Source organism: Amborella trichopoda, chromosome 9 (assembly GCF_054954075.1).
Source record: "Amborella trichopoda isolate Santa Cruz 75 chromosome 9, AtrichopodaSantaCruz75HAP2 v2.0, whole genome shotgun sequence".
NCBI classification, from domain to species: Eukaryota; Viridiplantae; Streptophyta; class Magnoliopsida; order Amborellales; family Amborellaceae; genus Amborella; species Amborella trichopoda.
In genome coordinates, this window is record NC_142344.1 from 49,924,917 (window position 1) to 49,997,005 (window position 72,089).

The 72,089-nt window shown below is 35.1% G+C and overlaps 4 protein-coding genes across 15 annotated transcripts in view; 2 read left to right on the forward strand and 2 right to left on the reverse strand.

Annotated features, from left to right (window-relative positions):
* The first annotated feature begins 5,652 nt into the window (after nucleotides 1–5,652).
* LOC18441677 (UDP-galactose transporter 1) lies at nucleotides 5,653–10,834 on the forward strand. The gene is made up of 5 exons (XM_006851903.4): nucleotides 5,653–6,036; nucleotides 6,770–7,019; nucleotides 7,162–7,369; nucleotides 9,346–9,577; nucleotides 10,506–10,834. Exons 1-5 carry the CDS (start codon nucleotides 5,917–5,919, stop codon nucleotides 10,728–10,730), a joined length of 1,035 nt encoding a protein of 344 aa, XP_006851965.1. The 5' UTR covers nucleotides 5,653–5,916; the 3' UTR covers nucleotides 10,731–10,834.
* A 1,547-nt stretch (nucleotides 10,835–12,381) lies between these two features.
* Nucleotides 12,382–24,467, reverse strand: LOC18441676 (transcription factor bHLH121). 6 transcript variants are annotated; one of them, XM_011627789.3, is made up of 5 exons: nucleotides 24,146–24,467; nucleotides 17,937–18,064; nucleotides 13,796–13,923; nucleotides 13,212–13,706; nucleotides 12,382–12,734 (listed from the first exon to the last, which is right to left on the reverse strand). In XM_011627789.3, exons 1-5 carry the CDS (start codon nucleotides 24,265–24,267, stop codon nucleotides 12,591–12,593), a joined length of 1,017 nt encoding a protein of 338 aa, XP_011626091.2. In that variant the 5' UTR covers nucleotides 24,268–24,467; the 3' UTR covers nucleotides 12,382–12,590. The 6 variants fall into 6 exon arrangements, with proteins under 6 accessions (XP_011626091.2, XP_020527498.2, XP_088702172.1 ...); XM_020671839.2 differs by having other exon boundaries at nucleotides 13,208–13,706; XM_088846046.1 differs by having other exon boundaries at nucleotides 17,937–18,074.
* Nucleotides 24,468–36,180: 11,713 nt separating this feature from the next.
* Nucleotides 36,181–48,773, reverse strand: LOC18441674 (E3 ubiquitin ligase BIG BROTHER-related). 4 transcript variants are annotated; one of them, XM_011627787.3, is made up of 8 exons: nucleotides 48,667–48,773; nucleotides 48,176–48,362; nucleotides 46,443–46,734; nucleotides 46,180–46,229; nucleotides 43,316–43,357; nucleotides 43,101–43,222; nucleotides 42,913–43,021; nucleotides 36,181–36,674 (listed from the first exon to the last, which is right to left on the reverse strand). In XM_011627787.3, exons 2-8 carry the CDS (start codon nucleotides 48,341–48,343, stop codon nucleotides 36,621–36,623), a joined length of 837 nt encoding a protein of 278 aa, XP_011626089.1. In that variant the 5' UTR covers nucleotides 48,344–48,362; nucleotides 48,667–48,773; the 3' UTR covers nucleotides 36,181–36,620. The 4 variants fall into 4 exon arrangements, with proteins under 4 accessions (XP_011626089.1, XP_006851962.1, XP_088702177.1 ...); XM_006851900.4 differs by having other exon boundaries at nucleotides 46,440–46,734; XM_088846051.1 differs by having other exon boundaries at nucleotides 48,176–48,472.
* An 18,908-nt stretch (nucleotides 48,774–67,681) lies between these two features.
* LOC18441673 (LisH/CRA/RING-U-box domains-containing protein) overlaps nucleotides 67,682–72,089 on the forward strand; it is a 9,343-nt gene continuing 4,935 nt past the window's right edge. For all 4 annotated transcript variants that reach the window (XM_011627786.3, XM_088846052.1, XM_006851899.4 and 1 more), the window contains exons 1-2: nucleotides 67,682–68,081; nucleotides 69,269–69,463. In XM_011627786.3, the coding sequence (XP_011626088.1) occupies nucleotides 67,791–68,081; nucleotides 69,269–69,463 (486 nt within the window). In that variant the 5' untranslated portion in view covers nucleotides 67,682–67,790. The remainder of the gene's footprint in view (nucleotides 68,082–69,268; nucleotides 69,464–72,089) is intronic.

The following is a 72,089-nucleotide window of genomic DNA, read 5'->3' on the forward strand; positions in this document are numbered from 1 at the left end:
GTTTTCTCATGGATTCAAATCTAGCCTAAATTTATGCAGATAAATTTAGATTTATGAATTTGCAGCTCTAAAAGACAAAGGGATAAAGAATGCCAAAGGATATTATGCTGCACTGGAGTATGCTGTTGATTTACTCCCTCAGGTAAAACCTAGTGTTGTCAAACGGGTTGGGTCGGGTCCGGACATGTAAAAATGTCATGGGACCCAGACCCGGAAATATTATGTGGGACTTGGACCCTACTCCCGGAAATAGACCTGACTCAAAACTTTATATATATATATATGTACTTCATAAATTGAGACTCAAAAGACCCAGACTCGGATCTGAACCCGAATAGTGCTCTCGGGCCCAGACCTAACCCATCAAATCCAATTTTTGGGCCCATAACGGACCCAAGTCGGGTCTACACGTCGGGTCCGGGTCCATTGCCAACCCTAGTAAAACCCCATCTAGGATAAGTTTCAGGAGCCCAAATTTTGGGGATGTAGCCTTTTCAACATATCGATTACTCTCAATAAAAAAATTTCTTAATTTCATATTCTGTTCATTTAAGAAATAATATTTCAAGATTGAATAGAGACTGTCTAATTTTAAAGGGTAATATCTAAGGGGCATAATTTTAGAGGGTAATATCTAAGGGGCAAGCTTTCTATGCTTCCCCTACGGCATAGAAGTTCTGTAACAATCCTCAAATTTCAAAAAAAAAAAAAAAAAAAAAAAAAAAAAAAAAAGAAGAAGAAAAGATGCTTTTAAATAGGTGATGGTCTGTTTGAGTATGATGGTCCTTGGGGACCATCAATATTTTCAAAAGTTTTTACTTGGTTTAAACTTTTGCTTGCTGCTGCTTTTGCCTTCTGCTGCTTGCTGCTTGCCACGTCCTTTAGTGGACGTGGTTTTCGTATGTTAAAAGCAGACTCTTAACGCGACACCTCAGGTATGAGGTAGAGCGTAATAAAATAATATAATAATACGTTATAAGAATTTAAATAGGGGAGGTGAGCACTCCCACCTTAGAAAATTTTGAGATCTCTCTCTCTCTCTGGTCGAAACACAGTGAACTCCTCTCTCGAACCGAATTTTTATCGGAAGCTCCCTCTTAAATATTTGTGAGTAAGTGACATCGTCTTCCTGAAAAATAGTCTGTTTTTAATAAATAGTGATATTTCCGTCCAGGATCTTTATTTTATAAGTTTTGTGCGTAATTGACCCCATTGTCTCGAAAAATAATCCATTCTTTTTAAAAATGAAATGAAATAATTATTTCTGCTTATTATCATGAATTTTAGGCGCGATAAATTTTATGCGCACGTGACCTCATTATCTTGAAAAATAATATTTTTAATAAAAATTGTGATATTTTATCTATGTTAGAAATTTTGAATGTTGTAAATTAGAAAAATAAATTTATTTATTTTTCTTGTTTATTGTTAGAAATAAATGTGATATTTCTGCTTTTAGTAAAATTGTGATATTTCTTTCTACTGTTCTGAATATTTAGACATTGTAAAATTCATGTGCAAATGACTGCCTTATTATTTAAAAAAAAATTGACATTTTTGCAATTGATTATAGTATTGTTGTGAAATGTTTATTTGTGGATTGATATCCCATAAATTGTGATAATTCTGTATTCTTGAATTTTTATAAGAGTTTTTCTATACATATTAAATTGGCAATTATGCTAGAATGCCTTTACAAACTGCTACCTTTCTAAATTTGAGCCCAAAATATTTGATTGGTTATTTTTGAAATGTTATAGAGAGTGGCTGTTATTAATGGTTTAAGTGAAATTCATATTAATGATTTCAGTGATATGTTGAGTACATGATATTGCTGCTTTAAAGAGATTTAGAAATAATTTAAGTATGCAAGTGGACTCATCTGGTTCGCCGGTGAGGTATAAGTGGACCTATCTGGGACGCCGGTAGGGATTAAGTGGACTCATCCGGTACGCCGGTGAGGTATAAGTGGACCTGCAGGGATTAAGTGGACCTATCTGGGACGCCGATAGGGATTAAGTGGACCCATCAGGACGCTGATGAGGTTTATAGGTGACCTACTTGGGACGCCAGTAAGGTATTTTGTGAAATCCTTTGAATTATGTACTGCCGTTAAAAGTGTTATAAGTATTTCAATTACTCGGATTATACTTAATTATGCATTTATTGAAAGTGAAACTGTTGATGCATTTCTGTTAATAGATCTCATTTTGGAAAATATTGATATCTTTCAATCATGATTATTTTTAGGATTATGATGATCACTTACTGAGTAGCCAAACTCATCAAACTATGGTAAACATTTTTTCAGGATAACTGCGGATTCATTTTGAGTGCTAGTCAAGATCAACCTTGGAAGATACTGTTGTTGTGCTAGCTTTCTTTATTTACTTTGTAAGACCTCGCCACTGTAAATTTGTCCTATCAATAGATGTATATATGTTTTGTCTGTCACATCTCAGGAATAACAGTACTGTAAATTCTTGGGGTGTGACAAGTTCTATCCTCCCCCTTATCCAACCGTCCATTCTGAATGGAGGGCTAAGATTGCCTCAATGACAATATCACATCTCTACACTATTTTATTTTTAATTTTTTTTCTATAAACTATTTTGACACCAAATTTTGGACGTCCACTCCTCTATTAAACTCGCACTAGCAAAAAATATAAAAAAAATTATTTCAATAAAATAAAATGACCAAAATCACTGAAAATTTTAAGGGGTTATATTTTATCGCAAAATTATTTTTAATATTTTTTATAGGTGCGTCCCAATGAGAAGATGGCACATACCAAATTTCATATCCATACAATTTGTATAAAAAAATTAAAAATAAAATACTTTGAGACGTCGAATCTACGATCAAACGTGAGTGGCTCGCTTGATCAAAATTGGACGGCTGGAAGGTAGGGGGAGGATAGAACTTCCATGCATTTGAAAACTCACTTTAAACTTTTTCTTTTGAAAAAAATCATCTAATGAATTTTAGGTAGTTTTCAAAATTTCCGATCAAAAAATCCTCCCAAGTAGGTCATTTGACTGGGGGAGTAGATATACACTATGCTCCTGCATAAGCAGTAGATGAAATAATTAAAATATTGTCCTATAAGAATTCAAAATGAATTATTGTATAAGAATTGAAAATAAATTATTTCTAGGTTGCAAATTATTTTGTTCTTTCCAGATTGGTTGAGATTATTGATCTAAGAAATATTCGATCCAAAATATTTTGGGAGGTGAAAATATTTTGTACAAGTATGCCAGCTGGTGCACCAAAACCCTGTCCTATAATGAAGTACTTATCGGATAGATTACCTTTGGACGCGGCTGATCATTCTGCAATGTTTGTAGAAACCCAAAAACCACTTTGACTTTTAAGAAATAGAATTTTGTAAATATTTTTTTATTCATTTTTGAATCACTTTCTAAAATTTTGATCTCTTAATATTTGTAGATCTTGTTATTCCACTTATTAACAATGTAGTCACTCAGAGCATGAGCCACCATCAAACAAGCTATTAGATTTTTTTCGAACTTTATAATACACCAAAACTATTAGATTTCACATGTGATAGTTATAATTAACTGTGACCCCCTTGTATCAAAAGTAAAATGGTTTCGTTGTATACAATCTCATAAACACTAAATAATTGTAAAGGAAATATTTAACAATTCATATCTCTATCCACCATCCAATCAAGTGATGGGCTATGAGAAGAGAGAATGGGACCCAGGCTCATTTCACACAACATGCACTTCTGTTTTACTAGGCACACCTGCACATAAAATGCACCTCCATAAAATGTGTCCAAGGTCCTAAGCATAAACGTTGAAGCATGCAGGTATTGAGCACAACCATCAGTTACACATTTGTGCAATTGAACCATTACATTGGAGGCCATATAAAGCACCTTCCAAATATCATAGCATGGGTTTCTTACCATAACAAAAAATTGATAGATCCCTGTGTGCAAAACTAGTAAAATGGTTAAACCAATGTTTTAAAACCCATGGGAAAAAGTTCATATAAGGCTTCAACTTTATAATGTAGAAACATGACCTAAAAAAGCTAGTAAAAAATTTGAAGTTGAAAAACCTCTTATTGATCATCTGGACCTTGATATATATGTCTAAAGAATTTTTAAGTTTTAAAAATAATACATCTTGTAACAAGTTATCTAGGACCTTTATTTTAAGATTTCCAAGTGTTTATAGATTTATTTGATATGTATCTTTTTTTAACTTCTAAATTTCATAATTAGGGTTGAACATAGATTTTCAAGCTTTTATAAAGATTTGACGCCGAACTACATCTTCCAACAAAGTTTAGAGGAGCTCCTTCTTTGCATAGATGTGGATACCTTATAAAAACCTCACCCAATCCTTATTGGTGGGGCTGTTCATCCACTGCATATATTTGTGTCAAATTGCTGGGTCGATTTAGATTGCCCAAGATTCATCTAAATTGGTAATCTAGGAAATATATAAAATTAAAAAAGTAAATTTAAACTAGAGACTTATGAGGTGGTGATTTAGGGGCGCCCAAAAAAAAACTACATAAGCTTAAAAAAGTAAAAGAAAAAAGAAAAAAAATATGAAATGGGGGATTTTGAGGAGGAGGGTTGGGTTGGGTTGGGGGTGAGGTGGGGGGTGGTGGGAATTGTTGGGTTGGGGTGAGGGGGGAGGAGGAGGGTTGGGTTGGGTTGGGGGTGAGGTGGGGGGTGGTGGGAATTGTTGGGTTGGGGTGAAGGGGGGGGGGGGGTGGGAATTGCCCATGACCAGCACCTTACTTGAACTTATTTGGTACGTGTCGATTCCAGATCTAGATAGGAGATTCCCGATTTAGAACATTGGCTAGAGTTGTTTGCTCCATTTGGGGGAGTGTTCATCCAAAATGACAAAGGACAAGGGGGAGGTTGTTCTAAATTCAATATACGGAGTTGAAATTCCGTAGTTCTCACCTTCCTAACTATACACCAACAAATATATACTATCTTATTGTTTGTGAGTATATAAAATAAGACGAACTTACTTGAAGGCCACGATTACTTTAGCCACTTAGGGTGCATCATTGACTATGCTCGAAGCTAAAAATAACGTTTTCGTCAAATGCTATGACACACCTGTAACTACCATTGTCACATCTGAAGGCAAAAACTGAGATTTCTTATACCAAAGCTTGAATGGCATCGTAAAGTATACAATCCGAAGTATAATCGCACTGTATAGGGGTGGCAACTAGTGAGGACCGCTGGACTTGGACTCAGACCTCGATGGTATTTGGGCCTATACCTGGACCTGTCGAGTCCTGGATCTACTTGTTGGGTCTTGAGTCTGGCCAGATCTACTTCTATCTTATAACTATAATTTTTTTTTTTTTTACCAATAATACTATAAATGTTAACAATATTGTAACAATATGAACACCTAACGTGCCTCTAAAGACACAATAACTACTATATACCTCATGATTACAGGTATGGGTCAAGTACGGGTCAGATCCGGCTGGACCCAAACCCGGACTCAAGTGGTAGCCGGGTCCAAAATTTGGACCTATATTCGGACCAGAGATCGGGTCTAGCTGTCGGGTCCAAAATAGCCAAGTTATTGAAGTTTATTGTTTGCAACTTAGTTTGGGCGGCCATATTCCAACCCAAAAGGGTAAGAAGGCTGGTACGTAGCAAAGCTCCACAGTCTACACTAGTGGGACTGGTGCACGCCAACGAGGAGGGGTTTTCCTAAAATCTCAGCAAAAAATGGTGTCAGTTTGCTTTTTGCTAAATCTCTGCTTAAATGGCGGCATTTGGGCACCTCTGTTTCGTGCCCATGTTGCATTCATGGAGTTTTAAGTAGCCATGGCTGTGCTGTAAAGTGGAAGAGTGAGAATTGGGTTTTATTTGCTGGTTAGAGAGAGATGGATATCGATGTTTTGGGTCTTTCAGAATATTGGGCGGCAGTCCGTGCCCTTCTTTCCATTGCTCAATGGTGGGCTTTTAATGTCACTGTTATTATCATGAACAAATGGATCTTTCAGGTTCTACTCTCTCTTTTGCATAATTGGAAGTATTATCAGTATGGTTTTGGTTGATGAAGTTGGGTTTGTTCGTTTTGCTATTTTGTTGGGAATGTACTGTATTGTTTGAGTTTTCTCTAGTTCTGAATGATTTGATTGTGGTTTTTCATCGCTTGGGTTGGATTTTTTGGGTAATTGTGATTTAAGAGTTGGGCTTTTCATAGTTCTATATGTTCTCTGATTTGAGGCTTTTCTCCTTTTAAGTGTTTGTGTTCCAAGGATTTGAGATCTGTTTTGTTAATGCTTATCTAGTTTAATGGTGTTCTGGTTCTTGTGGATCTTGATTGTGGTTATGTTGTCATATGTTTGCCTGTGATTCATAGGAAGAGAGTATAGCTTCTTAATCTTGTTAGCCTTTGGGTATAAAAGACGGTGGATTGGTACTAGTGTTCGAAATTTATAAATACATTGAAACCAAATGCAAATGATCCGAACTGCATTTTACATATTTTTAAAGCATTTCAATGTTGTCATGTTCTAATAACTTGACTGCCTTAATATACAAAACTTGCTCCAATTTCAGATTTGCTCGTTTCATATGATATCAATTTGCTCCTGTTGCGCCAATCTTTCTTTGTGGATATTCAACTTTATACTTATATTTTAAGTTTCAGGAACATCTGATAATATTGTTCCGAACTTATCAATAAAGACAGGAAAAAATTATCTTATGTTATCTTTACTGTTTTGGCAGAAATTGGACTTCAAGTTCCCTCTATCAGTGTCATGTGTACATTTTATATGCTCTGCCCTTGGAGCCTATTTAGTTGTGAAAGTTCTGAAGCTAAAGCCTTTAATCGAAGTAGATCCTGAGGACCTTTGGAGACGGATATTTCCTATGTCATTTGTATTCTGTATAAACATTGTACTGGGAAATGTTAGCTTGAGATACATTCCTGTTTCGTTTATGCAAACAATTAAGTCATTCACTCCAGCAACAACAGGTTCATTCTCGTCATTAGATGAAACATTCGCTATTTGGCATTGAAACTTCCATTCTTTGCATTAAATTGGTTAATAAACTTTGCTACAATTCAGAATAGTGCATCTTATGGCCCTTTCTGATAGAATTGCAATTGAACAAAGTTTGTCTGCAGTGGTTAGTATGGGGAAAGTCATTTGATTGGCGCATATGGAGTTCTTTAATTCCTATAGTTGGAGGTATTCTCCTTACTTCTGTCACAGAGCTCAGTTTCAATATTTTCGGATTCTGTGCTGCTTTATTTGGGTGTCTTGCTACATCTACAAAGACAATTCTCGCAGAATCATTGCTTCATGGATACAAGTTTGACAGGTAAAGTTTCTGCACCATTACACTTCACTAATTTTAGGCCCTTCTAAATGTTTAAGATATCATATAATATATGATGTAAGAACAGGCTCGACGCATGGGTGGTGGGGTGCCACAAATGATATCTTGGATTCCATTCCTACAAGTTCCCAAGTTAACGTTCAAAAAATATTATATAATATATGATTCAATGTTGTAATGACCTTAAGAATTTTAATGTGCACATTTGTTTTTTAAAACCATCATGTCTAGCTGGTTGGATGTTGCGGTGTTATGTGCATAGTGTGGGTGTTCATGCTGCTACCTATGTCTAAGGGGCAAGCCTGTCCGCATTGCAATCAAGAGCTGGACATAAAGGCTTCCATTATGCTTGTGGATGTGTGTTTAGATAGATAGATTAGTAGATATAAGGTGCATAAATATGCATACATCTATATTTATGTGAAGTAAAATTTCTTTAGTAGTGCATTATTTTTATTGGTTCAATGACAGCTTGGATTTGTGTAGGAAATAGCATATAGGTGACTTCATTCAACTTTTGACAACAAGAAGTCCCACAAATGCAAATTCTCCATATTTGTTAGATCTACACGGCTATCTTCAATAAGTTTTGTGTTTGTAAGAATATGATGCACATTTTAGCATGTCAATATCCTATTGACTCCCCTCAACTTTATGCATAAGAAAGTTTTCGTTTCCTTTTGTTTTTAGTAACATGTGCATGAAGTTTCTTTCCAAAGCCATCTTACAATATCACGTCATCTTCAATGATTATAGGCTTAGGAAAACCCATAGTAACGATCCAGCTTCTTATATAAAATCCCCTCAGAGGGCCAGTATACTTGCAATTTTTCCAATCTCATTTCACCTCAGAGGGCCAGTATACTTGGAATTTTCCAATGCGCAAGTTGTTACTTCCATTTTAGTTGGAGACTTTCTCCAGAAATTGGTAGTGCCCCCTATCTAGCTGTTTGTTCAAGTTTGTAGGAAGCCATGGAAAGAATTAAATTGTCACCCAAGAGTCCTAAAAGGGGTGAGAATAATCCCACAAATTCTCCCTGCAAATTGCAACACATGTAAATGTTATCCACTGATTCCACTTTTTACTAGCTACACATCTAAATTACAAGTATGGTGTTTAAGAAAAGCTCTTCCCTGTTGCTTGTTGCTATGAAGCCTGGTTCAGACTTAATTTTCGTCTTTGGCTTATGCTATGTTAAATCATAAAAACATGAATGATTCTCATTAAGTGAGACCATGAAGCCTTACAACTTATATGCGAGGTGGGGCCAGAGACAAATGTCCTAATACAATATCAAGTACAAAATAACCTAATATAAATAAGGCAATGTCTATGAGGACATGACTACCAATGGGTAATATACATTATAAATAATTTTTATAATGTGGCACATGGTGTGAAACTGATAGATGTTCAAAATTGATGGATGAGAGGTCATTCATAATTTCCACTAGAAAGATTGAGAACTATAAGAACCTATATGAAGGGTGCTAATTTTTGCTCTCTTTACTTATGGGACAATTACAATAATTCATGGAAGATTTGATGATCTTATGAAGTTCAAAAGAAAATTGTTAGATTTTCATGCCTCCTCACTTGGAGTTGTCATTTATGGAGTTTTGAATTCCAAATGCTCTTCAATATTAGCTTGTTTCTATTAATTTCTTTGATTTATAAATTTTGATATGTTGTTCTGTGTTGTTGGTTTGCTTTGAAAATATTTTAGTTTTTTCTGAGTAGTTCACTTAAAAGCAGTCATATCTGGAACATCATTTGGTCTTTACCCTCAGAATTTACCATGATACACATAAAGGAAATATACTTTGAATCTTGTTGTTTGATTGGAAATGGCTCTCATGTGAATATTTGGAACAAAATCAGAACTGAAATGGCTATCAATTGAAGCGATGGATGATTCTGACAGATGATGAGGCCCTCTTTTTGTTTGTGCTTGCAGCATAAACACGGTATACTATATGGCCCCATTTGCAACCATGATATTGGCAGTGCCAGCATTGTTACTCGAAGGTGCCCCCATTATTACTTGGCTACAAACACAAGAATCTCTTGTTTTCTCACTCCTGATAATATTTAGTTCGGGCATCTTCGCCTTTTGTTTAAACTTCTCGATTTTCTACGTCATCCACTCCACCACTGCAGTGACCTTCAATGTTGCTGGCAACTTGAAGGTAATAAACTTGACCTTTTCAACATTCATGTTGTATTTGCTTTATATAAATTAACATTTTAAATGAAAGAAAAACATTAGACCCACTAATATGATGATATAATATTTCATGATTCCAACATGTTCTATCTTGGGAAATTATTGATCAAATGGTCAAACCACTTATAAAATCATTTTAGTGGTCAAACATCTATTTAACATTAGGATTGTTACTTTCTAAATGTCATTTCACTCATGTATTTCCTAAAAAAAACCTGATTAAAAAAGATCAAATTGCCCTTGTTTAGCATTGAGAACCATGAACTAGCATGGCCATTTTGGTAACTTAGCCCCACTTAAGTGGCCCAAGATGAAAATACCCATGGTTGTTTAAGGTTAGCAACGGTGATCTACCAAATGATGATAAAACCTTTGGTTAGTTGGGGTTATCAACATGGCATTCACTTTTCCCAATTTGTAAGCCTAGTTCCATGTTGTTAACCTTGAATTAATTAAGGGTATTTTTGTCATTTTATTTGGGTCACTTAAGTGAGGATAAATACCAAATGTTCACACTATTTTTTTAGGTCCCAATCGTAAATAGGGGGAATTTAGTATTTTTACAATATTTTTGGAGGCAAATGAGTGCAATGAAATTTAAAAAGCATCACTTTTAATGTTAAATGCGACAATTTGACCACCTTAATTATTTTGCAAGGTAGTTGTACCATTTTAATTGATATTTTCCGTTCTATCTTATTGTAGATGAACGTATTATTGGATCTATTTGTTTCTTCTCTTTTTCATTTTTATCATCTTTTCACAATCTTTTTTTTTTGCTACTGGCCATTATTGCGTCTTTTTCCTACTGTCATTATTGCGTCTGATCTGTTTTTCTTCTCTTTTTAACTTTCATCTTTTCTCTTTGATTTTCTTTCTGAATAATGCAGGTTGCAGTGGCTATCATGGTTTCATGGCTCGTATTTCGAAACCCAATTTCAGCAATGAACGTGTTCGGATGTGCGGTGACCCTTGTGGGTTGCACTTTCTATGGTTATGTGAGGCACAGGTTGTCTCAGGAGCCAGGGAAGGGATGCGGGACGCCTCGTGTTGGGGTTGCTGAGAAAGAATTAGAGGCACTCTCACTTGTAAATGATAAGATGGAGAAACCTTAGATACATATTTGTGCTGGCCTTGTGTATTTGTAGGAGCCTCTTCATCTTAAAGCTTATGTGCAAGATACTATAATTTAATGTGAGGAAGTTGATGTTTTACCTGATACTTAGCAATGATTTCGTGCAACGGTTGTATTATACTATAATGTAACCACATTTTTAGAAAACCATGTTTTTGGCATTTGTATGACTTCAAATTTTGCACACATATTCTCTTCATCCTCAATCAATCTTATGAGAAAAAAAAAAATTCAATTTCCATCCTAGATATGGTAAAAATTAGTACCTTCCAACAATAAGTCTCGACCGTCCATTCGGTGAATTTCAATATCTAGGCCCTGACAAATTCAAAATCACTGTTTTTTTTTGTCTGCATTGTTAATCTAATGATGATAACACTATATAAAAAATTTGAAAATAAAAAAATCTTTTTGAGGTCTATATCTAAACTTATCACTAAAATGGACGGCTTATATTAATTGGGCTAGAAAAATGTTTTTTAGGATGTTGTTTTCTAAATTTTCTTATTTGTGATTATTCTTTATAATGAAAATAGTATACATCTTAAAAAATTGCGTCAAAAAAAAATCTCTAAAATGGGTTTTTAATGTGGTTGCATTATATTATGATACAACCTTTGCATGAAATCATTGTTCAATAGTTATTAGGCAAAAATGCATGATTTGGAAGAGCCTAGCTTTTCTTTCTTATTTTATTTTTTGGTTATGGAGTTTCAATAGATACTAGATTAGGGCTGGCAATAGGCCGGGCCAGCCTTGGCCCTTGCCTGGCCCTATTCCCTTGAGGGCCACCATAGGCTCGGCCTTAGGCCCTAGCCGTGAGCCGGGCCATGTAAAATTAAAAGAAAGCAATGCAAAAATATATGAAAATAATAATAAGGGCCAGATTGAGCTTGGCCTGGCCCTCAAGCCCTGGGCCCAGTCTTTTAACGCCATGCTGATTGGGCCCAGACCCTTATACCAAATACTCTCTCTCTTCTCTCTTTCTCATACACATGCACACGTGTGCATGCACGTGCATTGTAAATATGAATATTTTTATGTCTAGTGTTATGGAATCGTAAATCTGGCAGGCTCCACACGAGACATTACGGCGAATTTGTGAACTTATGAGTCAATTCTGTAGTCTGTACCTCTCATGGTATTTATTGAGAATTCAAATTGAATGCCCGAGTCTTTAAGACTTAATCAGAGTCACATTGGATATATTTCTCTCTCTCTCTCTCTCTCTGTCTCTCTCTCTCTCTCTTTTCCCGCTGTAAGACGAAATCAGAGCCACATAACTACCTACCCCTCTCTCTCTCTCTCTCATGTTTGAGTTTGTCTACCCATATTTTCTCCAATTTTAGATTCCAGAGTGGATTGATTGGTGCCATTCAAAATGTATAATTGGTACATACCCTCATCTCATTCTTTTATGGCCTTCAGAATTTGACCAAAATAAATTTGGTGAGTAGAGATGATCCTTTGTGGCACTTAAAGTTCTACCATTATGACAGCAGGGAATTGATTCATCTTCACAGCCTGTTGATGATGATGGATTATAGATAATTGTAACCCCCAAACCTTTTCCTAAACATAGCCAAAGCAACCAACACCAAGGAATGGTAAGTAGGTCCACAGCTCCAATATCCCTACCACTGTGACAGCATGCCAAAAGGCATAGCATTCTCAGATTTCTCTCGCAATGTGTAATTCGTGTCAACAATAAGGACAATGCAGGGCCATTTGAACTCAAGCTTCATCCAAATGTTGATGTTGTTATATTTATATACAGGAAACATGGCAACTAAGGAACATCAAGCTTCTCTTTGCAATAACACCTTAACATTGAGGGTCTTCAATCATCGGAGACTGACCCTTCACCTAGGCTGTTTGAGGTGCTGCCTTGCAAACCATGAGAGGAACACTTACTAGAACAACTCTTTTCAATAACACATTGTGACAAGCCCTGTTTACTTTTTTCCCTCTCTTCAGACATCTCCTACATCAAAATATACCAGTCAGTTCAACAAAACCAAAATATTTTCTTCTATAAAACACAAGCTCTGCGCTTTTCACCCATGTGTAAGTTAAGTCCTTCCAGCTCAAGTCTATTCAGAGTTAGGGAACTTGAAAGAAGATTCCCAAAATTTTCTGCTGACTTGTTCACTATTTCTGATTTCACTAATAGAGTACTTCGTTTATGTGCACCAGAATGTACTAAGATCATTTTCCAGTAATGCAAAATACATTGAAATAGTGTTTAATATCTTTTTTCTTATTCTCTTCTTTCCAAATTTTTTTTTTTTTTTTTTTCTTATTTTAGATTTTCCCACAAAACCATGAAAAAGCTCCATGCATAAGGATATTTTTCCTTCTTTTTTTTGCTTTTTTCTTCTTTTTGATACTCCAACCATCAACTCGATCAATTTTGAACATAGATTTTAACTGAACTAGTTGAGCAACAACTTATACCAACCGGATTTGGATCACTTCCAGGAGTCTTGAGCTCCAACTCTGTTCCAATCTCATTTGAATCCTGGCTCCTATTTGCATTGCTTCCTTGCTGAGAATTCGATAATTTGGATCTGGGCTCTTGCTGGCTGAACCGCGTTGTGCTCGGGTGTGACAGTGGGGGTGTACCATATTGAGCAGATGGGCGCTCAACATGCGAATTTGCAGGAGCTGGATATGGTGGGAAAGCTAAATACGGGTTTGGAATGGATTCTGGATTCTGATTCCCAAAGAATGGAAATGGTTGAAGCGAAGGGTGCAAAGGAATGTGGTGACCTGGAGGAATGGGAACTGGCATTGGATATGGAAAGGGCGATGGAGCTCCCATAACCATTGATGGGTCCATGCTGGCCCAAGGGAATATCACTCTGACTCTTTGTTGGTACTGAAACTGAAGACTTTCGATATCAGACTTCAGTGTTGCTTTCTCTTCTCTGAGCTCATTCTTCTCCTGTAAAAGCTACATGACAGAAAACAAGAAGGGAAGGGAAGAATGATAAGAATGGCATGTGATGTATTTGAAGAAGACAACTGGATGAGAAGTTTTACCTCATGCGATTCTTCTGAGAGTGAGTGATATTCAGATTTGAACTTGTTTACTTGAGAAGTCAAATCCTTCAACATTTGGATGGTATCGGCAAGAATAGTTGCTTTGTCATTCTTGGGACGATCTGGATCTGCAATTCAGGGATCTCATACTTGTCAATTACCACGTTCATAAGGACAATAAATGAAACTGAAATTTAGATATACGTGGCAATAAATGCAAGGTAAACATCCGATTAATTGATAAGCTTTTGCCAAACACAAGAATCACATCACAAATCTTCGAGACCTCACTCTCAGGAAGGAACTCCAAAGTTTGAACGTCTCACATTGAGTTACACAAATGAGTATGTTTTCAGAACCCTGAGAAACACAATCATAGAAACATACAGAAACTAAACAACGTGACCCAAAAAAAAAATTGACTCCAGAACAGCCTGGATTATTAAGCTATCATAAATCCCAAAAGGATTTTACATAAATTATGTCTGCTGTTCTTCACCATGTTGAATGCCATACATTTCTTTTCCCACAAGTGCTTCTCATATTTTGAATTATATTACATCTAAATCCAACATCTTTAGGTACATTCATGTGATCTCCCAAGGAAGCCATCAGCAAGCAGCGTTACTGCAACATGCCAGCCTAGGGCTGGTCTTAAGTGTCAACAATTATTGACACTTTGGATAATGAGACTTTCCCTAAAAAATAAAAAGCATCCATAGAAGGACTTGATCTCAAGATACTTTGAGAGGTGTCTTATATTCTACCACCTCGCCAAAAGCAAGCTAGTGAAATGGTAGGAACATTTGATTATTTATGTATAAAAACCAAGGTTCCATTTTTTGAAGATCTCCAACATCCCTCCTCGGAGTTGTAATTTTGCTTTTGTACCTTTTTTTGTACCCTTTGGAGATATATAGGGTGCCCTCTACGAGGGTCCCATTTTGAGTACATTTTATTACTCAGTAATACAATTCTAGTCAACTTTTCTCAAAAAATATAGGCAAGGTTCCAAGAAACGCTAGGTGGCCCCTAGTTGCCTGACCTCTAGTTGCCTGACCTGGCCCAGAGCGTCCAGCACCTAGGTGGCTGCCCAGAACCTCAAGTGCGCTGAGGTGACAGATTTTCAAAAAATATGCGCATATATGCTGTCCAAACATGTATTTATGCAGATATTTGTGTCAATTATTTATTTTTTCACATTCATATGTTTTCTAACTAACTTTTTTTTGCAAATATATACGTATGAATGTTGAAACATGTTCAAAACTTCAAATCATTGAAAATTTTGATTCTTTGAATAGCTGGAATAGTGAAAAACATAAACAAATCCATAGTTTATTAGTGTCTATACTCCATAGTGGCATTGTTCATACTTCATAGTTCATACAATCATCATGCACAAACTCCAAGTCACTAATAAGACTAATACAAAATGATGAAATATAAAAGAAAAGATGCAATAAAAAAGAAAATAAGAGGAGATATTTGATTCTTCAAATCAGCAATTTAATTATCTTCATTTATCATTAGAATCTTCATCAACCCTAGCACCTTCATCTACAAATGATTTCAACAAGATAGGGTAGGCTTTATGATGATTCTTCATGCTTTACAAAATTTTCTTGATTAGAAAAAAATTGCATAAATAATCAATTTTGATTGTTTTTTAGGGGATTGAGTTTTTTCTGTTTAGGGGGTTAGAATACCCCTAACCACCCCTTTCCCCTTTTTTCATAGGTCAACCATTTTCATAAACCTTGATGAAAAAGTACATTATTTTGTTTAAACTGTTACATTTATGTATGTGTTGTGTCATATCTATTTTTTGGGCCAGAGTATTAGATACTTTTGATGCATGTTGGACAATGCTACTCGTATCAGTGTCCATGTAATGTGCAGTGTGACATGGTTACCCTCCATTGTCTTTGCTTTCCTTTTTTGGCAATAGACAATCCTTTGATTTTTTTTTTCCTTTTGATTGGCAATAGTCAATTCTGGATCTCAAACCGCTGCTGCCTCAGTTTCAATCACCCTTATGTCAGATAGCACCAAACTCACATTTTTCATCACTTCGAACACCTAGGTTCTCCCACTTTCACATGTGGAACCAACACAACCCTGAATCAACCTTATTCATATACCCTGCAATTTAAAACCTAAAACCCCTAAAGAACAACTAATAAATTTCTTGTCTGTGACTCTGCTGTTTGTAGTACCCAACTCCCACCCTGCCACCTAAGGATACACACTTGCACAGCTCCACCCATAACAGTTCCCCAAACCCACGACCAACCTTCCTCATAACTCACCCCTAAACCCGACATAAACATGGGTTTTTTGAGCCCTCTCATGACACCCCTTAACGGAAGTCATGTTTTTTTAACCCTCTCCAGGTCTGCAAGATTCAACCTGAAGCCAAAGTGAAACTGATTCAACATCCTGCATATGCCCACATGACCCAATGAACTTTCACCATCACTAGCTCCTTCACAAAGCACCACCTACCTGAAGCACAGAAGGTGCTGGCTACCACTCCAAGGGCCATGGGGACCAATGAAATCACCTTTTCTTCTGATTGAGACCAATCACTTGTTTGACAGCTTTCAAGTATTATGGACCACCATTAATATCCCTCACTAATCTATATTACCTCTTTCCTAGTTCCTTGTGAAAGTTCTAGCCCAAGGTACATGTGCTTATTCAACTAGCCCACGAAAATAACATGAACAATGTCAATATTTCTAATTTGGAAAGATATATTGCAAAATCAAGACTTAGATTCAACTTAGATAGGTCAGCCCACACAAGAGATCATTCACACCTTTCCTTTTGATAGCACCAAGTTTTGAAAGTTTTCAGTTCTACCTATTCTTTAGAGGGGCTCTGTATACAATGAAATGCAGAAATTAAAATGATTTGAGATTTATGTTAACTTTTATCAAAAAAAAAAATTAATGATTTGAGATTTCTAAATAAACAAATTCCCTCAAAATGATTCAATCTAAACTCCAGAATTTCAACTAGGACACCTACTAACAATATTAGAAAAAAATTAATGGGAATTCAGATGTTGGAGTTGCCATGGGGTGCAAAATTTTATTTCAAAGAAAGATTATAGATGAAAAATCATAAAACAACAGGAGATGGAAAACAATCTTCCATGAATTGCTTCATGATATCTCAACTAAGTTAAAGAAATTTAACATTAATAAAAAATTCAAACAAATTTTCTATCAAAACTCTAACAGTTTCAAAAACTTAACTCGAACTTGGGACTCTGGCCATACCCCCTAGCCGAGTTACTCAGGCGAGTCAGAATGGACTGGCCTGAGTAGTGTACAGTTCAAAAAGGGTTAAGAAAATAAAATAAAAAATGCAAAAACTTTGTTAAAATAAAGAGAAAATGGTAAAAAAGCCAACTAAACTGCAAACAACATTAGAAGGACATAAAAGAAGAAAATATATATATATAAAAGATGGAATTTAGAAAAAATTAGAAAATGATAAGAAAAATACAAAGATCATCATCAAAACCATCAAAATGATATATAAAATATTTATACATTGATTTAGTAAATTCCATGAATTTTTCTATGGTTTTTTTATATAACCTAGTACTCTGCTTGGCAAGGTGCCGAGTCTGAGTCAACTTGGCTGGGTTTTTGAACGTTGATATCAGCCTAAGCTAATTCAATCTCCATCTAGCAAAGTGTCACTTTTATCTTCAGGATTTCTTGTCAAGAATACAAGAACAATTTCGCCATTGTAATCAAATCGAAAAAGTCTCATTCTTCCATTTTAAGTTACATTGTCTGACAAGATTTAAATAAGTTCAAGCATTGAAATGTAATAATTTCTACAACAGAAGCTAAAACCAATGACATAGGCCGACAGTTGACAACAAATAAGAAATATGTAAATGCTAAACTAAAAATGATCGCAATGTGAACCCATCCATATAACATATTTACAACAGCAACAGCATGTACACAGAAAAGCACATCTATACATGTATACCAAGGTAATGTGTTTTACAGTTTTTGCATGTGTGTTATAGCTATCAACATGGGTATTCAGGATAAGCATCAGAGATGAATTCTGATAAATTACTCAACATTAAGGGTCTAAAGTATCTGACCTAGTGCACTTCCCAACTCAAGAAACTGCTCATTCAATCGATCCCTTCTCAGTTTTTCACGGTCTGCCTTTTGAACTTTCCTTGCAGTAATTGAGTCCTTAACATCTGATTCTGCCCTCTTGTTATACCTAAAGGAAACTTTGCAAGCATCATCAATACCCGGTAAAATAATTCTTGTGTTGAGAATAATAAACCTCAATTAGGTGATGCATGGCTTATAAGACATCTCCATTAACTTTTTTCCTCCTTTTTTTCTTTTGTTTGTAAAAATTTATTTTATGAAGTTGACTGAAATGAAACGACCAGCATAATTACAGGTAGAAGGCTCTAACTGTATGTGAATATACACACCTTTAACCCAAGAAAAGTTCCAAAAGGCAACAGTTGTTTGGAAAGGCAAAGGTGCACGCTGGCCACACTAAATAACATATGCAAATTCTAAGAAAAATCCTGGTATAAAACTAGTTCAATCCTCAAGAAATGAACTAAATCAACAGTTCCAAACTTGTGAACAAGCCATTACGTTCGCACCAATTGATTAACTAAGTAAGTAAAACAAATATCTAAATCAGAATATTCACTGTTGGCCCAATGTAAAAATTTACAAAAAAAGAAGAAAAGGACAAAAGGGAATAATAAAAGTGAAGGGATAACAGAAAATCCAAAGGTAAAATTTAATTATTTGATAGAAAACTCCCTTTTGAAAGGAGGAACGTCCTCCACAAAGTTCAAAGTTCAAATCCTTTTTCTCCAACAAGGAAACTAATGACAACTAACAAGGACTACTACTACAATCACTCAACCAACTGACAAATTTGCTCGATCCGAAGACTAATGACAACTAATAGAGATTCCCTCCCAACTAAATAGCAAAACAACTAATATGCAATAACGGTTTGTAACAATACACCCCCCTAAAACAAACTTGCCCTCAATATTGCAAATTGGGAAACTTTTCATGGAACCTATGACACACTTCCCAAGTCACATTCTCTGCTGTCCAATTCATCCATTGTACTAGTACTTCAGTTACTGCTTTAATGCTATTCTTCACCTTACCACAAAGTTCGCATTATTTGACAGGAGGACGACCAGAATAGTGGGGTTTGTTCTTCTCTTAAGCTGAGTTTGAAAATAACAGTACCAGAAATAGTACCACAAAGCAATCACCTTTTGAAGTAGTTTATGGTAGGAATCCAAGGAAGGTATTAGATCCAGTGAATTTGCCTGGGATGGAGCGATTAGCAATGATGCAAAGGCTTAGCTGAAACATATTTGAGATAGCCAGTAGGAGGTAACAGAAAAACTTAAGAGGAACACAACATGTTACAAAGAGATTGGTGATCGACACAGGCACCGAAAAGAATTTAATGATGGTGATTTAAATGTTTTTTAATTTATGATAAGTTGATTTAGTTATGTTCTACCTTTGGAAGGAGAGATTTCCTCAGGGCAGTCCCATAAAATGAAGTTTTGGCGCATTGGGCCTTGTCATGTTCTAAATAGGTTAGGAGAGAATGCGTACAAAGTGGAGCTTTTGGCAAGTTATGATATTTTGCCAATATTAAACATTGCCGACATATGATTATCCTGGTGTGAACGACGAAGAGATGAAGATTGACTGACAGGACCAATTGCCAAAAAATTCGAGGCTGAGGTGATAGAATTTAGTAAGGTAGTTCCACCTGTTAATATATTGACCATAACTCAAGGTTGAGTTCTTCTTCTAACCAGCAGGGGATTGATTGAGTCCTGTTGATGTCATGTTGAGAGCATCTTCAACACTTAATTTCTTTTTTATTTGTTATTTGTTTTTTATTATTCATGAGTTATTGTTTACAGGTATTTATTCAGTTACTGTTCACAAGGGCATTTCTGGAATTTATATTATTGTTTAGGGGCAGTGTGGAGTTTTTGAGAATTGTTTTGAATTTATTAATTAATAGGGGTAGTTTGGTGTTTTATTATAATTTAGGGTTTAGAAGAGTGGCTATTTAAAACTTTGTAAAGAATTTAGTGAGTAGTTTTGCTGACTTTATCATTGTAGAGAGATGTTTCTCCATTGAAGCCTCTTGAGCTTCATTTTTATTGAATCTATTGAATTTGGAAACCTATTTTCTCCTCAATCTTGTCCATCCACACTCTGTGCTGCATCATGATGATAGCCAGATTGCAAGTCCAATTTGGAGAAGAACACAGCTCCATGAAGTTCATCAAGCAACTCATCAATGATTGGAATTGGAAATTCATCCTTAATAGTGATGCAATTGAGTGCCCGATAGTCGATGTTAGCTTTTTACTTAAATGTGTTTCAAAACAACTCAAATTAAAATTCTTAACTGATCAATTTTTATAGGATGGACCTTTGAACTACCACTTTTAATCTCCTATCTTTTTCACTTTCACTCCTATGCAATTAATGAACCGTTAATGGTACTTACCTCATGCTTGCATCACCGACCTCTTCCCTCTCCTTATGGTTGCCACGTACCTAGCAACTTGGCATCTCTCTCTCACCACGTGCTTCTCTTATACTCTCTCATCTTGCCACTTATCAAGTGTATTATTAAAATAATGTTTACCCCATATAAAAGGCTTTTGTATGAGAGAGAGTGAGATAGGTACAAAAAATAGAAGGGTTTACTCTCTCTCTCTCTCAAGTAAGAGAAAGAAACTAGTGAGGTCTCTACTCTCTCTCTTGTGAAATGTTTTTGGCATGCTTCATGTTAACCTTAATAACAGAAATTTGGAGAGAGAAAGAAAATGTGTTGAAGCTCTGTTCTCACACTTTTCAAGTAACAATAATTGTTACATAAGTCTTTTATTTTACTGTGTGAGATATATTTGTGCTTCTATGTCCCAATTGATGTTAAACTACCGCCATTTTACTGATTCGAAGAAATTTTTAGCAAGAGAGAAGATGTTTCCAGTCGATGTTTTATTGTAGTATACCAATTGGATGATAAATTTTGTAATAAGAGAAAGAAGTCTGTTTTCAATTGATGTTTGTAGTATCATACCGATTGGAAAGGCATATTAATATTTTTTAGACTATGCATGAGTATGCAACTCAGGGACTCAAAAATTGTATTTCGATCTGACTGTATCTTGGAAATGTTACTTGCTGGGGACCCATTTGCACCTCGAAATTTTACCGAGACAGGGATGTTTAACACTTCGAAGAAAGCGAGCTCCTCTCATGCCTCCAGATCCCAAATATATACTGTCACTCTGTATAACCTCTAAATTGTTGGTTTTATACAGTTTTCACTGTCATCCTATTCCCGGTAGTTCGACAACACTTCCTCTTATCTGGGATAGTGTCAAAAGAATAATACCAAAACACTTCTAGTACCAATCAGACTCCGGTAGGAATCGGAGCAAGTTTCGGAGGATTTATCTGGGAATAGAAACACACTCCTATTACCAGTCAGACTCCCGTAGGAATCAAAGCAGGTTTCAGAGGTTATGTTTGGGAATATACAGAGTGACAGCATATGTCCGGGATCTGAAGGCATGAGAAGAGCTCGTTTTCTTTGAAGTGTTAACCGCCCCCATCTCGGTAAAATTTTAAGGTGTAAATGGGTCCCAATGAGTACATTCCCAGGATACAGTCATATCAGAATACAGTTCCTGAGTCCCTGAATTGTACACTCATGAGACCCGTACAAAATCGCAATCTAAAAAATAAATATTAATGTCTTTCCAATCGGTATGATGCTACAAACATCAATTGGAAACAGACTTCTCTCTCTTACTACAAAATTTATCATCCAATCGATATACTACAATAAAACATCCATCGAGAACATCTTCTAACACACTTGATAAGTGGTAAGATGAGAGGGTGCAAGAGAAGCACGTGGTGAGAGAGAGATGCCAAGTTGCCAGGTACGTGGCAACCACAAGGAGAGGGAAGAGGTGGGTGATGCAAGTATGAGGTAAGCAGCATTAATGATTTATTAATGATGTACGCGTGAAAATATAAAAAAAAGGAGGTAAAAAGTGGTGGTCCAAGGTCCATCCTATAAAAATGGACCAGCTAAGAATTTTAAGAAATGAGACGTTTTGAAACACATTTCAGCAAAAAGCTAACACTTGAGACATGCCAACTTCCATCTTTCTTCTTGACTTATAAAATTCGAGAAGAATATGGACTTGTACAAGTCCAGATGACTCCCATGTTCAGCATCTCCCTCACAATCTTCTCAATCTCATTTTTCTAGAGTTGTGGATAGCAATACAAGCTTACATTTGGCGGACCGCTTTCATTTAGCAACAAAATCTGATAACTGTGAGACTGTTGAGGTGGAATACTGTGTGCTTCTACAAAAATATCCTCATGTTCCTCCAACAATTTGTTCAAGTAGAGAGACTCAAAACTAGGTTGTCTTGTCCCCTCTAACTGATAAAGTTGGACTTATTCCGCACATCACCCTTACGCAATGATTGTTCCTTGTGTTGGCTACCCACCCTTATGGGCTCCCCACATCAACACCCTTCAATGTGTATTGTGTCCCCAAGCTCAATTTTGCAAAATCCCACAAAATTGGTCCTAATTTGAACAACCATTGTGCCCCAAAAACTAAGGGAAAGCCCTATAATGGTAGGAGAAAGGCATCAGTTTTAAATTTATAGCTTTGCGTTAGGATTGCCAAATTTGCACATTTTCCTTTACATGATAGCTCTTTGCCATCAGCCACATCACCTCGAAAGGCTCACCGGCTGATTGGCTAATCTCAAGTCCATAAAATTGCATGATCCTAGAGTTAATCAAAACTGTTAACTAGTTGATGCCTGACAAGTCCCTTGACACGCGTGGTTTTGGGAGACGAAAAACCAGCCAGCAACTACACCTCTTGTTTATCCAATTCAGACCCTTGCTCATGATTCCTTTCTTGCTCTTAGACCTCCAAATCCTCCTGGTCATGGCATTCTAGGAGGAAAGTCTGTTGCATTTTACACTAATGGCTCAGAACATAATGTTTTACGCTTTACGCTCTCAAAAATAACATAGCGTATTACACTCCTTCATTTGGGCCAGAGTGCGTTTAACAGGGAGAATTGACTCCTTTGGCTGAGGGAGCATCCCTATTAGAGGGCTCTAAATGTGAGTGACAAATTGACATCATTGTGCCAGGAGTTTAACTTCCTGAAGTCTCTCTAACACAGTAGCTTGGTTAGTGTATCCCTGAACATTAGAACATCATGGGGTATCTCGTCCTTCAAACTGCTTACAAAGCAACTTATAAACACAGGGTCTGAACCGCTTGTTGTTCGATTAGCCAACAACTCAAATTGTGTTTGATGATTTCTATACTGTAATTGTCTGGTGAAGTTTGGTGAGTGCTCTGTGAAGTCTTCTCACGCACTTGATCCAAAACGTGTGCATAAGGCTTCTACAAACTCAAACAGGATCATTTGACCCTTATTCTCTCCATCCACTGGAACCACAGGTTAGCCTCTTTCTCTAAAAGGATGCTAGAGAGGGCTTTTGGGATTTCTCAGTTTGATTTAAAGCAAAGAATGCCTACTTGACACACCCAATTCGTTGGGTCGTCACCATCAAACCTTGGAAAATTGTTCTTGGTGATCCGGGCTTGAAAGGAGCACCCTCAAACGGCTCGACTCTGACCATGTCCCACAGAAGATGCAGATTGGTCATCACTCGCCATGTTCCCTGATGCAGAAAGCTTATTGTACTTCAAATATGCAGCCGAGATCAGACGATGGATGTCTTCCAAGACATGAGATTGTCTGTTAAAATCTTCACAGAGTTGCTTCACATCGGATTCAAGATTTGAGAAAACACTTGTCTCTTGCCTTCCCCCATACCTGGATCAAGCTCTGATACCAAATGATATGATAACAGAAAACGTGCAAAATTTTATATTCAATAGGAAAACCCCCTTTAGGAGGAGGATCTCCTCCACAAAATTCAAAGTTCAAATCCTCTTTCTCCAACAAGGAAACTAATGACAAACTAATAAGTACTGGTACTACCTACAATCACTCAACCAACCACTAACATGTTCCCTCCAAAGACTACTCACAAACAATAGAGATTCCATCGTAACTAAGCAAGCAAAACAACTTCTATGCAATTAATGTTTGGGACAAAAAGAAATAAAGAAAAGTCCAAAAAAAAAAAAAAAGGCACAATCAGCAGAAGAAAGGGGAAATTTTTGAGGAGAGATAAATGAGCCAACCTAGTTTCAGAGGGCAAGTGTTCCATGAGTTCAGAGCTTCCATGGAAATCAGGGAGGAGATGGGGTGGATGAACAGTAGCAGTACTAGACTCGCGCAAACTCTCAGGATTCCATTGCTCCATACGCGATCACTTCGCTCCCCCCACTTCATCAACGTCCAACCTTCAAATTCTCAAAGATTTTAAGATCATCTGCCTCTCTCTCTCTGACTGACATAGAAAATGGACAATTGCATGAACTTCTAAAGGATTTTCAAGGATTTTGTATCCATTTCTCAATCTAGGGATTTTAAAAGCCCCTCTCTCTCCCGTCTGTATCTCTTTCTCTCTCAAAACTGTAGAGAGAGAGGGAGAGAGAGAATGGAAAACTGAGTTCTGAGGAGACCAGTGGAATTGAATCTGATTGGAGGAGCGTGGGTGCCACGCGGGTAACGCACTTTCCGGGATCAGTATATGAGAATGTATATTGCACAGGTCATGCGTATAATTGGCGTACTGCATACAAAATAATCAACGTTTGATTTAGAAATTAACGGGTGAAAATATAATCTGACTTCGTGCTCCACATTCATCGGCGGAATAACAGCTCATGACGACCGTTTGTTGATAAGAATGGACGGTGGATGATGCCAGAAACGTACGGGTTACGTGTATAGAATGAGGCCCTCATAAATTGACTTCACCACGTGTCGAGCACGCACGGCAGGATAGGGTGGACTATTTTTTTTCATTAAAACGGAATACTATTTGGTTTTCTACAGTATATTTCCATTCCTGTAACCGTCCGATGTGAATAAGGAACAGTTGGGAACCGTTGCTTCTTCATTCGATCTCCGTCTATACTCTAATAAGTGGTGCTTGGGGGACTTTCTAGGACAGGTGGTATCATAGCAATGACCTCTTTCTCATAAACGAAAATAGCAAAAATTACAAAATACCCCAAGACAAAAAAATTATTTATTTATAGACAGAAATGTCCGTTCCGTACAACAAAATTAATTGGGTTAGATTTGAGGTTGCCAGAGCCCACCATCATTTTGGACAAAAATCAATTTGGTTAGATTTGAGGTTGCCAGAGCCCACCATCACATTTTAGAATCAAAACTGTGTACTGTCGGACCGCCCTTTACAACTGCTGGAGCCCAATGAATCCAAATGTTCTACCGTCGGACCCTCTTTTACAACTACTGGAGCCTCGGGACTCAAAATATTTACTGCCGGTCTGTACTTACACAGTGCGTGAGCCCTGTAACTCCAAAGTATTCCACTGCCGGACCGTAGTATTAAAGCCCTATTTTAATGGGATAGAGGAGAGAGAAGCATGGGTAAGGTAAAAGTAAGGGAGGGTAGTTTAGGAATTTATTTATTTTATTTTTTGGTTGGTGGGTATTTACATAGAAAGTGTATTTTGGGAAAAAAAATGAGAAAAAAAATTAAATTGGGGTAAGTTGTATAGAAAGTTTATAATTTTCCCAAGAATAAATTGCATTTGTATGTATGGCACTGCTCTAATACATGATGATTGATGCTCTAATACATGATGATTGACACTCATGTCTCCATAACTAATTGTTAATATAATTTTTGAACTTTTTTATTTTTACATGTATACCCATTTTTATTTTTTTGTGTTTTTCAAAATATTTCCACTAAAGACCCTCAATGTTTGAAGTGACAGCTCTGACCGTAATCTATAAAAAAACTTTCCATGATTTTGGATATTAAAGCTAAAGACTTTAGAAGTTGACAGTCCGAAGTGGTCGAAAGTCATGAAGTTCCTTATCACATAGGACCATGTAGCATTTTAGAAAAAACTGGAAAAAGAAGAAAATATGTTTATGAATGTATAATATTAACAAATTTAGAGATTTTTATAGGAAAAGCATACAATGAGACCATTACTTTTAGTACAAGGTGGTCATAATTAATCTTGACCATTGGATTTGAAATTGAATGACTACATTTATTCCATTGACTAAGTTCAAACTTCAAAAGAAATTTTTTCGAAGTTTGTGACACACACAAACTATCAAATTTCACATTTGATGATTATAACTACTTGTGGCCTCCTTGAATTAAATATAAATTGTCTCATTGTATACAATTCCATTTTTATAAAAATAGATATTTAAGGGGACGCGCATAAATTTCTCTGTGATATACTGTGAATGTACACAAAATTTCTGTATAATATACCTAAATGTACTGGCACACAATTTATACTTTCTCCAAAGACAAGGAGGATTTTTTTTATTTTTTATTTTGATATTCAGTTTAGAATCACCATAAAAGTACTTTGAAGAAAAAACTATTTTGAGTTCCACAACGCTTGAATTAACATTACAAAAATTGGTTGGCCTCCCTTTTTTATAGTGAGAGAAAAACCTCCTTATTCATGTGGGAGTAACCTCATCATTCATGTAGAAGTAACCTCATCATGAATGGACACCACTAGATTGCATAGTGCATGTTATTCATGGGAGGGTAACCCTCTCATGAAGAGGTGCAATCTCTCTCCACCTCCCTTCATATAGTAACGTAAACCATAAAGGAAGTGTGGTCCACATGGGTATGCCCTCACAACAGGGACACACCCTAATGTCTACATCTCTCACTCGTCTTGTTTGTAGGAGGGGTTACATGTTATGCTCAAATAAGAGTTGTTGTTTATTATTGCATTGTGAGTATTCTTTCATGCAAAGGGAAAATGTAATGTGCGACCTATTGGAGGGAACATTCTGTTTGAGAGAACCATATCAAGTTTCCAACCAGCTGTCATGAAACATCTCATCTATTCAATATCTTTAAAAAAAACTACTCCACTTGCCCTAGACCCAATTTGACCACACCGGACTAAGTTTTCAATTACTACCTCATAAGCCCAGCTCTAGAAGATTACTTACCATATTCTTACACGTTTACTTTAAATATGCACACAATGCATATTGTTTTCTTGTGGTACCAAAACAAAGTGTGACATCAAATGAACTTCCCTTACAACATACATTTTTCTACTCTGACCTGACCATTGGCTCAGCAACGTCTCAAACGAGTCTCATATTTGACCCTAAGGAGTACATACAGAAGTGAATGATCGAAACAAAGTTTCCTAATGTAGTTTAAGATCTATGAAGACATCATGGGTCACCTACTTATTAGCATCACACAATGGTAAACATAAACATGGATCATCTTTTTCCACACAAGTAGATGTTTTGGTCACTAATATAGCATGCGTGGTATGAATCACACGTCATGGTGGATCACATCAAATGTGCATCGAAATCCACATCATGTAGGTTATAATCTTTTTACAGCCATGCAATCAGTTGTCACTTAGTACCCCACAATCACATTAATGTGTCAACCTGAACATCCATGATGTTCATCCCTGGCTACTTATAGGCTACATGATTTTAGGGACGTCAATTTGAATATATCATGTTAATTCCCTTATAGAATCTCATCTCAAACCCTTGGTCGAGGCAATAAACACACTATATGTATATATCATCCTCCAATATCTCAGATAGTGAGGGTAGCTTGTGCAAGTAGTGAGCTTTAACCTGCCAATGAATTAAATTGTAATATTTGTTGTGTGTGAATTAAAGTGCACAAACAATCCATCACAATACAAAATTACATCTATATTCTATTATAACAGGATATCAAGATCCCACAGTGTGATGAAAACTCATAGGGTCTTGAGGCCTATAGTTCTTACATGAGTCTAACAATTACCTTAGTCAAGGGATCTACCACTATTTCAGCTGTAGTACTATGAGTTAATACCACCTGCCCATGTACAATAATGTTTTGAACATAGTGATATCTAATATCAATGTGTTTTTTCATGTTACTTGGGGTATTTTGCAAAAATAAGTTTTGTTGTATTATCACAAAATACAGTGATAAATTCATTATCAGTTGTAACAACACCCAAGTTTCTTAGGAATTTTATCAACCATACGGCTTCTTGTACTGCTCCATTGTAAACAATGTAATCAGACTCCATAGTGGAGAGAGCACATACGACTGTTTCTTACTACACCATGAGAGTGCACATCCTCCTAGAATGAAGACATAACCTAAAGTCAATTTACGCTCATTTAGGTTTGCTTCCCAATCAGCATCATTATATCATTGGAACTGCAAATCGATTCCTTGAAAACGTAGCATCTAACTCGAGGCTCGCTGAAGGTTTAGAAAAATTATTTTCCCTGTTTGCCAATGACCTTATCCTAGATTACTCTGGTACTGGCTAACGAGACCCACTGCATAACCAGTATTTGGACATGTGTAGAGCATCATGCACATTGAACTACCAACCATACTTGCATATGGAACACGGGACATTTAGTTCCTTTCAGCTTCGACTTGTGAACACATCTTGAGACTAATAGTATGCCCTTTCTCAACTGGAGTATATATGGGTTTTGGGTCTTGTATATGGAATCACTCAAAAATCTGTTAGATATATGTTTCTTGTGGCATAGCAAGAAATCTTTGAGAGCCATCACGATGTATCTTAACATTGAGTATGTAACTCGCATCACCCATGTCCTTCATCTCCAATTTGGACCGTAGTTAGCAAATCACTGTTTAAAACGTGATTTATTCAAAAAATCGGCATTTTAAATAAAAATGTTTAAAACTGCATTGTTTTGAAAACTTCAGCAAAAAAACACGTATTTTTCCTATAACCATATAAAACACTTCTTTAACGAAAACGATTTAATGAGAACCAACAAAATGTATCCCTTTTTTACCTATAAAAATTTTTTGGAAAGATTTTTTTTTCTTGTTATGTGTACTGCTATTTTCATACTTTCTAAAAAAACATATTATTTGTATTCAAAAAAATCCTAAAATAGAAGCTTATTATTTGTTTCTAATTTTAAACTTGAAAGATGTCAGCTCATGATAATTTCACCTCACAAATTGAATAAAAATGCATAAAAGCTATTCAATCAAAAGTCCCCAAATTTTGGCTTGACAAAATTCTACCAAAAAATCCAATATACATTAGGGCTTAAAGACATTACCCAATTATTACAAAAGCCTTACAAAAAAAAAAAAACATATTAGGGGTCAATCCCCAAACCTAATCCTTTATTTTCTCGAAGATTTTGTGTCTTTGCCTATTGTTTCTCTCTCTCACCCAATCCCCAAACCTAATCCTGTTGTAAAGAGATTTTTTTGCCACCAACTCTGTGACTGATTGCTGCTATTTTTTGTGGTTGTAGGCGCCTCAAAATGAAGAGATTCTTCTGGGTTAGAAGCTAAGGTTGAGCATAAACTTTGATATATAATGAACTTAGGATTTTGTTCTTCTTGTCCTGGCAAATTAGAGAGGAAAAGTTCAGACCATCTTCCTTTTGTCTATCTAAAAACAGAGTACCCAAGTTCTTTTTCTCTCATTTTCTTTATAAAAACAAATTAAAGAAGCAAACTGTTGAGTCTGAGATAGGCGGATTTTTATGCCACAAGAGAGAGAAAGAGTTAGAGAGAGTTGAAAGAGAGAGAGAGGAGAAGGGATGGATGCTATACCATGAGAAAGTTAGAGACAGAGTGAGAGTAGGTTTATCAAAAACATATTTTAGAGAGAGAAAGGTAAGATTGAATTGACACTTGGTGTCTTTAGAGCAGATTTATAGCGAGCATATTTTAAAATGAAAATATTTAAAATACATTTTTTTTTGTTAGAAGGGGTTTGGTTTGTCACTTGGTGCCTTTAGTAATCATACGGTTCACATCTCATCATTACATATAGTGATGTTTTGGGTGACCTATCAACCTTAAGAAATCAATGGTTTGGCATAAAATTGTGCTTTGAATCACAGTTATTGAAGGAGGGTCACCATACCATAGTTAAAATATTTAATGAGAAAAAATTCGTGTATTTTTTGTTTGTATGTAGTTAAGTTGGTGTGATGTTAAACTTATCCGATTTTTTACTTCGATTTTTTGAGCTTAGTCCGATATATTTGTAATATCTTTACATGAAGTATTTTTGTCCATATGTATTTTTTACCTAATTTTTCATTCGACTTTTTAAAATAAAAACGATTTGTTTCTGATTTTATGGTGAGTCGATTTATTGATAGTCCCCTACTTGTTAACTATGATTTGGAGAATAATCACTCTTTTATGGCAACAAGTTGCTTCAAGTCATTCTCAACTAATAAAATATCGTTAGCATATAAAGACACTATCTGGATGCTTTTCTTATACTTCTTAATGTATACATAATGGTTTTCTTGAAGCATTTCAAACTATATGTCATTATAGCCCAATGGAATTTGATATACCAATGTATTGATGACTATTTGAGACAATATATGGATTTCTTGAGCTTGCACACTTTGTGCTCAAGGTTAGGGGCTACAAATCCTTTAGGTTGCTCTATATAGATCTCCTTCATCAAGTCACCATTCAGAAAATGCGTCTTCACATCCATTTAGAAGAGATTCAGATCCATATATGCGACGATTGTTAAGATTAGGCAAATCAATGTCATTATCACGACCGGGGAGAATGTCTCATCATAGTCCACACCCTCAATTTGAATGAACCTTGTAGCCACTAAACAGGCTTTATACTTATCTATATCTCCATCTGCATTCCTCTTAATTTTCAAGACTCACTTGTTTCCAATTGATCTTCTTTTAGAGGCAGATCTACAAGTTCCCATACTTGATTCTGCTCCATGGAACTGAACTAGTATTTTATAGTAGACATTCATTAATCCATAGCAAGAGAATTCAAGCCTATTGAAATGAGCTAGGCTCATTAACATCAAGTGAAACGTATGTTAGACCATGTACTTCGAAGTTTGTATAAGGACCTTTTCTACGTTGAATTCAACCTGTGAGTCTCTCTCAATACGTGCCTCTAGCATGGTTGGTGACTCAATCTGGGTCATTTCCTCATTCTCAACAGGTTGCTCACTCTCATTATTATTGACAATCATGGGAAAATCCTACTATTACCCTCAGGTAGAGGAACCGCCAATATCTGTTTAAGATTCAGGCTCGTCATAGAGTTCTTTAGACATAAGAGACCGCTTCCTATTACAGAATTTTGTTTCTATAAAATTTACATCACGAGATTCTATTTTCTTCATTCTGCCATCATCATGTTCTTGATATAACACATATCCCTTCGAGTGCGTAGAATATCTGGCAAAAATACACTCGACAAACCGCCAATCCAGTTTTCTTGTCAACTGAGAAGGGATGTGAACATGTACAGGTAACCTCCAAAAATATAAATGAGAAAGATCTAACTTTCGACCTATCTATAGCTCATGTTGGGAGTGGATTTTGATGGCACTTTGCTTGACACATACATTTCAGTATGGAGTGCATCTCCCGAAAATGATATTGGAAAGTTGGCGTGAGCTATCATAGACCTCACTATGTCTAACAAAGTATAATTCCTTCTTTCTGCAACACCATTTTGTTCCTAAGTGTAGGACATTGTTTATTGTCTACGGATTCCATTATCTTAAAAAAGCTTCTTAAATTGATCAGATAGCTATTCTCACCGTCCATCAATATGAAAAACATTAATTCTTTTGTCCAACTAATTTTCAACATCTAGCATAAAACAGCTAAAGCAATCTATTGCTTGCGATTTATGTGACAATAAGTATACATACTTATAGCGAAATTCGTCATCGATAAATGTGATAAAATAACTAGAATCATCACATGTCATCTCATTAGCCGGACCACAAATGTCGAAATGTATTATATATAGAAGACTAGTTGTTCTCTTTGCTTTAAGAAAGGGTTTTCCAATTGATTTTTCAAGTATACATAGTTCATAGATAGGTAGGTCTATTTTGGATAAATACAACAATTCTTCTTTGGCTAATTGGATCATCTTATCTTTTCATGTATGGGCAAGCCTAGTATGCCACATCATGAAGTTGAGTGTGTTATAAGAGGTGGAAGATATGGGAAACGATGAAGATGTCATGTGAAAAGAAGGAAGTGAAACATTAACATCGTCATTATCCAAAACAAACAAATCATTGATAATCCGATCATAATACTGAAAACCATCATAAAATGTAAATATAGCATAATTAAATATAAACCTTATAAAGCAACTGTCTCTAACTAGACATAAAACTAAAACCATAATAATTAGTGAAGTAAAGCGAGTGTTACAATCAGCATTATCCCATGCCTCATATTCGCGGAGGAGTTCCTCTAGTGTACCTTGTTTATAGTAGTTAAGTGCTCAAGAGTACCTTGTTCATTTAGGAGGTATTGTATTTTTCTATGCCATATAGGAAAATTACTTCTACTCAACTTTTCACCTTTAGTGAGATCTGTGATTACGATTTTAGAAGTCATTCTAAGGTCAAAACAAAAAAATTGCACCTATTAATATGGATGTATGATAGTTCGTGTGATCGATGATTGCACATAGATTATCATTTTTACACTTGTTAATTATCTAGTTACTTAAAAAAACTTGACCCTAAAAAGCCTTGATATTAAATTTTTAAGTGTCATATTTAGCTCTTGCTTGTAATCAGTACCTAGTTTCTTTTTTAGATATAGCATATCAAATACCTCACAATTAGCAAGCGGTGCACCTTCCTAGATACACACCCATTAAAAAAATCCTTATATGCAGACTTAAAACACTAAAAAAAATGAGTTTGGCCTATCATGCATGGCTTACCAAGTGACGCAAATAAATATTATCGCTCATGACCTAAGTAAGAGGCACCAACTTGCATAGCCCATACATAAGGTTGGCAACTCCTCAATGTGTAAGGCCTGCATGACTATATAGTCGATACATAATGATATATAGTGCACCTGCCCATAGTCTTAATATAACCATCATGTACACTTTGCAACATCATAGGCTAACCATAGCCAAGTATTCAAAAGTATAGCGAGAACGATAATGCGCCCATAATCAGGAACCCGGTTCCACGATTGCTCCGATACCAATGTTGAAAAAAACGGTCCAATGGCTCAAGCGGAAGCAAAATAATCAAGGGAAACTGAGTATAATACCTAAGTTCTCGCTAGAGAGTTTCAATGAACAAATTTGGAGAGGGATGATCAACTCTTATAGGCAAGTTCGACAACTACTGGAGCTTCCAAAATTGATTCCACACCACAAATCTCGAATGAGATGGAAACTCACGAATACTTTCACAAATGTGATATGAGGAGCAATCTAAGCTCGACTCTCTCACACGCAAGTCTTTCTCTCATAGGGCCGGGTCTCTCCTTAACACTGAAATGGGAAAGTGATTGTACATTCTCTCTCTCAATATGAGCTCTCACACCTTTTCTCATGTGTAGTGCGTAGAGACCTCCACCCTTCCCACTTTTGTAGTGAGAGAAAGTGCCCTCTCATTCATATTGGAGTAACCTCCTCGTGAATAGGTACCATTAGAATGCATGGTGCATGCCATTCATAGGAGGATAACCCCGTCATGAAGAGATGTAACCTCTCCCTACCTCCCTCTCATGAAGTAACATAACTCAAGTAATAAAAAGAGTGTGGTCCACATGGGTGTACGTTCCCACTAAGGATGCACCCTCATGTCTACAGTTCGGCATTCCCAACCCGACCTATTTATCCAAATGAGTGAGTTGCATGCTGCCGGGTCACCTGAAAGGGAGACGACAAATAGAGAGAATGAATGGATAAACCACGGGGAAGAGGGTTAGCAGTGAAGCTCCATCCGCAGAGACTCGACGTAAACATTTGGTCTATCTGCAAGCATTGTTTGCAACTCGAGGACCCACCAATGAAAGGTTTACAGTGGTATTCTTAATAGACACACCTATATAAGTGTGGAAGTGAGTGTGCTTTCTATTGGATGGGACTCGACTCTGAAGCACAACAGTGATAGATGAGGCCCAATTGTGTTGACAACTAAAGACTTCAGAGATGAATATTATTTTTTAGTTACACCACTGGTCTATTGGATAAGAAACATATTCAAAGCTATATGCTACTATAGAACTTCATGGACTTTGTAGTATATATTCTAAGTAAAGGTTTAACTAAAAAAATACCTTCAGGATATGCAAAAAATATACAGTCGCTTATGTTTTTCATATTATTTTGAAATATTGGAAAAAACATTAGTATTTTTATTTGAAATATACTACGTAGTATTTCAAATTATATGATTATTCCTAATGTTTTAATAATTTAATAAATAAAGAAAAAAAGTAGTAGATTTTAATCTCACATTAAAAAATAGAGTCACGCAAGAGTGAATTTTATATGGAAATACTCGTATGCCTATGTTCATGAAACGCAGGAGAGAGTGAAGTGTGCATGTGCAAAGCATGTGACGCATGGCCCAAGTGTGCTTGAGGCACACTTTTTCACGGGTGGGGCTCGTGGCTAAAGGCGATAAACTAGCCGTTGTAATAGCTAGTCATCTGGTGCATTGGTTTTAGCAAATACAATCATTGGATGACAGTTCTAGTGGTTGATGGTCGTCGGATACTGCCTGTTAGGTTCCAACATTCACATGGCTTAGTGAATAGTCATTACTGTTCACATCAAAGGCCACCTCCAAGAGGCATCCTATACTATAAAAAGGGGTTCGAGCTCCCAATTTAAATACACTTAAATTTTTTTTTTTATAAAAGTATAGATACCTCTTTGAATCAACTTTCTAGGGGTGCCATGATACCACATCACAAACACCAAACTCTTTTCTATTCATCCACCACCTAATTGAAAAAATTATTCTTTTGACAAAAATATTCCTCTTTAAAGCATAATTTTTTCCCCATTGAAGCCTATCTAGTATAGATGTCTGCCAGATCGTCTTCATTATAACTATGAAGCTGATCAAGCACAATGTGTGTCAAATTGACTTCATTATAAAAAATTGAACCCAATCCGACAAATAGTATGCCAGACTAGCTTTAATAGAGCCCAGGAGCCAATCGATCTGGCATAATTAAAGAGAGCTATTTTCATCAAAAAATTAACTTTTTTACTTGAGGGTTTGGATGAAAAAAAAAAAAAATTAGAAAGATTATTCCACTTTGAAATTTTAGGAATTACTTAAGAATCACTAAAATGATTATTCTCAAAACAAAAAATTTGAATTTTGAGTTTTCTAACCGACAACTATCTGAAATTCAATTAAATATCACCCTCCAGAAATTGGGTCTCTTTCTGATCTTGAAACATAATCTTTTTCAAGTGCATAGAGGGCGCAACTATCAAATTCTTTTATTAAGATTAATCTATAGGCTAAAGAGGTTACATTCAAAAAATTTGGAGTCCTAACATTATTTTTACGTGGGGATTCGCCCGAGAGAGGAAATAGACCTCATACTCCTATGGGGGTGTAACATTCTGCCCAATCAAGGGGCTCTAGAACTACCTTCGTGTGATACACTTGCAGCATTTTGATATTTGAAAACACGCCCAATCACTTACCTAGATATTGAAACCAGAAATGAGGCCTGCACGTATAACCAGGTGTAGCATCACAGTGAAACTTTCCACAACTCTGAGTAAAAAGGTAGGGGTTAAGAGAACGGTGATCTGGAGAACCAATCAATCTGGACCAAGAATCAGTCTAGCAAATCCCATTCTTGTTAAATATCGAGACCAAGTCGCCAGTTCTCTGATAAGCTGGTTTCTAACAGAGAAGCTACCCCCCTACCCCCCTTCTTTTTTATTTATTTTCTAGTTTGGGTTCTATTTTTTTTTTTTTTGTTTCACTCAGCCAATTCAAACTGGTTTTTTCGAAAGGCAACCCTGGTCACCAGGCCATTTTGCTATAGGGATGGCGATAACGGGTTACCTCGTGTAGACTTCAAAAATCGGTCGCCTTTGATTGAAACTGCGCTATTCATGACCTCGTTGCTATCGTCGTGTAACTGTCCTGGACTCATCTCTCTCTCTCTCTCTCTAGAAGCCTGATTGGTATCATCCTATAGCTTTCCTGTACTCTCTCTCTCTACGCTTCAGTTGAACATTATGACACATACAATAGTGATATTTGACCAGCACTTGGAGCAGATAATTCAACATAATTTAATGAATGAAGATAACAAAATATCCAGAACTCACACCCTAGTTACTACCGCATTTGCCCACTGAGGGAGGTTCATTCCAATGCCCAACAGTTTCTACTTGTACAGTTTAGATTCCATGGATGGACTGAAAAAATTGTACCTTGAACATGCAGAACAGAGATTCCCTAATCCATTGGTATAGGTAACAATGGAAGAAAATAAAGCATTTCTAAATAAAAAAAAATACAGCAAACTGAACTATAACCAGTCTGATGATAAAACAGCTCACCAAATGGCCCTGCTGTGTCGTAATTTTAGGCACATCTATAAAACAGCAGAAACCCAAATAGTTTGGCATGGATGGTCCAAATGGTTTCAATGGGAAAAGGCCATCTCATATCACCACCTTGCCTTCTAGTATAATTCTTTTGAGTGTCATTCTTGCTGAACAGCTGAAGTAGAAACTTCGGTACTACAAAGAGGACATACCTGCAAAAGCAGACCACAAAATCTAGAAGACCAGAAAGCATGAAGACTACTACTCACTGAATTTTTTGAGTGATTTATCACGAAAAGAGCAAGAAGAAACATGGCACTCCACAAAAGTAAGACCTCTGCGAGTAATACATAATCTAAAAGTAAAACCTCTGTGAATAATACATAATCTCAATGGTTAAAAGCACCAGTTCCATTACGAATCATTAGAAGACCCAGATCCCAAAATGCAATATATTGAATCTATCAGGAACACAGTCCAGTCTATTGAACTACAGAAAAAGAAGTATCAAATGAGTGCATAAAGGCCACCAATCATGGCCCAACAGGGTATGAAAAGGTGTAAACTCTTACCTAATGCTTGGTAGGGAAGGAAGAAAAATTGAGTATGAAACTTAAAGATCTAGAGCAGTATTGAGACTCCCAATGCCATCATTATTTGGATGCAGTTGCATAAATCTGATCAATGGAAAGCAATGTGCAAAAACTCGGCTCGCGCTTAGGAATCACCCCAGAAAGGGCTCAAAAATTGCCAAAAAAAAAAAAAAGGGGCAAAAAGAAGTACAAAAAAATCCAAAAATAAAATAAATTCATTAAAAATATAATTGATTGCATGTGTGCACCATTTATTTATGTATGATGGAAAAAAGTATATAGCAAAATGGAACATGGAAAAAAATTGATTTGTAGCTTGAAATAATTCAGAAAATCTAAAAAAGGAAAAAAATAGAAAAACTAGGGCGTATAATAAGAAAACTCATGAATCATCATCAAATATAAACATATTTATACAAAATTTATTAGTGATTTTGTAAAAATATACATAACTTTACATTGCATGCCGAGTTTATTCACAGAATTCGCCTCAACAGAGTGCCAAAGGCGAGTCCAAGTCGACTCCTCCGAGTTGTAAAACACTAATGGTAAGATGTTCTGAAGGCAGTCTACAGATTTGCAAGGTTCCCACACATCATCTGATTCTTTACCTAAACTTATCATCTTCTAATTACACAGAAACAAGGAAACGAGATAACAGTATTTATGTGTTTCTCTGTATTTGACAAAAGAAGGGAGTGAAAGATATTAAAGTTCTTAATACCTAGGTATGTAATCCTGTAAACAAGTGGGTCTTTGGTGTGACTTAGAACTAGATTGAAAGCTTCTGGAATGGACCTTTGTGCATAGGTGGTAACATCAAAGCAGTAAGGTTCTCTCACGAGAAGGGAGTTTAAATAATAACTAACACATAATTAATCTGAAATTTTACTAATGAAAATTGACCCATACACATCCCTGTGATGGCACATATTCACTTGTAAGAATGATATAGTCTATCCAGTTATGCCAAGAAGAATCAGTTTCTAATTTCCTACAACTGGGAGAAATACTATCAGAACATCAGGGAGGTAAGTGTGCCTGAAATATTATCAGATCAAAACAACATTTGTAGCAGAGCACCAAAACCACCGTTGAAAAAGTAAAAGAAGAAATATATACTCAAACTCATGTGGCTGAGTTTTAAAGAACTGCCAAAAGTTAGGGACTCCTGATCTTAGTAGCCGGAACCTTGCATTCAGGTGACATGGCACTCCAATCCCAAAACTAATCCTCCACTAGCAATTCCTCCGTGATTACTCATGAAAAATTTATGGAGATTATGAACAATGTCATAGCAGGAGGATGGTGAATGCCTTAATGAGGTGAAGGCTGACTGGTCTCTAAGAACACAAACTATTTGAAGGACTTTGTATGATGCCCCTCACTGCAGCAATTTGTCAAGGGGGTCATATGAGAGGGAGAAAGATCCTTGGAGGAGCTTGAATTGTTCATCGACTGATGAGTTAAGGGATTGATGGAGCTTGGATTGCTCATAAGCAGGGATTGATGGAGCTTATCTGCTGCCAAACTGCCAAACTCCAAAAACACGAGAAACATTACGTGGCCTATACGATGATAGAACCATAATATGTAAGATGGAAGAAAGCTTATGACCACTTAAATGAAAATCTCCTTACTCCAAGACTCGTAAAACGTGTCTCTCAGATTATTATCAGAAGATGGGAGACCTTGAAGACAGATGTTAAATAACAGTCACAAACTTAAGACACCTTAAACAAGATAATCCACTAGACGTTTTCCTGTTTACAATGATTGAGACCATAAAAGTGGCTAGCTCTTTCAAGAGTTCCTAATAGGGTTGAAACTGGAATCAAGTAGTTCCATTTTCAGCTTGTGGATGATACCATTGTGTATGAGTATGCCTCATTGAGATGAGCTCTGAGCTTTTGATCATATGTTCCCTTTACTTGGGGAAAAATTTATCAGATTCACCTATAATATCAACTATTTAACATTTCACCCCCTTTCTACATACTTTTAGAAAGCCAATCATAGGGTATACATCGTCACATGCTAGAAACTGAGGAAGGGGAACTTTCCACTTTTGCCCCTTCCCAAAAAACAAAGCGGGTTTTCTTAAAAACCACTTATTCACAACATTACCCTATTGTGTAAGATCCATTAAACCCACTCAATAACAATGTTCATTATTATTAGTATTTTCTAGATTGGCTTATTCTAACATGGATTCAACCTTTACCTAATAGGTTTCTTTTTGCCTTTCTTTTTTTTTTCATGCTCTTTCGTATTTGCCTTTCTTGTCTTCATTTTAACCCCAAATCTGAAACAACATACAAAAACACGCATATGTAAGCATGTATTGGATCCTATGCACACCTCCTTAAGAGGATGTAACACTTGAGGGGCACACATAGGAACTCAGCAATGAGGGGTACACGCATATGCAAGCATGTATTGGATCCTATGTACACCTCCTTAAGAGGATGTAACACTTGAGGGGCACACATAGGAACTCAGCCATGAGAATCATGGAGTAAGCACCCGAATTCACATGTAATTAGAGTACACTCATAAAATGTGTAAAATTCTATGATCTATATCATCATACCCAATAAATGGTCACAAGTATAATCGTGTCATATCATGTCCCTCCCTCCCTTAAACTCCATCCATCCATTCCTCCCTCCCATCCATCCATCCATCTCTCCCTCCCCCTACCTCCCTCCCTTCCCCCCTCTTTACCTCCCCTCCCTTTATAATCCTTTCAGCTTATAATAAACAAAAGCTGTCTAAGAGATATTTCCTTGCCCTCCTTCCCTCCCATCCCTCCCTCCCTCCCTCCCTCCCTCTTTCACTATAATCTTTTCCGTTCATAATAGACAGAAAATGTCAAGGCCATATTTCCCCGCCTCCCTCCCTCCCACCCATTTTGCTCCCTTGGGAGCATATAATATTTTCAGTTTACAATTAACAAAAAATGTCAACGTCATATTTCCTTGCCAAACATTGGAAAATTTCTAGCCAATGATTCCGTATCCTATGATGGGCTTTTTGAAATCAAATTTAAAAAAACAAAAGTGCATATGTTAAGTAGTTTATCATAAATTTCCCTTTTTCCTGTAACTGAAGTTCCATTTCATGGGAACAGTATGCATCATCAAGTTGTACTAAAAAAAAAAGAAGACAAACATAATGTCAGACATATACTTAAGTGGGAAAAGGAAGTTTCTGGGTACTTATAATCTTTTCCTGATAAAAGGTAACACTCAGTGTGGCCTAAACTAAGACGACTGGAATTGTGGTGTTCAGAAGAAATAAAGCAAAAGGCTGAAGAGGGGATTACTACATTATTTGCCAGCTATGTTTGAGGTTTCCCTTAAATGTGAGATCTCCAAAGAATCATTATGGGACATTGGCCCATGAAAATACTTGGAAAAAGCAATGGCTAGAAATGGGTATACCAAGTTATCACAAAATGCTAAGCAGCCCCTAGGCAGCCGGCCTAGCATGCAGCGCCCGGCGCCTAGGCAGGGCCCAGCACCTCGGCCAATCTGTTTGACTTTAGAGTGGGAAATGCACCCTGGGTGCCGCATGCCCTTCCTGTTAACATGCATTCTTTGTTCTCATTTTACTATGAGGCTGTTGCATTAAAAATAAAATGGGATTCCTATGAATGAGAAAACATCAGCCAAAATTTCTGAGTTGTTCAGGATCAATCAAACATGATATTGCATCTCTTAAGCTAGGTTCAAAAATTGGTAATAGGGGAACAACTAGAAGTGGTTGTTTCTGTTTCACATGGTATGAATAGGCATTAGCCAAAAAATAGGAAAATAAGAAAAAATAAAAGTAAAAAGGAGTTTGAGAAAATATCTTAAAAAACAGAAAAATAGATGACAATCAAAATATTCTGGAAGGATTTTTTCTGCTTTATTGAAAAATAAAAGTTTTTCACAATAACGACCATTGAAAAAACTTACAGGATTTCTTCAGCCCTTGAGGAAGACTTTTAAGGAGTCGCACAAGAAAGGGGAGATGGGTGAGGCATTGGAGTTGCCTGACTGAGCCATCTAAGAATATTCTAAACTCAATTTTGAAAACAAGGACTAGAATAACCACAGGCTATCCAGAGCGCATGGATCAATTAAAGATAGCCCAGGCAGCTCATGAGAACATGATGAGGCTATTAGGATCTTCTTTGGCTACCAACACGGAAGCTTGCACTTTTAAAAGCTTAAGGTAACTCTCTTGATGCCAAAAGATGTACTCACAGTGAGCCAGATTACCCCTATCTCTATGTGCATAAAAAGGCAAACGTGCAGGGAACACTCCCTCTCCTGGGAGGAGTTCGGGAGTATTGTGCTTGATTTCTCCATGACTTTTATCCCCAACATTCTTGTTGTTTTTCCTTTATTTTCTGAAGAATAAACAATTTCATTCAAGAGGAAAATGCATAATCTACTTGCATGCAAAAATGCAGACAAATAGAAATGCATGAATTGGGAAAGACAAAAAGATGAATAAGTAAAACAGAACAACTGATCAGTATGACTAAGGCTCCCTCTCCAACCCCCTTTTCTGCCAAAATGTCCACCTCACAAAGAAAGAGGAAAATAAGAATTTTTTTTTTTTTTTTTTCATTTTCTCCCCCTCAATCTTAGTCCCTTATGTTGCACCTTGTGCAGTTTGATGTGATCCCTCAACTGATAATTGACTTGTTCTTTTCCTTACTCTTTTTCTCAATAATTACCTTTTATATTGCATCTTGTGCAATTTGATTCACTTCTTCTAGTCTCTATTAATTATGTAAAACATGTATAAAGCATAGCTCTGAAGATTTAGAAGTACTTTAATTTCACAATTTAAATTTCCCTTGATTTATTTTAATTTAATATATGGTTTTGAATCATACAGTTACCATTGCATAATTCAAAGAGGGTGAAAGGGGGGGGTGTTGGGTGGATGTCAGTCATTCAGTACTTGAGGCGTACTACCCCGCTTCCAAATTGCAAAAACTGAATACCCTCAATGCAAAAGCTACAACACATTCTAAGCCACAAGAGAGCAAAGCTTATGCCTCAAACCTCAAACCCCAAAACCACAACCAAGTGAAATTGATGCAACTCGCATCTAGGAGTTTTTGGCTCTCAGGATGAATTTGTCATTTTCAAGTTCTTTTGGGTCACCCAGACAAGATTGTCATTATCAGAATCTTATATTGTCACGGCAATGTATTTGTCATTATCTCTTTGTTTTCAGCCCGAGGATGAGTTTGTCATTTTCTCTTTGTTCGTTGGTCATTTTGGGATTTGTTAAGATCTAGGGAATTTGGTGTAGAGAAGTAATTTATTGTGTGAAAGTTTTCATGGGTGCAAAAGTAAAAATTGTGTAGTCTCGATGCATAAGAATTTGGCTTCATGCATGGGAACTTGAGTGCAAGAAGTTGCAAGCAAGTATAGGAAACAGGGCACAGGGGTAATCTAGTCAATTTCACACCTTGTTAGGAGTATTTTGGTCATTTTCTAGTTCCAGCAAACTGGTTTATATATAGGGAAAATTGTTGTAACAGTTAATTTGTTGATATTTGGATTAATGAAGTAAAACCTTCGTCCTTCTACTTGTTGTAGAGAATGAGAGTTCCCATTCTCCTGTACCTCCAAGTATCGGAGGGCCATCCTTGTGTACTGCAAGTATCTTGTGTGGCAAGAGTTCGGGCTGAATATCCCTTCCTCTTCATTCCCTTGATCAAGATCAAGGAAGCCGGGTCATTGTTGCACAAAATCGGCCTCGGATATATACTTTCTGTTGCCGATCTTGTACCAAAAAAATAGAATATTGTACCAAGATCATTAACTCTAAACTAAACCCATACCTTGTTTATCTTAAGCCAGTTATTTATGCACTCAGAATGGTATCTGTGCTTGCATAAAAGATCAGTCAGATCATCACCCTCCTCATAATCTACGCGACATATGACACATCTGCAACAAATCCACATAAATTTTAGTCAGCTAATTTATAATCCGTAGCAGTGGTGCATAACTACAACACAATACTTACTGCTCAATGGCACCTTCAGCTGTGCTCTGTGCTTTGTATTTTGAAGAAGGTAATGAAGCAATCATGTCTGCAGAAAGGCCTCTAGTTTCTGTCCCAACGACTTCACCCAGTGCAATCAGTTCCTGCAAATGTAAAAGCTTGGTTTTTATGAAAATGTTCAACAAAAAGAAAGGCTCCATGTAACAACTGTGGAAGGAGAACGTAGCAAATCTTACCTCATAAGACAGATCATCTGGATCAACCTCTTGCCATGTATCCTGAATTAAAAAGTTAAAATTTAATGAAGGGCAGCATATTGAAAGTATGGATATAAGAAGTCTAAGAAGTCAAAAATAGGTATTTATAGAAAACACCCAAACCTCCAAAATCCTAATGTACATAATTTCTACTTCCATCCCTTGTTGGATCCACAAATTCATAACCTATGTAGGTCAAATAAACAGAGAACCAGGAAAATATAATTACACTATTTCAACATGCAAGCATAAGCTTCATCCAGTTTTGCCTTTGTTCTACCAAAAGCTGCCTTTTTTTCCTCTTTTAGTCATCAAAGCTGCCTTTCTTTCAACCACCACTTACTCATTTCAAAATTTGATCATAAGTCACCGGGCTCATGGTATAGTAGGCCACCCATTAGATATTCTGGAAGTGTTTATACTCATTCCAATTCTGCATCATTTGCAGCTTTTATAATTTAGATTTTTCAATACTAACAGAATTAAGTAAAATGACAAACTCACCATCTTCCAATGTTTTATAGTTTATTTACCTTTTCCTAGGTATCTAGATAGGCACACGACCAACTTATGAAACCTAATGGCGACTGCAAAATGTACTGAGCTCTCATATACTTGATTCCCATATTAAATATAAGTTTTGCAAGATGCATGCGGAAAGCAAAGAAAAAGTCATAAAGGAATATATCAACAATTAGCATAAAATAAAGAGCCACTTAAAGTTGACACCTAAATGCGGGGCACGGCACAAGTTGAGCAGAAAACACAACATAGTATCAAACATATAACAACAACATAGTATCAAACGTAAAACATTGGACTCTGAACCTAAGCAGTAATTTACTTAAGATTAACATAAACAAACCATATTTAATATGGAAGTAGGATGCTCACAAGTTAGTAGGACATGAACACCACTAGCGACACACCACATGGCGTCGACCCAAACGACTACAAAGGATCTGAGACTATCTTCATGAATTTCATGTTGCATTCTTGCCATAACATCCAGATAACAGTAGTAAGCGCGATATACCACATCATTTAAGAAATGGAGCTGCAAGATGGAGTTGAGAATAACCTATCACCAAACTGATCTGATTCTAACAATTCAGGATCAAAATATTCTAACTCTAAAGATTTACATGACGTTAACAAGAGGCCACAGAGACCATAAAATAGCTTCTTTCCTCTACAGTGACACCAAGCAGTGCAGTTTTTCATGTTCCAAGCTTTAGATATAAGAACAGGTGAGGCCCAAGTCCATGGATGATTTCCTACTTTATTGGGTTTAGGCATTGCTCCCTCCCAAACGCCACATTCTCTAGAGGATGAGCTCTCCAGCCATCTTATGGGGTATTTGAATGGGAGTGCAATAATCATAATCTTAAGCTGAGAAGAGGCCAACGGATCACATCTAATAGGGATGTTTCATATTCGTGTACTGCCTGGACACTTGAGCAGGACTTCGTGGGCTTTAAGGTGGTGGACTTTGTTAGAGATAATAGTAAAGTTTCACAACAAACCTTGCACCCAGAGGCCAGACCAGGTTCAATTAAGCTCAACTTTGACAGATTTTCGCAAGATGCTATCAGACCAGCGATTTTGGGAGATCACCATGATGACCAAGGGGAAGCCTTGTCAGTGTTTTCTGGCCTCTAGTGCTATGTCTCAAAGGAGGAGTCAGCTAGACAGTCCTCCTTCAACTCAAACCTCACCTGCAAGCTCCTTGGATCCCTCTTACAGCTGAGAGGGACTTCCTAAATTTGATCCATAGGGAATGTTGGGAAAGTATCAGCTTGTCCCCAGAGGACAACATGTTTCACAGGTATTTCAGTTATGTAAGCTTGGCTATGTATCCTTCTCCCATAGAAGGCAAATGAGGCTCCGAAATGCTGGCCAAAGGAGTTGAGTGTCAAGAAATCTTTTGTTAGGGCTACATTTATAATTCAAGCAGTAACAAGCTTCATCTCTTTGCTTGCACTTTAACTGTTTATGTTATTTGACACTTTGTTGAATTTCTCCTCGATGAACTTCAAGTTTCATCTAAAAAGTATAAAAAATAAATATCTATGCTTTAGTTTTCCTATTAAGACATCCATGTCCAACAGCAAGACATAAAATGTGTCTAACTTGCTTCTTCATCATCATCATCACACAAGCCTTATCCCAATTATTTGGGGTCAGCTATATGAATCATGTTACTCCATTCTCCCTATCAAGAGCCATACCCTCAGTAAGACCAAAAATCACTTAATCTTTTCTCACTACTTCTTTCCATATCTTTTTGGGCCTTCCTCTTGCCCTTTTAGAGCCTCCCACTTGAATTGTGTCTAAGTTGCTTCCATTACAAAATATTGAACTACAATCCCTGAGAAAAGCCACCTATATTGGCGACCTAATCCACAACCCAAATCATGAACTAAAGTATGGATGCTTGTATAAAAAGAGAACGCCAATTCGAGACATGGTTTACCATGATATAAAAACAAACAGGTTTCACCTCTTTTTTGAAAGTGATAAAAAAAAAATTTCAAATGCAACAAAAATCATATACACTAAGGGCACCCCCCATGCATTCAATAGTAGACAAGATCTTTATAACTCTCAAAAGTTTGAAACCACAAGATCTACAAAAACAATTGTCCAAGATCTTGCAAACATCAGTAATTGAAGAATAGAAAAAAGGTAGGAAAAGAATATAAAACAAACTATAACAGAAAAACTTCATTATCAACATCAGAAAACACAGCATGATTAGGAACCAAGTACAACTAAGTATAAAGAAAATCTAAAAGTGAAATAAAATATCTTCAGTGGCTATATTGATCAACACATGATACCTGGGAGTTGCTATCTTCTTCTTCCTCATGGTCCTCTTCTTCCCCTGCCCCTGGGAACGCAAAAAATTACTCTTACTTGGGAGCATATCAAACTGATACTGAAGCTTGTAATTCAACCAAATCTCACAATGTATGCCAAAGAAAGAACAATTCAACCATCCATCAATAACACACTAAATTACAAATTTCCATTGAAAACAAGACAGGAAATGAGTATTCACATATATCTTTCAATACAAAATGGCAAGTGGTGAACTCACAACCATTTATGCCAGTGAGCGCCATCAAATGAATGGCCATTTCACGCTCTTCAACATCTTGGAGAGCCCTGGCATATGCCTCATCACTATCAAAGGCAGAGGGGTCGATCTCGTTTTCCTCATCTGCAGCATCAGCACGAGCAATGACATCAAAAGCATCCTCATCATCGTCCCTCTCATTGCCACCATTTTCATCAAGATCATCACCATCCTCTTCATAATCATAGCTTCCACTTGCAGAACTCTCATACTCATGAAGCTCCCCATTCATTCTCAACACCATGTATGCCCTCTCCTGGTATATAAATTAAGGAAACAAATGTAAATAATAGAATTCCTTGTCATTCTTTCACATAATATTGAGAGCTTATATGACAAGACACAAAGAACTTGCCAACTTGACATACAAATGAATTGTACTTCAAAGAACCATGGAAAAATTAACATTCAAGAATGCAATACCATGTATTCACAATTTGCATTCATAATCAAAAGCAGTCCACAAGATAAAACATGTTCTTGTTTGACAACTACAAAGTTATTACAACTACAGACTACAAAGAGAATGGACTGAATTAGAACTTAAAAAATACCCAATATTTCCCCAAACTCCCATAGTTACTGCATAAATAAATTCAGGACTTTACAATAAATCGCTTCAACGGTAGAGAAAGACATAAGCCACTTCACAGGTATTACAAGTTCACAATTACAAAGTACAAAAAGTAAGGGCCGAATAAAATCAAAGATATTACAAGTTGAATACCAATTAGACATGGCCCTCAAATAATTCTATCATAGTTTCAAACTGCTAGAAGTCTATAAACAATAAGATATCGTATTTCCCAAAATGCATGTAAAATAAATCACAGAATGTACAAAGTATACCCAATAAAAGCTTGTGATACAACAAAATTACTGAAGAGTAAAAGCTTGTGATACAACAAAATCACTGAAGAGTAAAAGCTTGTGATACAACAAAATTACTGAAGAGTAAAAGCTTGTGATACCACAAAATCACTGAAGAGTAAAAGCTTGTGATACAACAAAATCACTGAAGAGTAAAAGCTTGTCATACCACAAAATCACTGAAGAGTAAAAGCTTGTGATACAACAAAACCAATAAAGAGCAAGCAATGCACACAAAGTAGAACACTTGTTGACACCAATTCTTTACAAGATTATCAAAACATGCAGAACACCCCACCAATGGCCCACATTTTACAATCATTGCCAACCACAGAAGAGATGCCAATGACTTACCCAAATCAATATCTCGATGCTATCATGACGAGACATTGTGTCATGTACTCAAAAATTATAACACTAATTACGACATTCTGTTGAGTAAATGTACAGTTTTATAGAAACTACAGGCCCCCAAAGAAGCAGTTAATACAAAGAAGACACTGCAAAGAAGCTATTAAGTTCATTAAAGTGATGGACATTATTATCGAATTAGGACTCAACATTTAATTTCCTAATCAAAACCAATCTGCAGTCACTGAGAAAGAACAATATCATCCACTGACAAAGCACAAACACCATGTCCTACCTTAACAAGCAAAGCCCCAGAACAATCAGTTTCAAAGAAGAAAAAGGAATGAAAGAGGACAAGTCAACTATATCATCCACTGCCAAATTATACAAACCCTTGACCAGTAAAGCCCCAACATGATTGACTCCAAAAATCAGAATAAGGAAGAAGAAGATAAAGAGAGACTTGAAGGCCAAACCTGTTCCTGCAAAGTCCTTGCAAGAGCCAAGTCCGCATCCACCTGGCTTAGACTAGTGAATGGGGTCCTTGAAGGCTGGGAAGGCCTAGAATTCGATCCACCATCATCCATAACTGGGGTTTCATCTGCTCCCTTCTCTCCCACACTCCCTTCCTTCTCATTCTCCATGGCGCACAGATCAAAAACCCTAGAAACCAATCACAGTAAGAAATCTCAAATCGCACCAGCAAGGTCCCCAATCACCCCAAAAAGAAAATCAATCCATAAACAGACCAAGAAACTCTTCAAAAAAAATTCCTGAAAATCAACATAAATGTAAAGTCATAATTTTGACTAAATTTAGACTATAATCGTAAAGACAAGGGTTGATTGCAAGATTCATCAATGGATTAACAGATATGAATTTGGATATTCCTCTTTAACCATCAGAAAAGAACAAAAGATTATTCAGAAAGAAATACAATTGAAGCAATAGAATAAAGAGAACTTACAGTGAAACTAAAGGAGAATTAGGGTTTTGATGAGTGGTGAGAGAGGATAGACAGCCTGGTTCGAATTGTGAGGAGAGCTACTCGCACTGTTTGTTTCTTCGTCTTTTCGGGTGCTTTGCTTTTGGGTTTGCATTATGAGGAAAAGAGCAGACCATTCACAATTTTATACAAAATACCAAACGCAGGACCTGTCCTTGTCTTTATTCACAAATGGACTTAAAAATTCACTCGATTTTGCCTTTTTATTATATGGACAGATAGCTACCTATTTTGAGAGAATTCTAAGGAAATATACAGTGGTGAAAGGAATCTTGGCGTGCTGGCAATCATGCATATACATAAGGCCCTGGGTTTTATGAAAATAAAGTGAGTTTTATCACTTTGTGTATAAGAAAAATTCTCGTCGCTTTTTTCAAACAAAATAGACCAATTACCTTGAATCACATCAAAATAACCTTCGTAGACGTATTACCGTGGATCACAATAAAAAACTAAAATATTATAACTATATAATATGGTATTTTAAATATTATAAAAACTAATCCATATTATACAACACTCGAAATATAATAAATCCTTATTACTGTTTATATTTATCTCTTTATTACTGTTTATATTTATCTCTTTCATCTCATTTATATTTATCTCTTTCATCTCTCTAATTATTTTGTTTATATTTATCTTTTACATCATGTTATTTTTTGTTTATATTTATCTTTTACATCCGGTTTATATTTATCTCTTTCATCCTGTTTATATTTATCTCTTTCATCTCTCTAATTATTTTTTTTGTTTATATTTATCTCTTACATTATTCTAATTATTTTTATGTTTATCCCTTATTTCTCTCTAATTCTTTTTAATATTTATCTCTTCTTTCTCTCTTTAATTCTTTTTAATATTTATCTATTCTTTCTCTCTCTATTCTTTTTTCTCTCTCTAACTCTCTTTCTCTCTCCAATGAGATTTTCTTTTTCTCTTTAATTTTTTAAATATTTATCTCATCTTTCTCTCTCTCATTCTTTTTTATCTATTCTTTTCTCTCTAACTCTCATTCTCTCTCCAATGAGATTTGTACAACAACCTATGCGTACTCTCCAATGAGATTTGTATAACAACCCATGTGTACCTTACCATCCCCTGTAAAAGCTCCCTTCAACCTCATCCCCTATAATTGTACAACCTGTGCGTACGTTACCATCCCTTGTAAAAACTTCCTTCAACCCATCCCCTCTATGAAAATATTAGAGGGAGTCGGATCATGTTTGTTGAGTTGATGAAGTAAGTAAAGAGAAAAAGAGGGAGTCAAATCGTGTTTGTTGAGTTGATGAAGTAAGTAAAGAGAAAAAGAAAGTCCCCTCTATGAAAATTAGAGAGAGTCAGATCATGTTTGTTGAGTTGATGAAGTAAGTAGAGAGAGAAAGAGAGTTTGTGAGAGAAAGAAAACATAAATATTTAAAAAAATTAGAGAGAGAGAAAAAAGATAAACATCAAAAAAAATTTGAGAGATGAAATAGATAAATATGAATAGGAGAAAATGGTTTGAAACATTTTGAGTAGCGTATAACATGGGCTAGTTTGTAATTAGTATAAACTGGGTTAGTTTGTAATTAAATGGTGTGGGCGAGGTTTATGAAATTTAAGGTTTTTTTTCTAAATGGACAAAAATTAAGGTATATTTGTGATAATTTCTCAATACTTGGATAAAAATAATAATCTACAAACATAAAATTGAAAATAAAGGTTTAAGATATTATACCCTCTAGAGTCCACCCTAAGATCTTTCCCAAGATCTACAAACTAAAAAGAATAATAAATGGGATAGTCTATAAAGAGACTATTTGTCTTCTTTATTATTATCCCTTAAATTTTAAAATAGGTGGTTGTAAGAGTGTTATTGAATAGACACAAAGCTCTAAACAAAAAATTATGCATAGAGATTCAAATAAAACTAAAATAAATTATATCTCTTCATTATGTCTTAAAACAAATCTAACATATCCTAACCAAACCCAAACTTACTAATCCCTATCCATATTCATATTTTTAAAAAAATAAAAATTAAACTTCCAATTCTACTCATTTAATGTCCCTACAACTAAAAAAATAAGAATAACACTTACATAAAACTAAAAAATCCAAATAACATATTTTTAAGTCCTAGAAAATATAAAAAATAAACAATTATTTTTTGTTTGTTTCATTCTCTCGATGTTGAAAGAACCTCGACCTCGAGCTTATATCCTTCTTATGCTAATCAAATAAATGGTGATGTAGTCTCAACATGCACATCGGTACTTTTTCATCAATAAACCAATTCATCAAATACATTGCACTGGGATCTTGAGCTCAATTGTGTTTCAAGTTCCTTATGAAATTCAAGAAGATTTAGCTGAATACCATTAAGCTAAATACCAAGATCATATGGATGCTCCTCATATAATAATTCTTGCATCGTGATCAGCACCCTAGTCAGTCGTGGGCTCGATTCATCTCTACAGTCAAATTTGGTGTCGGATATTTATGGTTGCGAGCACCATCTTCTCAAATAACAATATTCTCCAACTGGAATTTCTTTGCTCTGATACCAACTTATGCAGAAAGAAAAATAATAAACTGAAAACATAAGAGTGAAAATAAAGGTTTAAGAAAAATGTACCCTCTCTCTCTCTAAGTCTGCAAGGGAGTGCAACACAAGATCTTCTTACAAAATCAAACTTTTTATTTATGCTCCAATCAATCTCCAATGGCCATCTGCCCTTTAAATACATACTAAAAGGAATAATAAATAAATAAATAAAACTAAACTCCATCTTTCCCTTATCTCTTAAAAACAATTCTAATATATACTAACCTTGATCATCTCTATCCATATCCATCTTTTTTAAAAAATTGAACCTTTCAATTTTACCATTTAAATCTCTACAACTAAAAACGGTAAGAATAATCTTAAAGACAACTAAAAATACAAATAATGCATTTTTTAAGTCCTAAAAAATATAAAAATTAAAAATTAAAAGCAAGTTGTGTTTTGTTTGGTTCATTTTCCTAGGGTTGGCAGAAGCTCGGCCTTGAGCTTATATCCTGCAGAGGCCAATCAAATAATTGGTGATGTAATCCCACGATGTACCTCGGTACTTTCTCTTCAATAAACCAATTCCTCAAATACTTCATGCTCATATTAAAGTAAAACTCTAGAATCTCAAGCTCAATCATGATTTCTTTTTTCAAGTTTCTCATAAAACTCGTGAATGTCAAATTGAATATTAATATCATGTAAATGCTCATTAGATTGTGGTTCTTGCATCACAAATGTGATCGTTACATTCAGGATTGACCCCTCTAGTCAGTTGTGGCCTCATTCATCTCTACGGCAAAATTTGATGTCAGATATTCATGGTTGTGAGCACACTCTTTTTGAATAATATTATTATCCAACCATTGCAACTGTTGATTCATTTCACAAACGTTGCTTCGAACATCATTCGTGACTTTGGTTAGATTTTCTAAAATTTGTCACATGTTATCATCCATATCATGATTAGATTTCGATGGCATTACGATACTTAGAACTTATATACTCTGATACCAATTGTTGCAAGGAGAAAAATAATAAACCAGAAATGAAAATAAAGGTTTAAGATGTTATACCGTCTCCATGGATCTGCAAGGGAGTCCACGCCGAGATCTTATCACAAGATCAAACTATTTATTATTCTCCAATTATTCTCTAACGAATGGACAACTTTACTTTGAATACAAAATAAAATGAATAATAAATAAAATAAAATAAAAATCAAAACACAAACTTTATATCTCCCTTATCTCGTAAAATATAACTAAAATATCCTAACTAACTCAACTTTGCTAATCCTTCATCATATCCATCTTTTTTAAAAAAGACTAAACTTCTAATTCTACCACTTTAATCTCTTTACAACTAATAAAGACTAGTAGATTTAGTGCGTTGTACGTAGCAATAAGGCAAAAATTAAAAAAAATGTTAAGTACCTCATATCATTAAACATCTTCTCAAGACCATTCACAAAGTCCCCCCATCATGATCTCTTACCTTGCTAAACGTGAAAGAGCTCACAAACATCCAAAGTGTGTCAATTAAGCACCACCAACATGATGATGATGAGAGGGAAAATACAATATGAGGACCTAAAATCTATAACTCGAAATTTAAAATCAAGTAGGGGCCTTTTCCCTCACTAACTTATCCCAAAAAATTATATAACTCAATCTTCATCTATCCACTATATTGTAGAATCTCAAACTTATAAGTTTTAGAAAAAATTTCTTAACATTACCATACCTTTACATGGTATACTCTTGTGATTCTTGCAAAACTATAGGAAGGAATTGTCTGGATAGAGTAATCAGCAAATAATCAAAATTGTAGGAATGAGATTTTAGAGCAAAACTAATATACCCACATGAATTATAGGAAGTAAATTACTAAATTGTAGACAAATTCAATTATCTTTCTTAAATACATGGACTCTATCCACACCGATTTTTTTATGATAATCTTCTTCTTTTTTTTCTTGGGATAGAGATAAAATTAGAAGTTTTAGAAGGAATTTTTTTGTATTTTCTCTCTCCATTTGACAAAATCCGCCTTTCTTTGGTTTGATATATATTTTTTTCTTTTTTGAAAATTGTGGTTTAATATATCTCTCTATCCCCTAAAATATATAACTCAATATCAAACTATTCCCTAAAGTGTCTAACGGTTACACCCTAACCCCACCTCTTACACCCCTCTCACTCACGCACCAAATTTCCTTTTGTGCTTTTAGAAAATTCAAATCATCAAAAGTTCCCTCATGCAACATTATCCACACTCTTATAATTTATAACTCTTAAAAGTCCTCATAGCAGATTTTATTAATAGCAAATTTCATTAAGCTCATGGCTCTTATTCTTCCTAGCTCAATAACCATCTATTGCCTAAAACATATAATTTAATTCTAAATACGTAGATATCCTAATGTTAGTCCTAATAATGAAAATAAATAAATAAATAAATAAATAAGATAAACAACTTGCTCGGATATGTCCTTAAAACACACGAGGGACATAAGGTTCTATACCAAAACCTATAGACCAAGTCATCCAGTGACAGGCTACCTTGAGAGTCATCTTAGTGAATCACCTTTACCAATTTTTCATCATTCTCGCTCTCTTACTTGAGGGGTTAACCTCCTTTTACAGATAACCATCTTTTGTGACTCTCATATTCATGGTCTATAGGAGTTGAGATCTATGTATAATTCATGCCTTAATTCCCTTAAGTGCAGCCAATTAGAATTAACAAGTTGTCACCAAACTGTTAATTCTATATAATGAGCTAAACATGTCATTAGTGCACTAATGACTCACACAATAGGATGTCATCCAAGCATTCCTACAATTTGATAAAAGATATTTAGAAATTAAATAATTTTGTACATCTATAATATAGAAAAAAACAATTCTTATAACCTCCAATGACACGTGGTTTTCCCTCCAGTGCAACATCCTATAAAAGCTCAAAAATGGATCTTAGTACATGTCATTGCCTCATGTCAACCGCATGAGATTTCACATATACTATACAATATGGCTTTTGTACCATTATTGAAAAATACATTCCCGAGATAAAAGGGTCTGATAGGCCATGTTTCTAATATCTCTCACATGGCCTGAAGGCCCTTTAACTTCTTGTACATGGCATTGCCTCATGCTTTTTATATGAAATTTTCATATACCTGGCTTGAAGGCTCTTTGACATCTTGTATATGGCATTACCTCATATTTTTCACATGGGATTTCCACAAACCCACCAATAAGGTTTTATGAACCATTATTGGATTTCCATTTGGACTTATCTCAGTCCTATAGCTATTATATGTTTCTCAAAAATTTCCTGGCTCAAAGCCTTAGTCAATGGATCTGCAATCATCTTATTTAAATGTTTATAATCAATTGTTAAATCTTCATATTCCACTACATCTCGAATATGGTGGTACCTCCTGTGAATGTATTTGGATTTAGAGTTTATTTTTGAATCATTAAGAACAACAATGGTTGTTTGATTATCACATAACATGTTTATAGTCCTATTTTTAATACATTCTAACTTTAAATCCATGAGAAAATTTCTCAACCAAACAACCTCTTGTGATCCTAAACTGCAAGCCACATATTATACTTCTATGGTTGATAAAGCAACACAGTCTTGTTTTTTACTGCACCATGATACATCATCTCCACCAAGTGTGAAAATGAAACCCGAAGTGGATTTACTATCATCATAGTCACCACTCCAATCTGTATCAGAGCAACCCTGAGGCTTAATGGAAGAACCTTGATAGTGCAACTTGTATTTCTTTGTTCCTTAGATATATCTTAATATCCTTTTTATTGCTTGTCAGTGTATCATTCTGGGGTTTCTTTGATACCTGCTAACAAGTCTAACAACAAAACATAGATCTGGCCTAGTATATGACACAACATAATTAATGCACCTAATTGTTTGAGCATATGAATTTCAATATCATCATTATCATTAGTAGGACATAGATCAATGGATAATTTAACTATTTTATCAACAAGGGTGGAGATCGACTTGCATAAATCCATTTTAAACTTCTTATGAACAGATTCTAAATATAATGCTTTTAAGATAAGCTGAGCATCCTTTTTTATCTATTTATTGTAATTTCAATTCTTAAAACATATGATGCAACCCTCATCTATTTCATTTCAAAATTATACTTCAACCATGATTTTGTTTCATTAATCATATCTATGTCCAACAATCAAAATATCATCCACATATAAAGACAATATCACTATCTTACTCCCACTAAACTTAATATAAATACAATGATCAATTTCATTAGAAACAAAACCAAGTTTCATTATTGCATCATGAAATTTTAAATACCATTATCTAGAAGATTGCTTCAATCTTTATAATGATTTAATTAGTTTGCATACTTTATTTTCTTTGGCTTCAACAATATATCTTTCAGGTTGTAACATGTATATCTCTTCATTTAAATTTTCATTGAGAAATGTAGTTTTGACATGCATTTGAAACAATTCTAAATCAAAGTTAGCCATAATAGACATCGAAAGTCTAATATAAAGAAATTTTACTACTGAAGAAAAATTATCAACAAAATCTATACTTTCTTTTTTATTATACCCTTTAGTAGCAAGTAGTGCTTTATATTTATATATATTACCATCATCCTTGAGTTTTTTTTTTAATATCCATTTATAACTAATAGGTTTTCTCCCATAGGCAATTCTACCAACTCCCATACATAGTTTTTAGTTATAGAATCTATTTCTTCATTCATAACAATATTCCAAAAATCAGATTCATCAGAATTGATGGCTTCTTTGTAATTGGAAGGTTCATGAATATCTTGACAAGCAAAGCTATAGTATTGATCTAAAGTATCCATGCAAATAAAACTCTGATGTGGTTCTAAATGATATGGTACTCTTCTGTTCTTAGAACTTCTAAGTTCACTATCATCTACATTAGTAAGTTCAAATGTATCACTCCCACTATCTATGTAGTTATCAAGGTCTTCTACATTAAGTTCAAAATTTTTCTATGTTTTCATTTACTCATTTGTTATTGTTTAATTCATGTATATCTATAAGAGAAAGTTTGCCTTTTTTTTATATGTTCTTCTAAGAAATATGCATCTCCAGATTTAATCAAAGATTTTATCTCATGGTTATAAAACCTATAACCCTTAGAAGTATCAAAGTATCCGATGAATGAGTATTTTCTGGTTTTACCCTGCAACTTAGATATCTCATTTCTCAGGATAAGTACATGAGCATTACAACCCCAAAATTTTAAATGTTCTAATCAAGGTTTACGTCCACTCCATAACTCATAAGGTGTTTTCTCTACGGATTTTGAGAGAACTTAGTTTAAAATATACATAGCAATATGCAATGCTTCACCCCAACAAATTAATGACAAGTTAGCATGACTCATCATTGATCGCACCATTTCCATACGAGTTCGGTTACGCCTTTCAGCAACACCATTTGTTGGGGTGTGTGGGGCATGGTCTTATAATGTATTATCCCATTTTCTTTACAAAAATATCAAACAAATTAGAACAATATTCCCCTCTTCGGTCCGTTATAAGGATTTTAATTTTTTTATCTAATTGGTTTCAACTTCTAATTTAAATTCTTTGAACATTTCAAGTGCATCAGATTTTTTACTAATCAAATAAATATAACCGAATCTCAAATAATCATCAATAAATGAAATAAAATACTCCATACCCCTATGTGTTTTTACATTAAGTGACCCACAAATATCAGAATGTATAATAGACAATAAATCATAAGATCTAGCTGCTTTACCAGAAGGTTTTCTACTCATTTTACCAGATAAATATGGTTCACAATTTTTAAAATCTAAATTCATCATTTTAGGGATTAAGCCATCATTAACAAGTCTAGAAATTCTATTTCTACTAATATGACCCAAACACACATGCCACAAAAAAGAAGTTTCATCACCACACACATTCAAGTAAGCAGAAGATGGAATTCATTTATTTTATCAAGTAAATATATTCCCCTCGAGCTTTCCCCCATACAATGACTTTCCTATTAATCCCAATTGAAACTTTCTCACCTTGAAATGAATTTCATATCCCTTAACATCAAGCCTCCTGACTGACAGTAAGTTACATCACATGAAAAGAGCATAAAGAGTATAAAAAAAGAGCAAGAAGTTCTCATTTGGGATGTGCTAATGCCTAATACATCAGACTTATAATCATTGCTCATAAATATGACATGTTCCCCAAAATTAAGCTATTTAAGTTCCACAAAGCCTTCTCTAAACCTCGATATGTGTTTAGTGGCCCCAGAGTCCACCAATTATCAATAGACACATTAGCTATTAAACAATCAACTACTACACACAAGTAGTCACAACCTTGGTTGAGTGTCTTGGGTGCCCCCCTGTTTGGGCATTGTGATTTAAAGTGTCTAATCTTCCCACAAATGAAACATGCCCCCTTAGGTCCATTGTGCATAGGCTTCTTATTTTTATTTTCAACATTTTGCTTTTTATTATTGTTCTAAGGTTGGTAAAGTTTTATTTTGTTATAGGATTCTCTATATCGAGGGTTTTGAGATTGAGCAATGCGAAGTGCATCAGCCCTCCTTCAAGATCTACGATCCCCTTCATATTTCAATTCAACAACAAGATTTTGAAAAATAAGATTCGTACGGTTTAGAGATAAAGTAGGCACAACAAATTCCCAAGAATTAGGCAAACTATTCAATATAGTTAAAACTTGTTGTTGATCATTCAAAGCATAACCCTCACGTATAAGTTGTTTGCTCAGCAAAATCATTTTCCTAATATGTTCAACCACATAGTCATTTTCTTTCATCTTAAAATAATATCAATCTTGAGTCAATACTCTTAAATTACTCATATAAGTCACCCCAAATTGTATCTCCAATTCATCATAAATATCTTTGGCACTTTTAAATTCATCAAAACTCAATAATAATTCATCATTGATATTTCTCAAAATTATGTTCCTATCTCAAAATTATGTTCCTACACCTCTTATTTTCTTTTTCCTAATTAGCATAAGTTGATCTTCCTGCCCAATTGCTAACATCAGTGGGTTTAGTAAGTACTAGAATTGAAATAATATGATCTAAGTTTTCATGTTCTAAGATCAAGGCTAATCTTGTTTTCCACGTATTATAATTCAACACATTGAGTCTTTCTATCTTCAATTCTAGTTTGAGATCCATCATGATAAAAAATACATACCAAAAAAAAAAAATTAAATCTAATTAATAATTGTAATTTCACTGAGCGAAAACATGGACTATCAAGAATAGAGCTCAAGAAAAAATATGCAACAACTGGTAAATTGAAGAAGCTTCGATGTGAATCCAGCTCAATCAATAATTCTTCCAAATTCAGATCTCATAAAAAAAAAACCCAAATTACAAACAAACAACATCATATGGGGTTCAAGTTGATAATTTTCTCTCTGATCACCTACAAAGAAAACACATCCGAATCCGAAGATCTAAAGAATTGTGAGTAGGATGAGGAACGAGAAAAGTAAGTTTCATATATTTCCTTTCTCTTTTTTTTTGGCTCTTCAACAGCATTTTTTTTTTTGTTCTTTCAAAGGATGACTGTTTCTTTTCTCTGCAAACATTCATTGCCATTGATCATGAAAAAAAAAAAAATTGTAACGTTTTTTTCTTTCAATGGATATAGTTGTTTCTTGCCAAAAATGATCTTTATGATATATAGCAAAAAAAAATTTTAAAAAAAGATACAATAAGTTGCATTTGAAAGCCAATTTACAACTTTGCTCTGATATCATTGTTAGTCCCAGTAATGAAAATCAATAAATAAATAAATAAAAACAATAAACAACTTACTTGGCTATATCCTTATATCACACGAGAGAATTAAGGTTCCATATCAAAACCTATAGACCAAGCCATCCGGTGACATGCTACCTTGAGAGTCCTCTTAGTGAATCACCTTCACCAATTATTCATCATTCTCACTCTCTTACTTGAGGGGTTAACTTCTTTTTATAGAGAACTATCTTTTGTAACTCTCATATTCATGATCTATAAGAGTTGAGATCTAAGTATAACTCTTGCCTTAATTCCCTTAAATTCAGCCAATTAGGATTAACAAGTTGTCACCAAACTGTGAATCTTAAATAATGAGCTAAACTTGTCATTAGTGCACTAATGGCTCATATAATAGGATGTCATCCAAGCATTCCTACAATTTGATAAAAGATATTTCGAAATTAAATAATTTTGTACATCTATAATATAGAAAAAAACAATTCTTACAAAGAATCCAAATACATCAATGAGTTTTCCCTCCAGTGGCATTGGGTTTTCCCTCCAGGGCAACATCTTATAAAAGTTCCAAAATAGATATTAGTATATGGTATTGCCTTATGTCAACCACATGGGATTTCGCATATACTATACGATATAACTTTTGTACCATTATTGAAAAATAAATTCTCGAGATAAAAGGGGCCTGATAGGCCATATTTCAAACACCTGAGCCTATATTTCTATAAATTTGCTCCGCTACATGGGTATTTTCTCTCTCGACATTGGGTATTCCTTTGATATAGTTTCTATAAATGAAGATGTTATCTTGATTTAAAATTAGAGAAAGACCTACATGTTGACCCAAGACATATCTTCAATAATTTATCTCCATCTCTTCTCTCACGTACTCCTTTCTCTCTCAATTTATCTCTCTCTTTCTTTATCTCCCAATTATGAAAATCTATCTTTTTGAACTTCTCTACACATATTCTCTTTCTAAATGTCCTCTCCACATTCCTCTCTTCTTTAAAGATAGGGATAGGCACCCTGAGCTTTTTTTTTATCTTAAATATGATATATATATATCTATATATATATAATTAGATATGGAAACAATGTTCTAAAGATGGGAAAGTGTCCTACCATCTCTATAGAATTTTAAATTAGATTTCTTTCTCTCCCATAAGAATCGCGATCTCTCTTAATTTGGTTTTTTTTTTAATAAAGATAAATCTCTCTCTCTCTCTCTCTCTCTCTCTCTCTCTCTCTCACACACACACACACACACATAGACATAACTCTCAAATGATAGACATATAAACACAATTCTCTAACCATTGCAACCGCTGATTCATTTTATGAATGTCGCTTCGAATATCGTTCATGACTTTGGTTAGATTTTTTAAAATTTGTCTCATGCGATCATCCATATCAGGATTACGTTTCGGTAGATTGCGATGGTTAGAATTTCTTTGCTCTGATACCAACTGATATAGGGAGAAAAATAATAAACTAAAAACATAAAAAAAAAATGAAAATAAAGGTTTGAGATATTATGCCCTCTCTAGGTCTGCAAGAGAGTCCACCCAATATTTTATCATAAGATCAAAGTTTTTATTTATTCTCCAATCACTCTCCAAAGAATGTACTTCTTCCCTTTAAATACAAACTAAAAAGAATAATAAATAAATAAATAAAATAGAAAGCTAAAATCTATCTCTCCTTTATCTCTTGAAAACAAGTCTACCATATCCTAACCAATCCAACCTTGCTAATCTATATCCATATTTTAAAAAAAACTAAACTTCCAATTCTACCCATTAAATATCTACAACTAAGAAAGACAGGGATTCTTGCGTATGATAACATAGTTCTAGAGAAGGTAATAGCCAAAATAGGATTTGTTTTGGTTAGAGCACCCAAATTCGTTATATATTTGACATGAGTTTGTCGTAATGTTGGAACTGTGGCGAATGCATCTATTATCATTGATGCATAAATAAAGAAGACTGAAAGAAAATAGGGGGAATGAACAAAAGAATGATGACGGATTTGTGATGATAGTAAGAAAGGGCAAAGGAAGATCGCAGGCCCTGGAGAAAACATGGCAATGAGTTGAACATGATACGACTCAACAGAGGCTCCTAATTCCAACCTTTGCAATCTTAAGCAACGAAGAGTTTTTTATCCAAATCATCCAAATGTAAATTAAATAAGACAAATGCTAGCAGGCTTCCGACATGTGGTATTCCCTCATCCCTTAATCAATCCTTTTCCTCGAAGGTATTCGTGTTTGGATGGCGGCTCAAAATCAGCTTCATGAAAACCTTATATTCCCTGAGGAGGTTCTACCCCTAGGAAATGCTCTTTAATGGAACTTTAGCTTTAGCTGGTCATGACCACAAAATCTTGGGTTTTGCTTGGTGCACCATTCCACACAGCATCGGTTCTTTGGATAACAAACTCTTTCCTTCTTTACGGAGATTTTTTTCCCTTCCAATGAAGAGCCTGTCCATTTTTAAAGAGTAAGAGCTATATGAACACAACAACAACCAAAATCCTACTCCATATGGAGTCCCCCATCCCATGCCGCTCAAGATGCAGTTGTACCGGTCAGCTCCAACCTTCAAATGTCAAGCATGAGCCGCCTTGCCCCTGGTGGCCATGCGACTCCCGCCCACTTCTGTCGGTTCGTACCTAGATGTTCGTGTAAGGGGTCACTTCCTTTTTTCTTTGTGAGTATTGGGAATATCCCCATTCATAGGTTCGAGATCTACATCTATGAATTGAAAGGTCAGAATGATCAACTCCGCAATTAGTTATTAGAATCAAGAGGTGAAACATTTATTCATGTTGTTGTGATCAGCAAGAATGCCTTTTGACTCTTTCCGATCGTAGAGATTAAGGTCAAAGCTTGGCCAAATCCAACGGAGCGCCATTTTTGTTTATTGAATCTATTTAAGTAACAAGGTACACTGAAAAAATGGGAAAGCCCAAGTCTAAAGAAAACTAAAATCCAAATAAGATATTTTCTAAGTCCTGGAAAATATAAAAAAAATAGAAAAAAGTATTTTTTCTTTGCATCAAGTATGCTCCTAAATAGAATGTAAAACCATATTAGTATCAAATTGCTAAATAACCTCAATAACCCTAAAATATTTACAAAGTGCAATGACCAAACTAACCCTACATCTATTTCCTAATAAATGAACCTTAACCTAAAAACATTTGCTTTGCCCAAAAACTTTAATCTCTATAAAATACTAGCCTTTAATATTCTCATAAATTTTGATCTTTTCAAAATTTAAACTTCAACTTTGCCCCTCAATTCTCTAGAACAAAATAAAAAAAACTCAATGGCCATCATAATATCTACATATTAAATAATCTAAATGCATTTAAAATCTCGACAAAATAACCAAACTAAGTGTATTACTATTTCCTACGAAATAAACTGTAGTCACATAAGCAAAAGCAATCCCGAACTTCAAGGAGGTCACAATCGCTCTTGTCTATCAAGTTTCAGAATGGATGGTTGTAAAAGTGTCATTGATTAGATTCAAAATTTAAAAATTTTTTTTTTCGAATTTTATGACACACCCTAAGCTATCTAATTTGACATCTAATAGCTATAAGCAATTGTGACCTCCTTGTAGCAATGAAGAATACTCTTATAGTATACAATCTTCTTCTATTAATGTATGCTAAATATACTAGCTCCTTGTAATGTTGTTTGTCCATCATCATCACACAATTGTGGCTTTCCATTTCAATTGATCATCACTATTGGGAAAATGTCACATATTATAAATGTCACATATTATACTTAAAATGAGTTGATGTATATTGATTTAAGGAAAAAGTTTATATAAGGATGATACCTTATGATGTAGAACTACGGATGCCCCTAAAAAATCCATCGAAAAAGGTAGTTTTAATGTTGAAAATTTGATTGATCATCTCGAGATCGAGATGTATGACTATGAAAAATAAAAAGATCTTAAGTCTAAGAAATAGTGCATTTTACAACATATTATCTACACCATCCATTTTCAAGATTTTCATATGTTTATAGATCTACTTGATTTTAACCATTTTTGAAATTTAAAATTTTATAATTAGATATAAAAATAGATTTTGAGATAATCCTAAGAACATTTTACATCAAAATTATATACCATGATAAAATTTGAAGGTGCACCTTACATCTACACCTACAGATGCATCTGTATGCAAACTGCACCCTTGATTTAATACTATATGTAAATCCAAATCAAGGACAATTGAGATTTTAGACATACATTCATTCTCTCAAAGTGAAGTATCTCCCTAGAAGTGTCTTAAATTTTTAATGAATACGGTTTCCAATCCTATATAAAGTTATAATAGATTTGAAAATTATTATTATTTAGTCTTTTTATTTACAAAAGATAAACAAATTTTCTACTTAAACATTTTATTTTAGTTGATAGAATGAGAATTATTATTATTTAGTCTTTTTATTTACAAATGATAAACAAATTTCCCACTTGAACATTTTATTTTAGTTGATATTCTATTACTAAAATGCTCATCCAATTAAAACATATATGAATTGCATGAAGGTTTGGGTTATATATACCCCCTCTCTTAAAAATGCTAATATCTCGACAAAGGAGTGAGGTTTTCATAAATGCATAAATAAATTTTATTTTAAATAAATTTAATTTATTGCTTAGAACATAAGAAACACAACACTTTCTTTACATATTTTTATTCTTAAAATATAGAGAAAGTATTTCTTCCCTACAAAATAAGGCTTGCAAAGTTCTCAAATTTGTATCATCTCCTTAAAAAATTTTCTCATATAATTAACAAATATGATATTTTTTATCTTAAATACAATTTTTCAAATAACTCATGTCTAATATAATTTGTTTTTAAATCTAACAAATATGAAATTTCAAATTTTTTTTACAATGGGATTGGTTGTGTTTCCTCATAATCTATAGACTAGTATCTATATGGTATATATATGATCATGGCCACATGGGACATGTAACCAATAGGCTCATCACCGACATATCAGTAGGTTGGACGGTGATCAATAGAGAATGAGGCCCATAGCACACGGCATGACCTGAATGCCAGTTCAAAACTCTATTTCTGCCCAATCCATTGATTGATTTGATACGATGACACTCAAGACATGTCCATTATGCTCATAATAAAATTTTATTATCTAAAAATAGGGATTGTTTACAAAGAAACCATTTATCTTTTATATATAGAGGTCACAATCATTCACATTCATTAGATGCCATATTGGATGGTTTGGGGTGAGTCACGAAGCCTGAGATTATTATTTTTTGAACTTTGTGTCTATTCAATGACACTCTTGCAACTACCCGTTTTGAAATTTAAAGGGCAATAATAATAGTGACCTCCATGTATAAAAGATAAATGGTATCTTTGGAGACAATCCCCAAAAAATATACCCACAAAGTCCATTATTATTATAAAATATTTATTACTTCCTCATAAAATTTCCTTTAAAATTTCGTACTTTTTTGTTTTTCTCTTTTTTGCTACCAGCAGGAATCCCATATGTTGTATTAATATTCTCAATAAGTGTTTACATAGGTTCATGACTGCAAACTCTAGCTTACAATCCCACTGTGTCTACATGACTGCAAGAGCACGCATCATTATTCCTAACTCTATACTCTGAATTAAGAGATTTTACAATTCATTTTATTTTATTTCTGTGCCAATTCTATATTTAGTTCTTTCTTCCAAGTCTGGCATACATCCAATCCTCTCCAAGCATTTCTTCAAAGGTAATGAATTCTCTTATTTTTCTTCTGGATTATTTTTTATTTCAGTACCATGTTGAACCGTATTGTTTGTCTGCTTCACTATGTGTGGAGTATTGGTCTCCTTCTTTGTTGGTGACACATTTATCACCTGCATTGAGTATAGTACTACATTGTTCTTGCACTTCCACTTGGGTAGCACACTGTTCACCTACCGCCTCTTCGACCTTCGTAGAATTAGTCGGTTGTCTTGGACTCTGTCGTGATATCAAAAACATTTTTGTTGTGTTAGGGCTTGGAGGTTGGGAACTTGTGCAATTTGATTAGAATTGAGGTTTTTAGACCCATTTTTGAATTTTCGAATTGGAGTTTGGTAATTAGCCAATGAAAAACCATAGCTGACATTTTGTTTTTGAGAGCTAATGGGGAGTCCATGATATCATTGAGTTTTCCTGCCAATACCTGTTGTTTTGGTTTCTACATATTCTCCTTGTTCTACTGCTTGATCTTGGTTTCATGCTACTCTATTGATTCTCCATGTGTGGATGATATGACTGAATCTTAACCAGCCTCAGCATGCTCAAAGCTTTTCACACTTGATTCTTACAAGCTAAGAGCCTTTCATACTTGGTTCTTACAAGTTAAACAACATCTATAAATTATTTAAAGCTGCTAAATTTTTATATATTAAATTATAAAATGTTAGGCTCTTGCAAGAGAGAACTGAATAATTGCTCCCCCACGTAAGATCCTAGTTTTCATAACCCAAAAAATTTGGGATGTAACTGAGTCAAGCTAGAGACCCATCCAAGAAAAAATTGCAAAAACACCATGAAGGATAAATTTACACTAATGTCTCCCAAAATTAGAGATATTAAAGAAATATTCTTAATTCTTCTATTTTATGTGCCTACCTTTTTTTTTTCTTTTTTTTCCTTATTGCTAATTACCACCACTTATATCTTCGGTATCCAAATTTTTCTATTTTATGTGCCTACCTTTTCTTTTTTTTTACTTATTGCTAAGTTGCCACCACTTCATATCTTTAGTATCCAAAGCGAGAAAGAGACTAGGATCCGAAGTCAGCCCCTTATATAGCCGTTTTCTCCTCCATATTTTTTATTAAAAATATATACAATAAGATTATTTACTTTTGGTATAAGGAGCTCACAACCATTATTAGCTATTAGTTGTCAAAACTGGTGGTTGGAGATGTGTCATTCGCTAGGCACAATGTCCAAAATGGAATTTTTTGAATGTTGTGACACATCTCAACAGATTAGATTTCACATTTAATAGCTAAGAATAATTGTGATATCTTTGTAATATACAATCTCTTTTTTATTTCTTGCCATCACTTCGGAACTTGACTTTATATATAGGGCTGATAGATCTACTCGTTGTTGATTGGAGATTCAAAACAAATATTAGACAAAAAAAGATTGCTTAATTATAGTATTGATTTTGGAATCTGTATATTTTGTGGTAAGTGGGACTGAAGAATATGAACTTTGCACCTACAATCTTCACAAATTGAATTGTAATTAAATTATGTTGGGTCGGTTACCAATATCAGTAGTTGGAGATTACACAATTCAAACAATTATGAATTTGAATCAAACAAAAATAGCTATGAATAAACCCCTTTAGGGGTAGTGATTTCATGCAACGGTCGTAAAGTAATATAATGTAACAGCCTTAAAAAATCATGTTAGAGCCATTTGTTTGATCCAAATTTTAAATATACATTTTTTTTCATTCTAATGAATAATCATAAAAAAAAAAATTTGAAAACGCAAACTGGAAAGTACTTTTCTAACCCAATTAATATAGGCCATTCATTTTGGTGAGATGCTTAGATCTAGGCCTTGGAATGATCTTTTTTCTTTCCAATTTTTTTAAATAATTTTATTATCATTAGGTTAACAATATTGAAAAAGATAAAATGATTTTCATTTCATAAATACAAGGGTCTTGAAATTCATAAAATGGACGGTCTCGATTCATTGTTTGAAGGGATTCATTTCGATTATATAAGGTTTAAATTATTATTATTATTGATTGATTATTGAGATAGAGAGAGTGTGTGTACAAAATTTTGGGTCATACAAATACTATAAACATGGTTTTTTAGGAGTGTGGTTGCATTATACTATGATACAACCGTTTGCATGAAATTAGTGCTCTTACTTTAGATCTTGAAAATAGGAAGTGCCGGCAATTTGAGAATAATAAATAAAATAAAATAGGCTAAAATTAAAATTGAAAAATTGGGAGGAGTTCTTTAATGGGTGCCCTTTGTAGAGAGCTGAGGCTCTAAACCATCAAAGTATAACACACCTTTAAGTAGCATCAAGAAAGTGGTTTAAATCTTTGTGACAGCTTTAAAATATATTTTTATATTTAGTTATAAAATTTAAAAATTTAAAATAGTGTAGATTGATTAAATCTATGAAAACTTGAAAATTGATGGATAAAAAATACATTACAAGATGCAATATTTTCGAAATTTAAATTCTATTTTTTTCTCATGTCCATACATTTTGATGTTGAGATGATCCATTCGAGGATATTTGGACATCAAAACAACTTGTTCTAGTGAAATTTTTGAGGTGGGCTCTAATTTTATTGTTTAGAGCCTCAGCTCTATATAAATTTTTTCCTTCTTTAATACACCAATTTGGTGAGATGCCCAATGGCGTAACTATACAATTTACTCTCGTGCGAGTACAACACAATCTCATTTATTAATTTCTAAAAGTCGTCCCTGCAAAACACACTGGTTTTCCTCATAAGAAGATTCTTCTTTGCTTCTTTATTTCTTTAGGGTTAGGGTTTCCATTTATCGGGTGTTACAGTTGATTCCTCCATGAAATCGCAGAGGGGGCACAGCCATAGCTAGTTTTTTCTTTGTCAGGTGTGTACAATTTGATCATGGAGCCAGAGCCTCTTCAGAATGGCGATTCTGCTCCGTCAGCCCCTGTCCCTGCTCCGCCATCGAAGATGAGCAATTTAGAGGAGAGTCTAAAACTTGAGCACCAGTTCTTGAAGGTTCCCTTTGAGCATCTCAAGAAATCCATGAGAGTGAACCACAGAATGGTGGAGAAAGAAATGAGTGCTGTAATGTTGACTGTGGCCGAGGTTTCAGATCGAGACATGTCCAGAGAAGAAGCGGTTCATCACCTCACCTCTCTCGTTTCTAGGTTACAGGGTCTAAAGAGAAAGGTTAGACGACCTTCTTCTATGGTTTGTTCTTTTAGGCTTTTCTTTATGGAAAATTGACCACTGAATGTTAATTTGCATAGAAATAAAGTTTAATTTATCTGGAAAAATAAACTTATGCGCTTTGGGATTGGGGGAAATAATTAAGGAACACGGAAATGCTTGAATTTATCTTTTTTGCTTGTTGAAAATGGTTGAAGTTTTTGTTAGGGATGTCTGAATTTTTTCTTAGGTTTTTGTTAATCTTTAATTTCTTCAAGAAATGTAAGATGATAGATGACAGGTCTCACCTTGTTATGCTATTAAATATTGCCTTGGTCATCTGAAAACCATTGAAATTTCCCTGAGCTTTTGTGATTATTTTTGTTTGTCTTTTTTTTCTGATGTAATGTCCAAGATAATTGAAAACATGGAAAACATTTATAAAGTTATTTTGGTTCACTTAATTTTCTATGTTTGTGCCCATTGAGTTGCTTTTAGATTGCCTCAAGCTGGTGTTCAGTGACTTATTTTTCTTGTTATGGAAGTAGATGCGTATAGCTTAGTGGTTAATACGACTTGATTGAACAAAATGGGGTAGAATGGAAACCTATTCAAAACAGAGATATGCTTTGGCAATTATAGCATTATATTTACTTTGATTGCTTACAATGCTTATTATGGTGATCATTGTTATCATTTTTTTAAAAGATGCTCACGACTAGTAGCCTCTGCAGATATACATGTTTATTGCAATAAACCTCTGTTTTTCTTTCTAAACCTGCATGTGTTTTTTTTGGTGGTCAATGTTTGCATGTTTTTTTGTTATATCCTTGATGAGTAGTTCATCGGATTGCTTTTCTGTCTGCTGATGTTGATTCAAACTTAAACTTGACCATAGTAGAGTAGTACTCGAATTGTTGGAAGTGCGATGCAGTCAATGGTTGGTTGCTTCACGTCACATTTGATGAATTCTATTCTCTCATTAAAATCATGAACTGCAATATATCTGGGGCAACCTGAAGGAATACCTGCATTAGTTGCTTTTAAATGATACATTGGATGATATTCACCCTTTTAATTAGGCATGTTTTTGTTTTCTTGTTGTTTTTTAAAACTCATTTGTGGCTTCTTAGGAAGCCCATGATAGTTATCTGTGATCTATATTGGATAGTTCATGTCTCCACTTAGCTTCTCTTTTCTACCTTCAGCTAGAGGAGAGTAATAAGACTGAGCAGTTGCAAGCTCAACGATGTCGAGCCCGATTGGATCACTTGGGGATGCTTCAAGTTGGAAACCAACGTGAGTGGAGTGACATAAGGGTGAAGCGAATTCTTGTGGACTACATGCTGCGTTTGTCGTACTATAATACTGCAATAGAACTTGCAGAACATAGCAATATACAGGTAACTGTTGAATTTTCAACTTGTATCTTTTGTGGGATATGACACGAGACCCCAAATTTAAACAATATGACCAAATTCAGTTTTCCGAGTAGTTTGAATGTCCTGCACCCATGCTTGAATGTGTCTTTATGCCATAAGAATTAATTATGACTCACGAAAAATTAGTCACAAGAAGTGATAGCAGTATTTTTTATTGCTTGAAAACTTTGAGCTTCAATCAATTGGACTTCATATTTCTCTTGTATCTTATATTTTGTTGTCTAAATTGCTGTGGGTATTCTCATTTCTGTTCGAATCATGTCTAGGTATTATATATTTCATTTCCTTTTGACATCCTTTTTTAAAATATTATTGGTAAGTAGATTAATGTGTACATACGTGTCCATGAGCTCAATTGTTCTCTTCTTCCATTTGTAACGAGATAGGCATGGACATCCATCAATCATGCAAATGTATGGGAAATCGAGGAAGGCGTATGGCAATTCATAAATCATTCTTCCCTGCTTCTTTTTTTTTTTTTTTTCAAAATATTATTTCTTAAATAGGTCAAACTTAAATAGGCATATGGTACCTATTTATAAGAACAAATGAGACATACAAAATTGTGCGAACTATCGAGGGATCAAACTTATGAGCCATACTATGAAGCTGTAAGAGAGAGCCACACTATGAAGTTGTAAGAGAGAGCCACGTTATGAAGCTGTAAGAGAGAGTGATGGAGACTAAGCATGAAACAAGTGTATTAGAAAATCTAGGGAGGTTAACAATTGAGGTTATTTTCCTACTTAGGCATTTGATTGAGAAGTTTAGGGCGAAGGGAAAAGACCTCCACATGGTCTTTATGGATCTAGAAAAAACTTATGATAGATTACCTCGAGATCTAATTTGGTGGGTGTTGGAAAAGAAAAGAGTCTCTAGATACTACATTGACTTGGTGCGAGATATGTACGAAGGAGTGCCAACTAGTGTGCAACAATTAGTGGAGAAACGAGTGAGTTTTCAGCGACAATAAGTCTACATTAGGGGTCAGCGTTGAGCCTATATCTCTTTGTCTTAGTTATGCAGGACTTAACTAGGCACTTACAAGATGAGATATTGTGGTGTAAGTTGTTCGCGGATGACATAGTTTTGATCTATGAGACCTGAAACAACGTCAACACAAAGTTAGAACTTTGGAGGGATGCTCTAGAATCTCAAGGTTTTAAAATTAGCTAGACTAAGACAAAGTATATGAAATACAAGCTTAGTGATAATAGGAGTAGAGATGAGGACGTAGTTAAAATTGACGGTCAAGAAATACCAAAAAGAACGCACTTTTGATATTTTGGGTCGATAATCCAGTAAAATGGTAAGATTGAGTTTGGGTGGCAAAGTGGAGATCTGTAATTAGAGTTTTATGTGATTACAACATACCAATGAAGCTGAAGGGTAAGTTATATAAGATAGGTGCGAGACTGGTTTTGCTCTATGGGATAGAATATGGGGCGGTCAAGAAATAACATACCCATAGAATGAGTGTAGTTGTAATGAGGATGTTGAGATAGATGAGTAGCAAGACAAGAAGGGATAGTATTTGAAATGAATACATTTGGAAGACCTTAGGTGTGGCTCCAATAGGCAATAAGATGGGAGAAAGTAGGTTTAGGTGGGCTGGCCATGTGCAACACAGACCCAGTACAACACCTATTAGGAGGTACGAGTTAGTTCAAGTGGAAGGCTCAAAAAGGGCAAGGGGTAGCCCCAAAAGAACATGAATATGGGGACTTGTGGCCTCACTAAGAGTAGGGCCCTTGATAGAGCAAAACGGCAGACCAGGATTCATTTGCCGACCCCAATAGTTGGGAAAGGGCTTTTGATGATGATGATGATTTCTTAAATAGTTCAATAGAGACGTCTGATTGATGGTATGGTCCTTGATAGAGTGGAATGATAGAACAATTTTTGTGTAGCTGACCCTAAATAGTTGGGATAGGCTCGGATGATGAATGATGATGCTGACGATGAAATAGATCAATGGGTACTTTTTACACAAGCGACTATGCATTTACTTGTTCTTTTCTTTTTTTTTTGTTTTTTTAGGTAAGCGATCTGAAGCGGGCATAGACCACTCCTGTAGCTCTACTAGGGCAAGAGGAGGGCCTCTAGGCAGATGGGCCACCTGGGGTGGGCGCTCTAAGCCCATGCAATTTGCGGCCCGATATTGGAACATTGTCAACGCATTATTCTAGCTTCTGGGGTTAATATGCGATAATTATTATAGGTAGAAAAAAAAACACACATATGAAATAATAATATTTGAAAATAAAAATTTAGAAATTTGAAAATGGTAATTGTTAAAAAAAATTATGAACTATTATAAGAAAATCAATTATGCATGTGATATATATTTGTCTAGAAATATATTAATAAGTTGATTGATTTGCATATTCTTAGAATATGATAAAAAAGAGGCGAAAGGCTGAATCCCATATTTAAAGTTTAATCCCTGTTGTTAAAATGGAGTAGTTACATAATTTGAAAAAGAATGGGGCAGTTACCACCTTAATATTTTATATTAATTAATATGCAGGCTGGTTGTCCCCCATATCCGAAGAAATATGTGGTACAACTCCCTTAGCCCCCTAAT

Excerpts from the sequence above, each read along its gene's own strand:
- LOC18441674 (XM_006851900.4), bottom strand. The coding sequence starts at position 48,343 with ATGGAGAATGAGAAGGAAGGGAGTGTGGGAGAGAAGGGAGCAGATGAA. Across the intron at positions 46,230-46,439 it reads GCTCACTGGCATAAATGGTT|GGGCAGGGGAAGAAGAGGAC; the intron begins GTGAGTTCACCA and ends TTGCGTTCCCAG. Across the intron at positions 43,022-43,100 it reads GCTGAAGGTGCCATTGAGCA|ATGTGTCATATGTCGCGTAG; the intron begins GTAAGTATTGTG and ends GATTTGTTGCAG.
- LOC18441676 (XM_088846046.1), bottom strand. The coding sequence starts at position 24,296 with ATGAAGTGGGGGGAGCGAAGTGATCGCGTATGGAGCAATGGAATCCTG. Across the intron at positions 13,924-17,936 it reads TGAGTTGGGAAGTGCACTAG|ATCCAGATCGTCCCAAGAAT; the intron begins GTCAGATACTTT and ends CCTGAATTGCAG. Across the intron at positions 13,707-13,795 it reads TCTCAGAAGAATCGCATGAG|CTTTTACAGGAGAAGAATGA; the intron begins GTAAAACTTCTC and ends TCTGTCATGTAG.
- LOC18441677 (XM_006851903.4), top strand. The coding sequence starts at position 5,917 with ATGGATATCGATGTTTTGGGTCTTTCAGAATATTGGGCGGCAGTCCGT. Across the intron at positions 6,037-6,769 it reads TGAACAAATGGATCTTTCAG|AAATTGGACTTCAAGTTCCC; the intron begins GTTCTACTCTCT and ends CTGTTTTGGCAG. Across the intron at positions 7,020-7,161 it reads ATTCACTCCAGCAACAACAG|TTTGTCTGCAGTGGTTAGTA; the intron begins GTTCATTCTCGT and ends AATTGAACAAAG.